The following is a 72,089-nucleotide window of genomic DNA, read 5'->3' as shown; positions in this document are numbered from 1 at the left end:
AGCGCATCATCAACGTTACTAGTAGCTACGCGACCGGCCCAGACTCGGCGCACCCAGGCCAGAAAAATGACCTCGATTATTACGGTGGTTGTCTATGCATTTATTAGTGGTGCAGCGAAATTCAGCAGAGGAAAATAAGAGATAAGAGGTATCCTCGTCATAGACTTAATATTCCAAAATGAGAAAAAATGTAAAAATCATGATTATTTAAGCTAAATAATTTCTTTCAAAATAAAATTAATATTTTTAATATTTCTACCTAGAATAACCGACCTAATAATTGTTGATTAAAAATATTTAAAATTAACAAATGAAAAAAAAATCAAATCGACAAATTTCCGAAAAGTCCCCCCTTTTTTTTTTAGAGTGGTCACAAAATTCGAGTGGAGTTGACCTTCCTTAGAGCAACACGCCTGTGTGTTGCTGCCCTCTACGTTCGTTGATTTGAACATTAACAATTCACTGAAAAAGCGCGCAACCCCATTTCACGCATATGGAGCGGAAGCTACCATGGTAATTTAGCGCGCTGGGATGGTTCCACTGAGCAGTAAGAGAGAGAAAAAGAAAGAGAGAGAAAGAAAGAGAGCGAGAGGGGAGAGAGAAGAGAAGGAGAGAGAGAGAGAGAGCGCGGGGGGGGCATGAAGCGAAAATGCACCAACAAGACCGCGTGAAACTGCATGGGTTAGGCCAGAAGATGCAAAGCGATTACGAAAATTCTTTCTTGAAGTTGCACAAGTAGAACTTATTCTGATGACGGCATTTAGAAATGAGTTCCGGTCGCTTATTTAAGAGTGATTGCTTGTCAGCGTTCATTATGAGCAGCTTCTCAGATAAGCACAGGTCACACCTCTTAGACTCGCTGGTGTAAGGATGTGCATGGCGAGCAATCAACCACTTGATGGTGTTTCAGATCCCAGATGAATTTCGATAGCTCCGTGCTGTTTTGATACCTCTCATGTCGGAAGGATAGGAGATGGTTGCTGTACCTCAACTTGAAGGGGGGCTCCGTAAGGCCGATGCAGACCGTCGTTTTGCTTGGGCTAGTAACTTTGGCGTTGTAGATGATGTTAGCAGCCAAGCAGTTCCCTTGAAGGGGGCAGAGGTTCTTGTTCCGGCAGTTGCATGTTTTGTTGCTACTGGTTTTCTTGACTTCTTCCACGTGTAGCTTGTTATGGGCCTTGATGATGTTGGCAACGTTCGGCATGCAGCTGTAACTGACCTTGAGAGTATTCCTGTTGAATATGCGATTCAGTTTTGATTTCTTGGGGAAGTTCTTGTCCAAAAGCTTCAAAAAGGTGCCACCGATGTTTGTAGAGACGTTCTTGCTGAACGGCGGGTTGAACCAGATAATATTCCTCTGCCTGTTTTTCCTTTTCCGCCTAGGTCGATCATTCATGTAGGACAAACCTTCCGGGTACCCGTTGGATTTCAGGGCATCATCGTAGATTGGGGTGGCTTTCCTGAAAGACTCTTGTACCCTTTTCATACACCTATCCTCCAATTAGCCGCCTAAGAGTAATGCGGATAATTCAATAAAAATTGCGTTCATAAACTCCGAAAATAAGCCGCATTATTTTTACGAGCACCCGTCCTGAAAAAGGCGGATAATCGCCATGACAACTGGACACGCCCCCTCCGATACGGTTGTGTTGGAAAAGGGTGACCTTGTGACCGCACCATGGCAACTATCCGCATTATTTGGAAATGCGTTCATAAACTCAAAATCTTATCCCGATGCCGCTATTATGCGGATAATAGCAGCATCAGAGTAATGCGGATAACTCTTGTCCTCCTCCAATTTTACGACCAAATTATGCTGCTATTAGCCGCCTAATTCATTTTAATTGGGTTTATGAAAGGGGTATTCGTCGCAAGAGATGTCTGACAATCGTCTGCTTATTGAAGCTGGCAGGTTCTTGATGATCGATGGCGGATGGTTAGATTGACTGTGGATGTACATGGGCTGTTCATTTGGTTTCCGGTATGGGTAGTATCTCCCATTGTTCAGGTTGAATGTGACGTCAAGGAAGTTCGTGATCTTAAGATTGCAGCTGATGGTAATTCTGAGACCCATCTTCTGGAAGGTTTTCGTCATGTTCTTCCTGATGCGATCAGCTTCGCTACCCGAGATGTTCTTAAAGACCGCCAACCCATCGTCTCTGTAGAGGCCAATGTTATCCCTGCCGTACACGTTTGAGAGTATCAAGTATGTACAGACCCACCAGCTCACAGACCTCGGCGCCGTCAAAGCTACCCATGGTGACGTCGAAGAGGCTCTCGCTATCCTTTTTCCTCCAAGGCGTACCCTTGTCGAAAAGAAGCGACTTTCTCGCGTGCATTATAGTTCTGATGTCTTTACTGGAGATGTTCGTGTGCGACTGGGCAAATTCAATGGCTTTCGTTAACAGCTTCTCGGAAATGGACGGGTAAAAGCTGACCACGTCGAATGTGATGAATGTATGCTTCTCCTTCTCGCTTATAGTCTTAAACCATTCAATGACGGCCTTGGAGCTCCGCCATTGGTTTACACTTGTTGCTGTTCTTACGGCATTGTTGATTCTGTCCAGCAAGGATTTACTGATGATGCCAGTTTCCCTCTTGGCGGGGTTGATGAGTCTGCAAGGGAGTTTGTTCTCGAAGTTATCCTTGTGATCTTTGAGAGTAATGAAGGCTTGCTTCTTTGCCATTGCCTCCGTTCGATCGTCAATATGCAGGTCAGTGGCAATTACCTGTGCTTCTGCGTTGATACTGTCGACAGTTTTCATTTCGGTATTTTGATAGCTTTTGGTGATATTTTCCCGAAAAAGTTTCTCGTACAGGGGGTGGTCCATTTCGTAGAGATTTCTCGTTTTGTCTGCAGGGGTCAGCCTCTTATTCGAGCTCTTGATTTTCGTGATGTCAGTTTTGAGGCTATCTAGGAACTTGTTTGACATGTTATTGAAGCGCAGGTTCTCTATCATTTTCAACATGTCATCCTCGAACGGCTTCAGTTCATTAATTTGCGGTGGACATTTCCTACTTTTGAATCCAAATTTACCATCTTTATCGTGGGCATCTAGGGGTGTGTCATCAATATCGGCCCGGCCATCATCATTATCTCTCAGGAAGAAAAACGCTTTCCATCTCATGCGCTTGATAACGCTCTCAACTTTTTCAATCAGTCTGTTTCGAAGTGAATTGCGCGATGGTATTGGGATGTTCTTCGTGGAATAGTTGAACGTCACACGGTTTAGATGATCCATTACGTCGTCCTTATACAGATGAGCAAGAGTGCTCGACTGGAAACAGGAGCAGATTAACACTTGGTGAATGCTTTCCTTGTAATTAAGAGTGCTCGATGTCTGTGATGAGGCAGAGCATGAAATAAAATAAATAAAGTTACACAGATAACGTGTGGTTCATCAGTACTTTATTGATTTGCTATCGGAGTTTCACGCAGATGCGATCTTCAGGCAACAATAAAGGCTAGTGGCAATACCATTTGAACCAACGAACGTAGATGGCAGCAACACACAAGCGTCAGAGTTATCAATAGACAGAGTGGCGACACGCGCACTGAAAACATGATACGCGCGGTCAAAGGTCAGTCATGGGGGGCTGATTAGTTCCCTCTGCGCACATGCAATTATTTGGCAATCATCACTATTTTTATTCCCGTTTTTTATTATTCCTGATTGATTAATTTTCGGCAAACTAGGCTAGGTCCGGAAAAAATAATAATCCGAGTCTAAAAGTAATTTCTCCTCTTTGGTTTAAAGCTTGATGATGAACCCCCTTTAACATTTTGGTTTGTCTGGCAATATTCATTAAAGCTCAATTCCGGTGTTTTTTTTCTTAATTTTAATTTGAAGAATTATACAAGTTTGATTCACTCAATTTACAAATAAAAAATGGAAATATAGAAAAAATAGGCAACAATATGGGAATACCAAAAATTAACAAGGTGATGCGGAAGACATAATTGAGTGGGCAACTTGGGGGAAGGGGGGGGGGGGCAGTTTTCTACTTCTGAAACGCTACACTGAAATTTGTAATCACAACGCCGGTATCGTACGGGGATGATAAAAAACATATAGGCCTAAGTGATCACACAAAATATATAGGAAAAGCATATATTTTGATGATATATGTTTTTATTTAAAGTTAGAATTTAATATAGTCCCCTGGCCTGAAAAATGTGGGCTATATAATTTGCGCTGATTTAGGGGTCGGGTCCATACAGGTGGCAACTCCTAGCTACAATATTTTCACGGACTGTCAATCAATTAGAAATAGGAGCATTGTACTCATATCGAATTTCATGTCTTAAAATGATTTCGAATAATTTAAACAGTATGAATACTAGAATTTAATCAACCTGTCAAAGGCTTTGTAATCGGATGGGCCGGCAAACTTGTCCATTTTTATGTCACCTAAAAATAAACCATTTATCTTTCTGTTTTGTATAACGAAAAGGGGGATCTTACTGATGAATCATTTCTTAATTTATTGTTGTTTTCCTTAGTATTACCATTATTATGACTATCATCATTGTCATATTAAAAATTATCATTGAAATCATTATTTTTTATTATGATCATCATTGCCATCGTTATAATTACTATTATCAGGGCGGCGATTATCATACTTTCTTTCTCTTTTCTTTTTTAACCAAAAAAAGTTGATGCGGTTTTTGCAACCCCCCCCTCCCCCACTCCTGGCGATGACCTTGATGAGCAACATCATCTTTTTAATACGGGGCAAAGGATCTAAGCGATATGTACACTTTTTATCAACCGAAAATAGGGGGAATAATGTGAGTGACAATACCCATACAATCGTACAAATTCCCTTCGATTTTCTCTTCTTTGTTTCAACTATTTAAAAAAAAAATGTAGATGGTGATCGCCTTTCAACCCGTTGCGCCCGATCATCATTTTCATAACATCTTGTACATATATGAAGAAATGTGATTTATAGTTGTTTCCATCTTAACTTTCATCACCGGCCGCACTTTACAATTTTCATTTTCAGTGCTTGTAAGAACCGTTTTTTTTATTAAAACCCTCGATTAATTGTTAATAAAATATTAACTCATGCATCCTATTCATAATTACTAAAGTGCATAAAATATCAAGTTTTCAAGCCTTGATATCAACAAATTTCGCACTCTCATTGGTATATATGTTAATGTTTCATCTTTATTAATCAAAAGAAGTTATACATTCAACCCAGGTCCATGGCATAAGACTATAACAATATAATCGTTATGCCATTGGCAGGGTGTAATACATAGACAATAAATACATGACATACATACAATAATAAAGATGCATACATGAAATATAAAATGAAACTTTTAAACATCTAATTTGAATAAGAGAGTATGCATTACTTCTATAACAATAACGGTATATAATGATATTTTAACATACTAAGAATTATGTATGAGTTCTTCGCTAAATGATGATAATGATAATAAATAAAACGATAAAATTTTCGAAAATTCCTGATAATTCAATGATTTTTTTATAATGGAATATTGACACATTTTATTTGGCGTTTAGGAAGAGGAACAGAAAGATGACCATTTTCATATAATGACAAGATGTCCTTAGAATGTCCCAGTCCTAGGTTAAAATAATTCCAGAAATATCAGCTCTCGCTTCACTTTCGCATCATATGTTACATGCAATCCATATCCACTTTACAATTTTCATTTTCAGTGCTTGTAAAAGAGCTTCAATTAACATTTTTCATATCAGAATATCAAAATTTTTAATGTAGGAAGATACCTAATTAACCATCTTCATGGTTTACAAAACATGAATAGAGAGTCCCGTCTTCAGGTCTACATGTAAGTCTAAAATTTTTTCCACTCGCATTGTTTAATTATTCTGTTCATGACTACAAGAATTAGAATTTCCTTTTTTAGGTCGGAATGTCAAAAATTTTCAGCACGCGCTTCTTGCTTGCATTATTTGATTGATCTAATATGTATTGTCTTCATGGCTATTAACTGCAAACAGTCCTTAACAGGTCCCTTTTCGATCATGCCAGAACGAATTAAAAATTTACTATTCATGAATTATTTAGCTACATACGCATTTTGTTCAGGATCACAAATTACAAAAAAAAAATCATTTTTCAGGAAAATCTATATGAATTTTTTGAAAATTTTAGATCGAGCTTAGCGCTCGCAATAGTTTAAATAGGGCCTTTATATGTTCATGTTGTTTTGTAAGAATGAAGTGACTGTTAAGTCTACCCCTTCAAAGAAACAAACAAAAATAAACTTCGAGCAATTTATTGGGGAAAATGTTGGTGAAAAAATTCTGCCCCCACCCCCTCCCCCCTCTTGGCAAAAGCTGGATCCTTTCCTGAAAACAATAATAAGATATAAGTGATTTCCATGTACGAAATACATTTCTCTATGCACGATAAGATGGATTCAAACAATACTTTGTTTTTAATCTTGCGTTATGTCACTCAATTCTTCAAATCCAATGAAGCTCATAAAAACTTAAATTGCGCATGCATATCCTATATCTAAGTCTATCGAGAATGACAATAAGAATGAAATTAATCTCAATCGGAAAATCATATCTTGGTAAAAAGAATAACGGTGAACAATTTTTTTTTATTTTCCCATTACATTATCATATGCATTAGATTTAAAAAAAAAACAGGCTGTTGAATCAATTTTAATTAAACTAGATTTTTTGATAATGAATTTCAAATTTGAATAACAGACAATTCTTCTTCTTGTTCTTCCTCCACTTTTATCGGAGATCAGCATCAAAATGCAATATGTCGTAATCCATCCATCCAGTACATTGCATTTGAAGGTTAATTTACATAATCAATTCATGGAGGACAGGAAAGAGATACGTTTCATATGAATTTTATATAAAAATAGCATATTTGGAAATGAATTTTGATATAAGATAAAAAAAAGATGGGTATACATGGTAATATAAATGTACATCCTAACACAAGGATAATGAGGGAATTTTATTGAACATGTAATACATTGATTAGTCCCAGTGACATGATGCATTTGTAAACAAAAAAGAAAAAATACCCTAACAATACATTTATGAGAATAAACAACCAATCATACATAAAAATTATATCAATATAAGTTGTTCATTCTTTCCAAATTGCAAAATTATAAGAGGGAATGAAAACATATTTTACTTTCAATCTTGCATTATTTCCTGATTGTGTTAACATTCATTCCATGATAAATTATATATGTTTATTAGATTATGACTTACCAGAAACCTTTTTTGAAATAAGTAAATTCTGTTCAGCTTGTTGTTTCCAAATTTGATGCTTAAAACTTGTAGTCACTGAGGTCATTACCTTAATTGCATGATATTTGAAAACACATGCAATTATGATAACAAAATTAGTGATCAAGTACAATTACCAGCAGATAATCTATTATGAAGATATGAGGTGCTAAATGTGGCTACACATTAGACCTGTGCCATTTCCATGCAGTCCAAGCAAGCATTGTTGTCACAGTTATATTATGGTCAAAGCACATGTTAACACATTTTGAATACTGCACTAACATACACTAGGAGTGAATCAAATGACAGTACTGTCAATCTAGCACCATTACTGCTATTGAGGACATAGACAAAAGCACTTTGTGTCATCATTCCTTCTGTATGTATTAACTAGAATCAAGATTGATTCACCTGCTGTCTTGAGAGGTAGATTTAAGCTCTTTTATTAGATTTTAGCCTCTAAATATCGATAAGTTAGAATCGATCTTGGCCTAACTTAGTCTTAGACTAGGTCTACATCTACTATAGATATTCACCAACATTAGACCCTAGTCCAGAGTATAGACTTGAGCACTGTCTGTAGTTTAGTTGTTAGATTACAAATTTTAATCTAACAACTACATGCAGTGCTTAAGTCTTATTAACCTTACTACTTAGGCCTAAAGTTAGATCTATTAAGTTTTCTATAAAAAATTAACACATTTCCTTTATAAAATGTAACAAAAATGGAGTCTAGAGTATAATATTTAGGGATATACTTTCCTCTATATATTAGTAGATTTAAGATTAAGACTAGTAACTTAGAACTAGGCCTAGGCTAGACTAAAGTTAAAAAGTGCCTCCACCCATTGATGGCGTCATACCTGCAATTAACCGCCTACGGCCTATAGGGTGGGCTATGGTTTCCGCCGCCGAAAGCTACGGCGGCGTAGCTCCTTATCTTTGGCTAGGGTCTTGTGAAGGGTAGTCCCATATGCTATATTTTATGAACTGTTTTTGGTACAAATTGAATGGATTTCCCGAAAAATAACATGAAACAACTTGTTAAAAAATCATTCAACCTTGACAGTAATAGTAAAACACTATTTTCAACACGTTGAGGTAATTTGTGCAAAACATGATTAAACAAAACTTGAAAAAATGCAATTTTTCTCTCTTACCAAACACTTTTTTTGACATTATTTTGGAAGCCGATTTATGCAAAATAAAACCAGATGTATCTACAAAAAGGCAACTTTATATGTTAAAATACTCACATTGGCGTCTAGAAAATACATCCATGAGTTGAAAGTGTCGAGGTATTAATCACTAAATGGGAGAAAACGTGTAGTTTATTGATATTTCCGGGGGCATGCACCCAGTAGAAGATCACAAGTGCAGAAAATATGCCAGAGGGAACTAATTGGGGCTCCATGAAATATCGGACCAATCAGAACACACTTCCGGTTTCGCCACTCTGTCTATTGATAACTCTGACAAGCGTGTTGCTCTCAGGAAGGTCAACTCGATACGCGCATGCAAGTGAGCTGCGCGCACATTTTATTGTTCATGACAACGAAATCAAATGCCGATCCAATACAACAACAAATTAGTAGTGATCAAGAAACGAATATGAAAGAATATGACTACAACGATATCAAAGATAACATTAAAAAATATGTTGAGGGATATACATAAATATGAAAACATACTTTGATATTTAAAACTTTACAAATGCAAGTTTCAGGAAACTAAAATCATTACCAAATCTGTGATTGTTTTTATAACTCCTTTTATTACAATGCTATAAAACATTGGAATTCCCTTCCCAATTATATAAAGGAAATAGGAAACTTTTTGCATTTTAAGAGGAAATTGAAAGAATATCTTTCACTTGAGAGTCAAAAAGAAGATGCAAATGATATGTTATACGGTTGATTAAGCCTGGATACTGACCTAGGTCTTTTCTCTTCTCTACCAGGTATTATTATGTATTTTACATAGTGTGATTGAAGCTTCGATATGTTCTTTCTTCTATTTCTATTTCTTTTATCTCTTCCTATTCTCCTCTTCGTGTTGTTATTGTCGTCAACGTTTTTGCTGTTGTTCTTCTCCTTATTTATTTTCCTTCGTTATCAGTTTCTTCCGTCTCCTTCTACTCCTCGTCCCCATTATTCTTCTGTTGCTCCTCTTCCTTCTCCTTCTCCTTCTTTTCTTCTTCTTCTTCGTTATATTCTTGTATATATCTAATTTATTGTCTATATATATTATTTATTGGTAATACTAAATTCTGATTTTTTTCCTTCATTTTTAATATGTAAATAGTATAATTGAACCATTTTATTATCTTAATTCAGGACCCCACTGGAAATAAGCTTTCGAGCTTTCGTGGGTCATCCTGTGCAAGCCTGTTGTTTTAATGCTACTGTATATATGTTATGGTGACTTGCCAAATAAAATCAATCAATCAGCGATTTCACCAGACGGCTGTATTAGGTGATTTGCGCCGAGACGATTTTGTGACCACTCGCAAAGCATTTCTGGATTTAATATAGCCACCTTATTTTCTCTGGGCTCTTCGCTAAACCCATCATCATTCTATGCTTAAACTACATTATGCTCCGTAGTCTAGCACTGGTATTTGTTCTGCTAGGCGTCGGTCAGCATCTATCTGCAGTCCATATAGGCCGTGACTCATTTATTTATTTATTAGAGCCGGCAGCAATGCCAATGGGTATTAAACAAATTATTCACGTATCTATCAGTAGTATGTTATCATTTCTTTTCACCATTTTCCCCAAAACTTATAAATTTAGAAATACATTCCAATCAGTAATACGTGAAGTCTACATCTAACCTAGATCTTGATCATGTTGATCGATAGACCAAAAGCTTCAGTCTCTGTATTTTGGTTGTTCTGCTAAATCTAGACCATTTGAGGGTTGGTCCATGCAAGCTAAGTTTGGTTCAATTAAGGCCAGCCTGCATCGGCTAGCCGCTAGGAGGATATGATTTTTTAGTCCGTTAAATGCCTACAGGGTAAAGTCTAGATCTAGAACTAGAAGATTATATGGTTGACAAATTACCGTTAGGCCTTAGCGTTAGGCATGAAATCTTTAAAATTCAGTTAGAAAATGCATAAAAATAAAATCACGACGAGCTCAGTCACTTTGCTCTTTCACTTTCGAGGCCATGCAGGCCCGGGAAAATTTACTTATTGCAATATGGCAAACAAATTATGTAAAAGTCTTTAAACATTGATTGCACAGAATCAATGGTCAAATTAAGATATGGATGCTGTCTATCAAATCTACTTTCTGCCCAAAATAAAAAATTAAGATGGTCTAATCTATCTAGCCCCCATTTCTAGTCTTGGCCTAGATCTATAACTAAGGTTAAGTCTAACGCAAAACGAAAATGGCACTCTGCAAACGATGTAACATTGCAATCAATTTCCCTCAATTTGATGATTTTTCTTAGAAATTATTGAAGAAAACCAGGGAAAATGTGAATAGGTGGCCGTTTATTCAAGCTTTAATTTGGCTTTGGAAGTTTGGTTGCATTTATCGACCTTCGACGTGACGCAGTGCCTGGCTGTGCAGCTCAGCTGCAGCGCAGCGCGCAGCCAATTCAATGCATCCGATGCATGGGTTTTTTTTCGCCGTCCATAGTCTCGGACTCGAAGTTGAAATTTAGACCCAGATTTCGGGGATTGAGCGCCTTGTGTTAAGATTTATAGACTTAAAAGTCAAATGCAATTTAAAATTTGCAATCTGACCTTGAACAATCATCGTTGATAAACATCAGCTCTGAAGCAATTGCACTTCAAATCAGACCAGGCAAATTAGACGTCATTGTCTATGTTGCTAGAAGATCTATGACGAGTCGATTGAAGCCAAGGCGCATCATCAACGTTACTAGTTAGCTACGCGACCGGCCCAAAAAGATGCGCACCCAGGCCAGAAAAATGACCTCGATTATTACGGTGGTTGTCTATGCATTTATTAGTGGTGCAGCGAAATTCAACAGAGAAAAATAAGAGATAAGAGGTCTCCTCGTCATAGACTTAATATTCCAAAATGAGGAAAAATGTCAAAATCATGATTATTTAAGCCAAAAATTTCTTTAAAAATAAAATTAAGATTTTTAATATTTCTACTCAGAATAACCGATCTAATAATTGTTCATTAATTAACAAATGTAAAAAAAATCAACTCGACAAATTTCCGAAAAGTCCACCTTATTTTTCAGAGTGGTCACAAAATTCGAGCGAGTTGACCTTCCTTAGAGCAACACGCCTGTGGGTTGCTGCCCTCTACGTTCGTTGATTTGAACATTAACAATTCACTGAAAAACCGCGCAACCCCATTTCACGCATATGGAGCGGAAGCTACCATGGTAATTTAGCGCGCTGGGATGGTTCCACTGAGCAGTAAGAGAGAGAAAAAGAAAGAGAGAGAAAGAAAGAGAGCGAGAGGGGAGAGAGAAGAGAAGGAGAGAGAGAGAGAGAGAGAGCGCGGGGGGGGGGCATGAAGCGAAAATGCACCAACAAGACCGCGTGAAACTGCATGGGTTAGGCCAGAAGATGCAAAGCGATTACGAAAATTCTTTCTTGAAGTTGCACAAGTAGAACTTATTCTGATGACGGCATTTAGAAATGAGTTCCGGTCGCTTATTTAAGAGTGATTGCTTGTCAGCATTCATTATGAGCAGCTTCTCAGATAAGCACAGGTCACACCTCTTAGACTCGTTGGTGTAAGGATGTGCATGGCGAGCAATCGACCACTTGATGGTGTAGGATGTATCATGCCGTTTCAGATCCCAGATGAATTTCGATAGCTCCGTGCTGTTTTGATACCTCTCATGTCGGAAGGATAGGACATGGTTGCTGTACCTCAACTTGAAGGGGGGCTCCGTAAGGCCGATGTAGACCATCGTTTTGCTTGGGCTAGTAACTTTGGCGTTGTAGATGATGTTAGTTGGCAGAGGTTCTTGTTCCGGCAGTTGCATGTTTTGCTGCTACTGGTTTTCTTCTTCTTCTTCGACGTCACCATGGGTAGCTTTGACGGCGCCGAGGTCTGTGAGCTGGTGGGTCTGTACATACTTGATACTCTGTCAAACGTGTACGGCAGGGATAACATTGGCCTCTACAGAGACGATGGGTTGGCGGTCTTTAAGAACATCTCGGGTAGCGAAGCTGATCGCATCAGGAAGAACATGACGAAAACCTTCCAGAAGATGGGTCTCAGAATTACCATCAGCTGCAATCTTAAGATCACGAACTTCCTTGACGTCACATTCAACCTGAACAATGGGAGGTACTACCCATACCGGAAACCAAATGACCAGCCCATGTACATCCACAGTCAATCTAACCATCCGCCATCGATCATCAAGAACCTTCCAGCTTCAATAAGCAGACGATTGTCAGACATCTCTTGCGACGAAGAGTCTTTCAGGAAAGCCACCCCAATCTACGATGATGCCCTGAAATCCAACGGGTACCCGGAAGGTTTGTCCTACATGAATGATCGACCTAGGCGGAAAAGGAAAAACAGGCAGAGGAATATTATTTGGTTCAACCCGCCGTTCAGCAAGAACGTCTCTACAAACATCGGTGGCACCTTCTTGAAGCTTGTGGACAAGCACTTCCCCAAGAAATCAAAACTGAATCGCATATTCAACAGGAATACTCTCAAGGTCAGTTACAGCTGCATGCCGAACGTTGCCAACATCATCAAGGCCCATAACAAGCTACACATGGAAGAAGTCAAGAAAACCAGTAGCAGCAAAACATGCAACTGCCGGAACAAGAACCTCTGCCCCCTTCAAGGGAACTGCTTGGCTACTAACATCATCTACAACGCCAAAGTTGCTAGCCCAAGCAAAACGATGGTCTACATCGGCCTTACGGAGCCCCCCTTCAAGTTGAGGTACAGCAACCATCTCCTATCCTTCCGACATGAGAGGTATCAAAACAGCACGGAGCTATCGAAATTCATCTGGGATCTGAAACGGCATGATACACCCTACACCATCAAGTGGTCGATTGCTCGCCATGCACATCCTTACACCAACGAGTCTAAGAGGTGTGACCTGTGCTTATCTGAGAAGCTGCTCATAATGAATGCTGACAAGCAATCACTCTTAAATAAGCGACCGGAACTCATTTCTAAATGCCGTCATCAGAATAAGTTCTACTTGTGCAACTTCAAGAAAGAATTTTCGTAATCGCTTTGCATCTTCTGGCCAAACCCATGCAGTTTCACGCGGTCTTGTTGGTGCATTGTCGCTTCATGCCCCCCGCGCTCTCTCTCTTTCTCTCTCCCCTCTCTCTCTCTCTTTCTCTCTCTCTATCTCTTTCTTTTTCTCTCTCTTACTTCTCAGTGGAACCATCCCAGCGCGCTAAATTACCATGGTAGCTTGCGCTCCATATGCGTGAAATGGGGTTGGGCGCTTTGTGCGCTTTTTCAATGAATTGTTAATGTTCAAATGGTATTGCCACTAGCCTTTATTGTTGCCTGAAGATCGCATCTGCGTGAAACTCCGAGTAGCAAATCAATAAAGTACTAATGAACCACACGTTATCTGTGTAACTTTATTTATTTTATTTCATGCTATGCCTCATCACAGACATCGAGCACTCTTAATTACAAGGAAAGCATTCACCAAGTGTATATATATATATATATATATAATAATCAAAATAAATGAAGAATAGTCAAAGAATGCTCAAATATTTCACTTTAACTAGTTTCGTCTTTAATTCTTCAGAAAGACTTTCTGAAGAATTAAAGACGAAACTAGTTAAAGTGAAATATTTGAGCATTCTTTGACTATTCTTCATTTATTTTGATTATTATTTACTTTCCGTGACGGGGGACATACTTCGTTATTTCATCGTATATATATATATATATATATATATATATATATATATATATATATATACGTATATACATAATAGGATGATCGTAATATTTGAACAGATTGATTTACTCTAATTTGTGGGAATTGTTCTAAAGATCATGAACCAAGAAGAAATATATTATAAAAATCACTATTAATGGTAATCCCACCATGTTTTCCGAACATCTCTTGATTTTGCAGTCCGATGTAAAAGGGCTTCAAAGCTACGCACTCGAACTATTATGCAAAGAAATTGTATTTCGGTGCCTCAATTTTCAAAATATGTTCATAATAAGAAAACATGAACTTCAAGTAAGTATAACTCTAAAACTACAAACAGTTGCGAGTTTGCGAGTTTTCTCTGCACTTTCATTTTGTGATTCATTGCAGCCTCTGAAAAAATATGAATAGGAAGAGTTCGTCACAACACATGCAATTGCGGATCGTAGTCTTCCTCATCAAACGTATTGAGGAAGTTTAACGAATTGGCAAAGAAAAAAGTTGCAGTCTCGGAAACCCCTGAGATGCAATTAATGTTTGAGTAATTTAGGTAAGTCCATGTAAGAACACGTACTTACGAAATGGCGTTTTAATCAGGAAATACATGCGTCGTAAACTTGGTTTTAAAAGTTGTCCGAGTCTTGAGGAAAAATAGCAATGAATTAAAATGACAAAATGACACGACTGCTTTTCGCCTTTGCGATCGTATGCGCGAAACGGGGGGGGGGGGGATTTTAATTTTAGACGTGCAGATATGGTGCCCAATCATACATTTCAATCTTGTACTATTCCCTAATCTGCAGGTCAGGGTGCCATGCAAGTAACTGAAAACTTCATGACTTACTCTCTTAATTCGCGCGATTACAATTAGTACTCTAATAAGCGATTACAAAATATTGTGAATTATTTGGGTTATATTTTGCCGTTGTCAATCCGAAAAGGATTAAAAATCGACGAATTCGCGCGCATAAAAGTTAATCTAAACAAAATTACAAAATACTCAAACTATCCACCAATGAAAAGGCTGAAAATTTGTCACATGACAACGCCGCGGCAGCGCTAATCAAGAAATTCTGTCGATTTTTTTTACCGTATACCGCGTATCGTACGTACGTACGTACCAAAATACGTACACACACGTACCCGTTGCGTTGCGCGTTAGTAGTGAGCTGTTGAATCTATATCAATAGGCATGCAGGATGGCCGAACTGGAGAACAGATATTGAAAGGTATGTGTTTATTGAATCATACAGATCAAAACTGAGGAAGAATTGGCTAATGATTGCAATTTTAAACTGTGATTGATTGAGATTGAAAGTACGTTTCAAATGACGCTGTAAGTACTTTTGCGAAAGAGATCTACATTTACGTGTGAGTTGTGTGAGTGCATGATGACTAATGGTTAGATCTAGTGGTCTAGTACCAACCTGAAGCGAGCGGACAGACTCAGCAGACACTTTGATATTGCGATATCACAGATTGTCCAATTTCCGCCGATATGAACACACAGCGATTTCCCGTCCTAATAACGCGTAGTCTCTCTTTCAAAGACCCTTATTTCTATTTTCAATCGAAGTTGTCTTTTAACCCTTATAATACCAATATTGTTAGTTGCTACCTTTTTTTCTTTTATTACAGATTCAAACATCCAACCGCACATGGCTTGTCGGCGAAATACCGGCAGGAAGAAGAAACATTTTGCCGTGAAAGAAGAAGCAATGAGTGGATGCCTAACTTTTGGGAACTCTTCATGATTTAAGAAGATTGATTTGTTTAGAGAACTACCAAAAAGTAGTTTCATCTTTGCATACTCTAATGAAAGCATCGTAGTTAGATTATGAATTTTAGTACTGAGGCTGTTAGCATTTAAAAAAAATATGCCCTTAAAGGGGAAATGTGTTGAAATCACAACCCTTATAATACTGATAAATATGTAAATGCAGATAAGCAGGATTTTCTATTTGGTAGATAAGAGAAGTTTTGAAAATGTATTGAATATGTTGTGCTATTGAAATATGTATGTAATACGAATTAATTGGACCTACCCAGGAAAATAATATGAATAATGGAAGGCCCAATTACCACCACTTCTAACATGTCTAATCCATTTTTGCTATCTGATTTCGGTCCATTAATTTTACTAAAGACATATTAAAATTGTGATTATGCTTGTGATTGTAATTGCAATAAAACTAATAAGTAATAAAAAAGTAACGTGACCTCATAACTTTAATTGTCCCGTATAGTTGCACAATTTCATAGGCGGATCTATGGGGCGAGGAAATCCGAGGCGCCCCCTCCCCCCGAAAAAAGAAACAAAAAAGGAAAAGAAATAAAAAAAGGGGAAAGAAAGGAGGGAAGAAAGAAGAAAAGATAAGGAGACGAGTGAATAGGTGGGTCTTTATCAGCTCGAGCTTGAAGAATAGCGCGATCCAGTGAATTAGCCCGATCAGAGAATAGCGAGCTAATTTTGCAATGAAGACGGAAATAGCGCGCTATTCTGATCGGAAAATAAACCACCAAAATCTTGGACTTATTTTCAGAATAGCGAGCTAATTCGCAAAATAGCGCGCTATTCTTTTCGCGTCTTTATCAGTTCGAGCTCAAATTTCGGGTTTATCGATCCCACCATGCACTGCAACAATAAATTTCCGGCTCTTTTTACAACAACAAAACACACGTGTACGCACACGTACTGTGTACGTACGCAGACGGTCCGAATGTTGGCGCGCTAAAATTTTAAAACCGCGCGCTTGTTCCTTTGAAGCGCGCATGCGCCAGTTTCGGGCTTAAACTCGAGCGAGTGAAGCAAGGTTTGCTTTGTTTGTTTGTTTGCTTGAAATTTATTTCTGCGTTCCACATGTTCAACATAATACAACATAATCAATTACATAGATTTTACATATATATACATTTTAGACACACGTATCATTTACAATCTCTTTCTGAATATAAAAAAAAGTATATGAAAAATATTAGTTAACTAAATTTCAGAACGCAGGAGACCGTCGTCATGAGCGACTTGCTTGATGTTGACGACGGCCTCAAGGTAGAAAAAGCGACATGTAAAACTTACACATTTTTAACAAGAGGTCATGAGGGTGTAGTGCAAGTGTAGTGCAAGTACATTAGAAGAAGAGGGGTCAAAATTCATCATTAAAAAATACAAGTATCGTCAATGTGGCGGATTTGAATACAATGATATTAGGTTGCGCTTCATAGTGGCTTTAAAGGAATAAAGTGAGGAACACATTTTTGTAGTTTCGGGTAAATTGTTTTCTAAGTCGGGGCCATGGTGTCTAATTGATTTATGAGTTATGAATAACTTTGGATTTGTTAGGTGAAAATTTCCAGAAATACGGGTAGGGTATGTGTAAATTGTACTGTTTAGATTAAATAAATTTTGAAATGAGGAGGGAAGTTGGTGGTTTTTGTATTTGAACATAAAAACTGCAACTTGCATAACATTCAAATCAGAAACCTTCAATGTTTTGAGCTTACAGAATAGTGGATCAGAATGAGAAAAATAAGACGATCCTGTACAGATACGAAGAGCCCGCTTTTGTAAGGTGAGAATAGGGTTGAGTTTGGTAGTTCCACAATTGGCCCAAACAATATTACAGTATGTTATGTAAGGAGGTATTAGTGTATTGTATAGTAAAAACAGAGTTACTCGCGGTAACATAAACTTTAACTTATTAATAATTCACACGCCTCGAGAAATACATAGTGTAACATGATTTATGTGATTATTCCAAGTTCGTCACACCAGTGTACGCGCACCCAATCAGACACATCCTTACATTAAGCAAATACACTACACCCACCTGCACGCACCTTTCACCCTAAATTCAACACACCGTATTGGTAACAGAAATTTCAGCCATTTATGAACCTGGATGACGTTTTAAACGACGCTTTATTTACACCTCAGTGTAAATACTACACTGCAAACGAATTTAATATAGCTTTTAATACCACCAAAATCGATAAACCAATCAACTTTAGCTTTATGCACGTTAATATTAGAAGCTTGCAAAAAAACTTCGATACTTTCAGTGAGTTTTTATCCATATTGAATACTTTTCCATTTTCTTTGATCGCAATGTCAGAAACCTGGTTACATTCAACAACTCCAAACATTTTCAATATTGACAATTATACTTTAAAACATAACGATCGTAAACATGGAATGGGAGGAGGTGTCGCTTTTTACATTCATAGTGATCTACATTTCAAAATAAGACATGATATTAAACTTGAAGGTATAGAATCGTTATTCATAGAAATTGTTGAGGACAATGAAAAAAATAAAATAGCTGGTATTATCTATAGACCACCAAAAAACATCACTAACACATTTTTGGACAGACTGGAAACATGCCTCGAAAAGATATCACGCGAAAACAAAGACGTTTATTTCATGGGTGATTTCAATATAGACATTTCAAAGCCTTACACTCCACTTGGTCAACAGTTTATTGATTTATTTTCCTCATTTTCTTTTAAATCACTCATTAATAAACCAACGCGGATAACTAGCACAACACATACAATACTAGATAATATTTTTTCCAATGTAGATACTTTGAATGATAAAGACAACAACGGTATAATTTACTATGACATTTCAGATCATTTACCCATATTCACGATATGTCAAGATGACAAACACTTACCAAAACAACAAAATAACGAAAAAATTACTCGACGAAAAGAAACTAAACGTAACATACAATCTCTCAAAACTGATTTGAGTGCAGAGGGTTGGGCAGATGTTTATAGAGAAGACAATATCAATAAATCATATGACATTTTTTTAAATAAACTTTACTATTATGACAAAAATGTACCACTGACAAGAATCAAACCCCATAAAAATAAGAATAAACAACCATGGATCACCCAAGGTATAATTCAATTAATATTCACCCGTAATCGATTATATAAGATATCGCTTAAATCACCAACTCAAGAACATCAAAACAAATACAAGAAATACCGTAATAAATTAACCTCAATAATCCGCTTGGCTCGAAGATCGTACTTTTCTAATAAAATTGAAAACAATAAGGATAATAACAAAACATTGTGGCGTACAGTAAATGAAATGTTAAATAAAAATACGCATGATTTTAACAATGTTGATTTCCTTTTAAACGGGCATAAAACGCAAGACCCTTCCGAAATTGCTAATGCATTTAATTCTTTTTTTACCAATGTTGGTCCTAACCTTGCATCTAAAATTGCATTTAATGCCAATGACTTTTCGACATATTTAAGTAATCATGCCGAACATTCTTTATTTTTTAACCCTACCAATACTCATGAAATCATAGAAATTGTTCGGTCTTTTAAATCTACCAAATCCAGTGGCCATGACGGTATCAGTGTATGTTTACTTAAAGAAATAATTCATATTTTAGCTTCTCCGCTTATATATTCAATTTATCTCTCTCAAATGGAATTTTCCCGGATCAACTAAAAATTGCAAAAATAATTCCTATTTACAAAAAAGAAGACCCTTGCCAAATCTCTAACTACCGTCCCATTTCATTATTACCTAGCATATCCAAAATACTTGAAAAAATTGTTTATACACGATTATACTCTTTTCTGGACACAAATAGTTAATCTCAAATCAATATGGCTTTAGGAAAAATCATTCAACCGACTATGCAATCTTACAACTACATGACAAAATAATAGATTCACTTTCTAAAAATGAACACACCGTTGGGGTCTTTATGGATCTATCAAAGGCATTTGACACTATGGATCACCATATTCTTTTGTGTAAATTAAAGACTTACGGAATAAGAGGTATTGTTTTATCATGGTTTACTGATTATTTATCCAACAGACGTCAGTATGTTAATTTTCATTATAAATCATCCCAAGTTTGTACCGTTAAGTGTGGGGTACCACAGGGCTCCATCCTAGGCCCACTGTTATTTCTAATTTATATGAATGATATAATTAATGCATCACCTGTACTTACTTATGTTCTCTTTGCTGATGACACTAATGTATTTTATTCTCACAAAAACTTAGACATGCTTGAAACAATATTTAATCACGAATTAGATAAATTGTCTATGTGGTTTAAGTCGAATAAACTCTCCTTGAATATTAACAAAACAAATTTCATATACTTTAAACACCTTAATTCTAAACATACATTTCGTGGTTCCATTAAAATTAATAACACAAGTCTCGTTGAAAAACAAGAGACAAAATTTTTAGGGGTAATAATCGATTCTAATTTAACTTGGAACAGCCACATTCATAATGTTAGCACACTAGTTGCCAGAGGTATTGGTATATTATATAAACTCAAATATTGTCTTTCCTAAAGATCACTATTTATGTTGTACAATTCTTTTATTTCATCACATATTTCATATTGCAATATATTGTGGGGTAACAGCAATAAAACAAAAATAGATTCAATTCTGCGCCTTCAAAAAAAGGCACTCCGTATTTGCTCCCACTCGCAATATTTAGCTCACTCTGATCCCATTTTTCGGAAACTCAAAACGTTGAAAATAAACGATATCCATACTTTACAATCTGCCATTTTTATGTACAAATTCTCAATCAATGCTATACCTACATCCTTTCAAAACATTTTTACTTACAATAGGGACATTCATTCATATCCTACACGTCACTCATCAGACTTTCATTTGACAAACCCGAAAATAATTTTAGCACAGAAAACAATTAGACACCACGGCCCAGATATATGGAACAACATACCCAATCATATCAAACTCACTGCATCTGTCTTTTCTTTTAAAGCGTCATTCAAAAAATACCTTTTATCCAGATATTCATAAATCTCCCAACTGCACTTGCACCCACTAGCACACACTTCATTTTTCAATTTCTACTTTTTTCCCTTGGTTTGATGATTCGTGACATTAATTTTTTTTACAGACACAATTAATTTCTTAGGTTTCCATGTAGCCCTTCCCTTTTTTGGCTGCTATGCTTCAAGCATGTATTTGCTTATATAGTTTGCCTCTGCATTTTACTCATTATATATATATATTTTTTTAATGTATTCATGTCTTCAGTCACTACATATAAGATTGTCACTTGGTTATGTACTTTATGCTATATTATGATTATGTTTCAAGCATTGTTAATTTGTTATGTATATTATTTCAATAAATGCAGAAAATCCTGCAAAAAAAAATTCTCGTCAATAATGACACCCAGGAATTTCGAACTCTTCTTTTCTTCGATTGTATTGTTGTCAATGTTAATATTAATTGGATTATTATTCACATGGATATTGTTATGCTTGAAATGTATAAAATGGGTTTTCTGAATATTGAAAGTTTATTGCAGGTGAAGCTCGAGCTGGTGAAGACGGGATCGCACACTCTCACTGACTTCGGGCTTATTTCTCTGATCCCACAATAGCGCGCTATTCTTCAAGCTCGAGCTGATGAAGACCGACCTATAAAGACACTGGCATTTCCAAACGAAAGACTAATGTCCTTATTATAACATTGAAGAGAAACCCTCGTTTCTTCCGATTCATTAATGTTGGGGTCTTTGGGAAGGGATTAAGATTGAAAGGCAATTTTTTAATGCAATCTCTAATAAAACAATTGAACCATCATGGGGTAAGAAAAATAACAATATCGGAGGGGTATTTGCCATATGGACATACAGTGGCGTAACTACGGGGGCACATGCCCCCACTCTCCATTGGCTGACCCCCCAAAAAGGGGGAAAAGGAGAAAAGTGGGAGGAGAAAGGAAGAGAAACGTAGTGGGAAAGAAGAAAATATTATTCATTATAATGTTATAATTATGTTATGTTACATTACATAAGAAACATTTTTATCATAACTTAATGAAACATAATTTGCCCAGGGCCTACGTCTTCATTGTTCCTGGTGCTCGCATTGTCTGTTTAACGAGATTTATAATCCTGAAGTACTAAATCATCCCGTTTTCAAGTCAATATAAACCAAATATATTTCCTAGCACTTGAGTTACCATTGTTTTATGTAGTGACATATGCTTCTTTTACATGACTCAAAAAGTGATTGCCCCATGTTAAGGTCTTCGTATATATGAAACATTTCCTGTCCCTGATTACGTTCGCATTAGTGGATTGGTGAGATATGTCTGCTCTTCATGAATTTCTCAAATCAGTCCTTAAAATGTCCCTTCTTCTGAGCTGAATATACAAAATTTTCAGCTCGCGCTTCGCGCTCGCATCATTTGACTAATGAAATACGAATGGTCCCAGTTACTTCCTAAAAAGAAACCTTAGAATGCCCCACTTCAGGTCTGAATTGTCTAAATTTTCAACTCGCTCTTCGCGCTCGCAATATTTGATTAGTGAGATGCGTATGATAATCATGATTGCAATGACTACAAAAAGTGTTTCATGTGTTCAGATGTAATTCTAATAAAATTAGCAAGCGCTTGGCACTCGCATTAGATGACTATGGTGAGATATGCATACTCTTAATGGATTTCTAAATTATATTCCTTAAAATATCGCTGTTTGGGGTCAAAATATGCAAAAATTTCAGCTCGCGCTTCGCGCTCGCTTTATTTAACAAGACAGGTACCTATCGTGATTACACAAATTTGATTATAATGTCCCTTTTTAGGTGTGAATATAAGAAATTCAGCTCGCGCTTCGCGCTCGCATTATTTGATCAGTGAGATACATATCCGTTTAATGACATTGTCCTTAAAATTTAGGTCAGTATAATTGTCAAATTAGCGCCCATCGCGTGCTCACTCAGTGATTCAAATATTTTGCTGGTGCCCCCACAATGCCGTCACCCACGGTACACCACTGTGGACATATCAATGACAATTCCTTGCATATCTAAATACATGATTGCAAAAAATGCCAAAATATTTCAGTCATCCCCCCACCCATCAACACGGATTTACGCCATTGGAATAAGATAAGGTAAGGGAAGACTTGGAAACTGATTCAAAAATAAATAAGTTTCACTCGCGCTCGCATGGCCTGTTCGTTGAGATACATATCTTGGTGAATAGGCTGATATGATATATTGCTTTATCTGGTTTTGAAGTCAATATACGAAACATATTTCATCTTGGACATCGAGCTTTTATTAATTTGTTTGATTTACAATTAATTTTTGTCAAGAGTGCTCTGTAAAATGTCCTTTTTATGATGTGAGTTTCATTTGCAACTTTTTGTGCTGTGTCCTGGCATTATTTGATTTGCCAATTTTCACGAAGTGACGGATAAGAGGAAAATTGTCACTTTTTCAATTTTGAGTTTTTTGCATTTTTGGACATCTATGACTTATATCTTGAACCTCAAAAAGTTTCAGATCACAATAATGTCTAATTACGTTGCTATGACGACATGACATTCAATAAAATACCGGGTAAAAGGATTTCTTGTTTTCACGAAGTGACGGATAAGCAGCCGTCATTACGTGAAAACAAACGAATACGCTTTGCACTCAAGAGTTTTTTCACGAAGTGACGGAAGGCAAATATTTACAGTTTGGAACAGCCGAAGACCATTAAATGGTGAGTTTTTTGTAAATGTAGGAAAGGAAATAAATGTAATGCAGCCTTTAAAGTCATTTCGAGTGATTTCAACCCTTTTTAAACGTCTCTGATAGCAAAAATCCTTAAAATAACGTCCAATCTCTACATACATTGCCCCACATATTTATTTTCGTGTCAGTGAAAATTGAACTGAGTATTGCGTGTACTTTATTGTCACTCAATCGAACTTGAATGTAAATTCAGTCAAACCATAAGGGTTAGAATATTTTATAACATTTATAAAGACTAAATAGATTTAATGAAGGCTGAGGATTTGGTGAAATAATCGTATATAGGTGCAAAAGTTTAGGCCTAGCCTAGATCTAGTCTAATTTACATGCATTGCCATTGTGTTAACTCATACTCGTTAAGTTCTAACTTGTCTTCACAAGTTCCCAGGCCATATGAATAGTATTTGCAATAAATTTCCATAAAAAAAATCACAAATGAATACATAGATTTTATTATCTGCTTTGCTATAGTGAACTCATCATGTAATTACATACTTTAAAAAATATGTAATGGAAAGATACCCCCCCCCACCCGGGGGGTCTATAAATAACAATATGAATGCTGAGATCATGAATTAATTTGGTAAAGTTAGTGGCCAACCTGTGTGGGCAAATAAGTTGAGACCTTAGTTAAACTGAAGATTACTGGGGATTTATGTTTTAAATAAATCATCTCAAGTCCAGACTCAGTCTACATCTAATGTAGATAGAGCTTTATACTTTGTTGTTTGGTGGCCACTTCCTCGCCCTTATCTCTATAACGTTTTACAGAAACTGAAAGAATCTACATAAATAACTGCACCTCGGATTTGATCATAATCATGATGATGAAGATATTTTCATTTTTTTTCAGATGCAGTATATACAATAAGTGATTTTTCAGAGAACAAATGAGAGAAGTCCTGGAACTAGTACACTTGTTGCTGATGGTCAGATACAATTCCAGGTGAGAATTTTCATAGTGTTATAAACTCACATGACATCCTGTCAGTATAAGCAATTCATTGATTTTCACTCACTACCAAAATTAATTTCAATTGCAAATCTGGTAAACAATGAAGCTATAAAACTACGTTGATTCAAAGTTATAATCAGAAAATATTAATTTTGGAATACGTTATAATTTAGCAGATATACATGTATTTCTAAGTTGTAAAAGAACATTATTCTCATTTTAACAGATGCTTTGTGTACTGCCCTAGAGCATTACAAATTTGACATGTGATCATATTTTCAGCTGAAACTTTCTTATAAATTGGAAACATCTAATTGAAATATTTGCTTAAATTATCATTGGTAAATAGAGTGTATAAAGTATATTCTTGTACCATACTGACTGGGGAGGTTTATGTTTGGTAAGGGCAATTTAAAATATTGAGTCTGCTATCCATTTTACAAACTTGATATTGGATTGACAAAAACTTTGAAAACAAACAGATAATTTGTACATTATTTCATTCCACACACATAGGTTAGATCCACGGGCCGACACGCTTGTCAGATGTGTCATTGATGATTCCCTGAACATCGCAGATATGATCTGATTTGGTGACATGACAGTGGAATTGGTAGTGACTGGATTTTTATAGTGTGCCCTGGTTTTGAACTATTGAAGTAACCAAACTAGAAACATCTTCTGAGAACTCTGACTGCAATTCTAATGATGAAACTCTGTCTACACTTGTGAAAATGTGAAGGAGTTGGCTCTACCTCGTGGCCTTTCAGGTTCAGTGCTCTCATCTAACTTTTTCTTTTTCCAGCTGGGTAACTGATATCAATTTTAATTTTCTTGAGATTTTGACTTCAACATAAGTTTAGTTTTAATTTTGATAGGACTTTCAAATCTGGTTTCATTTTTAGAGCAGTGTATTATATAAAGAAACTATACTGCTTGAACTATAAGTCTCTGCTCTTATAGTGATACACACAGAGAAATGTTTACTTAATATTTCATTATGTAAACTTTCTTTTGTAAAATTTTGCTTAATATATGTAAAAATCGTTGCAAATTAATTTCATTAGGTAAAATTTAACAAGTATTTGTAAAAATTACATTTCACATGTCTTGTAAAATGTAAAATTTTAATGTTTACTTAATATTTCATTATGTAAACTTCCTTTTGCGAATGTTTTGCTTAATAAATATGTAACAAGTGTTACAATACAATTTCATTAAGTAATATTTAAGAAATATTTGTAAAAATTACATTTCACATGTCTTGTAAAATGTAAATCATAATGTTTACTTAATATTTCATTATGTAAACTTCCTTTTGTAAATGTTTTGCTTAAAATATATGCAACAATTGTCACAATGTAATTTCATTAGGTAATATCTAAGAAATATTTGTAAAAATTACATTTCACATGTCTTGTAAAATGTAAAATTTTAAAGTTTACTTAATATTTCATGATGTAAACTTCCTTTTGTAAATGTTTTGCTTAAAAAATATGTAACAAATGTCACAATGTAATTTCATTAGGTAATATTTAAGACATATTTGTAAAAATTACATTTCACATGTCTTGTAAAATGTAAAATTTTAAAGTTTACTTAATATTTCATTATGTAAACTTCCTTTTGTAAATGTTTTGCTTAAAAAATATGTAACAAGTGTCACAATGTAATTTCATTATAGGTAATATTTAGAAAAAATTGTAAAAATTACATTTCACATGTCTTGTAAAATGTAAATCATAACGTTTACTTAATATTCTATTATGTAAACTTCTTTTTGTGAATGTTTTGCTTAATAAATATGTAACAAATGTTACAATGCAATTTCATTAAGTAATATTTAAGAAATATTTGTAAAAATTACATTTCACATGTCTTGTAAAATAAAGAATTTTAAAGTATATTTCAGTATGCTTCCTTTTGTAAATGTTTTAGTTGTTTCAATGTAATTTCATTATGTTATAACGGTAAGAATTACATTCTTCATGCCTTGCCAAAATGTAAAATTCTGATGTTTACTGAATATTTCATTATTTAAACTTCCTTTTGCAAGGTTTTTGGTTAAGCGTTGCACATAATTATATAAAATTTAATTATGTAGGCCTAATATCAATGAATAATAACATTTATTTTGGGGGCAGCCAGTGTAGCCACTTCAATAAACTATTAGTGAGCCATAACATAGACTGGCAGAAGGTCCCATTTATTTTTTGTAATATTTCTTTATGCACTTCTCAGTTTTTGTATTTTTTGGCTATTATGTAAAAAATTATGAAAGGCCTAATTCTTCTGTAAGGATTACATATTTGCATTCTGTAATCTAAATTTCGTTAAGCACAACGAACTTCAGTTGTCAAATCATCAAATTGCAAAATGTTGTAAGTCCATGTGTAAATCACTTGACATTTTAGGCTATATTATGCTTCACGGTGCATCAAGGTGGATAGGCCCTAAATTTATGCGTGCTTATTAATCAAATCATAAAAACAACAGGGGAAAAAGGTTTTAGCTTTCCCACCCCCCCCCCCCTAAACAAAAGTAACGCGATGTTTTACCCCGGTGTTTCACATTTTCTTTTTACATTTCTTTCTACCGTTTGAAAATGGCGACGGTCATCATGCGATTGAGCACATGTACTGACGGTACATGTGCAGAGACCACACAGCGCAGCGCGCGTGGCCACGTACGTGCAATACGTACGAGAGCTAGCTACCGTTTACCGGCGGCCGGCGGGGGGCCGGGGCCAGCGCCACGTTCCGGTACCCAGACCCAGCGCTCGCAAGCTCTTGAAGTTAAGAGTGACTGACCAGAATCAGAATGGCGACCTGGCAAATCTTATTAAAAGAATGGGACCATGAAGTCCTCATTGAAACTTTCGAAGGTGAGTTTCGTTTTTTTTCTTTGTAGCGTTTTACCTTGGTCTTTATAAATGTTAAACTTGAATGGCTGAAAATCAATTGGCCGAGTCACAATCTACCGTTGTTCGTAGATTGTAGCCTAGGCCTACGACGTCATTGAAGTTAACGGTACCGTACCGTTCGCCCGTGACAACCTGCCCTGCGCTGCCGGCACCGAGCGCCAACCTTTCCTGAGCCAGGCAGCTTTCGGGCCTAGGGCTATAGGCGCATGCCATTGATGCCCAGGCGGGGGGGGGGGGGGGGGGGAGAATTGGGCGGATAACCAATAATGTCAATACAAATTGGTATGTCTAAAACTAAATTAGCCATCACCATTTATGCACTTCATACAGTTTGATTCTAGGATTCTACTAGATCTAGATTATAGATCTAGGCCTAGGTCATTTGGGGTCAATAAACATAAAATATGTTGATTTTTTTTAAATGTTATAACTTAAACAATATATGGACCTAATTCATGAACTTGGACATAGTGGTAACCAAGTATTACTGATCATCCTGCATGAGTTTCCAGGTCACACGTTTAAGGTCAAAGGTAATTCAGGGTCAATATACTTAGAAAATGCTCATTTTTTTAATGTTCATTACTTTAAAAGTATAAGGGCATATTTCATGAGGCTTAAAAGGTTATTAAGTATTGCTGATAATCTTGTATGAGTGTTAGGTCACATGATCTAGGTCAAAGATCATTAAGGGTCAAACTTTGTCCATGTTGGGGTGACATCACTGAAATCTTATTCTTAATCAAATATAACATTTTTAATTTTTGAAGAATATTTTGCAAGTAGGCCCTATATCCTTTTCACATAAATCAAGTATCAGCAAATGGACAAATGTGATCTCAGGTCAAAGTCAACATGCTATAATCATCACATGCATGTGTACTTTTTTCCTCTCTGTTTTACATGTAGTTGTTTTCAAAGTCAGCACTGCTGCAATAATGAATTATGTGATCAAGGCGAAACTGCCAGAGGGGATCCACTTGTTTATCATAAATGTGAAATACTTTACATTTAAGCTTATTATTAATTTCTTTTCAAATATTTGTTTCTCCACAAACAGTAAATGGAATTGATGATGATAGTTTCTGGCTGTTGGAGAGCGAGGAAATTAAAGAGCTTATTCCAAAGATGGGACCTAGGCTAAAATTCATCAAAAAATTCTCTGTACAGGTATAACTATTTTGTATTCTAGTTGTAAAGCCTGTGTATAGTTTAGGTAAATCCACCAAAATGCACCTAACACTATTCCAATTCATTGCTAGCTAATATGAATGGATATGCCCTATTACAGTTATGAGGTGGAGGATATGAAATGAAAATGTATTTTACAGGATAAATTTTGCGATTTACATGAAAATTTCATTTGATCGGGTGCCCAAATAAAAATAAAATATCTGCATGTTTTTGTTTTTCAATTAAAACCTATTTCAGAGCATGGAATGGGTTGAAACTTTCAGGATATATTCTTTGTCTGTTATTAAGGATATCTAAGCTTTAAATTAGATAAATGATGAAAGAAATTTTTTTTCAAATTTAAAAGCAAGCATCGCCGAGAGAAGGCGCTGATATCCAAAATTTGAAGATTTGAAATTTTCTCAGAAGAGGTGGTTGGAAAAATATCTAGCGGTCTCTATGCTTCAGTAAGACTTTTATATCGAATTATATTTGATTATCAATCACATTGTTGACCCTTTACCAAAGCTATACACAGGCTTTAATCATCATTGATATTCAAAATATTAAATAAAAATATGTAATATGATGGGTAATTTTGAAACATTGCCTACCAGGTACATGTTTGTATTTTTTTTCATTTGATTACAACTTTGCTGATATTCCTGAACTATTGAATTTGAATTTTAGAGTAAAATCTGTTTCAACCTAGAAAGATATGATGAGACCTTGTTGATATTAAGAAAATAAATAAAACCAAAAGAAAAACACATTAAAATATGAATAAGAATTAAATAAAGACAACAAAAGAAAACTTGATTCATGACTGTAAAAAATACAAATGATACATATAGTAAGATTTTAATAAATAACAGGAAACGGGAAAAATAAATTTCTGAAAAAGAAATAACAATAGTTCATTATCACTTTTAACAGTTAAGTTTATCCATATGCAGAATTTATATTTTTCAACTGACAAAATTGCTTTCAAATAATTCTTGCCTTATCCCAAAGTGTATGTATCTCCAGGGATGTGTTTTGATTATTTAATAATTCATTTTGTTTTTCTCCAGTAACTGCTGCCAAAAATAATCAACATGTCATCTTTCATCTGCTGCAAATGTCTTTCTAAAATTCCTGGAGGAATTTCTGGGCTATTTTGCCACCTGAAAGTAGTCCATGGTATACTAAAATCTACTTGCACAAAACTTGTTTGTGTAGAATGTAAGGAAATTTTGCGCCGTGGATCATCATACAAAAGGCACCTCATACATGTCATAGGGCATTTGCAACCCCCTACAGTTCACGCTGATGACCAGTGCCAAGCTAACAGAGTTCCTCATATTGACATATCTGACTTATCTAATGTAAGCAGTCATGGGGAATCAAGTGATGATGACTGTAATCGTGTTGAAATAAATGTAGATGCTGATATCGTTAATGACACTGAATATGATTCTCAAGAAAGCCTATCAGACCTTGTAGCTGCTTTTTAGCTCATTTACAAAGCATTTTAATTACTGTTAACTTGGAGTGTTATTGCCAAGAAATCATGGCTCTTGTAAGACTTTTAAACAATCACTGTTTAGAAAGGGAAACACCTTTAGTTGTTATTTGTATATATTTTTGTTTTATTGTTTATATTCAAAAGGAACTAGTACACCTTTTTTCAACAGGCTTTTTAAAAGGTTCAGCCTTAAGAAATTCATTATTTCTTTTTTATAACTCAATTTTGATCATTGTCATTTATAGAGCATACATGTAAGTTGTTCAAGAATGCATGTTTCTTTGAAGACATTACAGGGGGAAACTACATTGATATCATTTTTTTTATTCTTTTGATCTTAGTTGTAATTGAGAACTGTTATTACCATCACCATGTGTAGACTGAATAAGTGTTATATATATATGGTGTAACATGCCAGTAAATGGTTCATGGCCTTCTAGTTTTATAGAGCTCTGTGTGAAGTAATTACAATGGAGGAACCTTTATAGATTTGATAGTCATATTCTATTGTAATGACTTGTTTATTTGATTAAGATGCCAGAAAGATACAATGGTAGATTTTTCCGCACCCATTTTGCCCCCCCCCAAAAAAAAGGTTAAAAACTGTCCAGTATTAATTGTGAACTCAATTATTAATATTTCAGTGTTTCCTATAAACTGTAAGAATGCTTAATGTTGATATCCCTCTCAAGAGGTCATGTCAAGTCTTTTAGATTAAAATGGGAGAACACCCGATTGCATTTTATGTGTAGCATAAACATAATTCAATGACACATTGCTCCCTATATAGATTAAAATTGCCATCAGTTCAGGCTACAATGGTAAGATATGCCAAGAATCCATCTCTGTCTATTGAGACTATAGCCTTAAAATGTAATTGATACCAATGTTAAGAGTGAAAGCACTTTTGTCAATAATTTTATAAAGACATAGGGAAACCAGAGGTTCAAAAGATATCAACAGTGTGTATGGGTATTCAATAAAGGGGACATTTCTGAATATATTTTAATTTTCAAATATGCAATACCCCCAATACAATGAAATCATTTTAGAATACAATACTTTATTTTAAGATAATTTTTTCTGAAAGTTGCTTCGAACATGCAACCAATTTAAAAACAAAAACAAAACGGGGTTGTATGTGATAGGGCATACATTTGTTTACAAACATGTGGAGGTAAAAGTTTACCATTCAATGAAAATATTCAATTTTTCAATTGAATCATGTGATATTGATTACAAGAGAAAGTACTAGCCCCAGATTTACATTGGATACTGTGTACTAAGCCATTACAAGAATTTTGCATAATTGATAGAAATACAGAATACCGTATAGGTGGCACAAATATCTGAGAAGTCTTTATCTGGTGGTCACATGTGTCTATTGTAAACAAAAGCTTACAAGAAAGAGTTTTTGGTCTTCTACCCCCCCCCCCTGGTGATGGGGAGGTATGTCTTGAAATATGACACCGAGAGAGCAAAGGCCCATTTTCTTTATAAATATGTCTGATATAGTGATTAGATTTGATTTATGCTTATTTCAGATGTAAGTCATGGCATGTCACAGAAAATTCCAGATTTCTTTGTAGAGAGGTTGTAATGAACATATTGCAGCTTTATTATTTTACCTTAAAAAAAGTTCAATGCAAGTTGGTTAATTAATTTTAAGAACTTAATTTCTTTTCTATCTGATGTTTTATTGTCAAGGGATGTTATTTCTTAAAATAAACACCAAATCATGTACATGGTTTCTTTGTCAAATATTTGACTTATTTATGCATTTTAATTTTCTATGCATGTTCACATAGTCAAATGTTGCCCCTCCCGTCTACATTTGGAAGGTAGTAATACACTAATTTAGCTAAAATTATTTGGGAAATATCTTGACACAATTAGAGTTTTTTTCAAAGGCAGTTTAACTATACTTATTACACCTGTATCATTTTATGTCACAATGGTTATGATTTTTTGCATGGTAATTTACAATGTAAACTATAATATTTTAGGCCTCAGGTATGTAGGTTGGTTTTGAAAATAGAAAATGAATTAATTGGGTTTTGTAGTTTACATAATGATTTGAATAATTGTGAAATTTACTTTTAGGTAAATATTACATAAAAGTTATGAAGTTCCTATTTAACATTACTTTTTACATAATTTCTGTAAAACATTCAAGTTAAGTAATATTTACACAATAAATTGGATTTTGTAGTTTACATAATGATTTACATAATATTTGTGAAATTTGCTTTTAGGTAAATATTACATAAAAGTTATGAAGTTCCTATTTAACATCACTTTTTACATAATTTCTGTAAAACATTCAATTTAGGTAATATTTACACAATAAATTTGGTTTTGTAGTTTACATAATGATTTACATAATATTTGTGAAATTTGCTTTTAGGTAAATATTACATAAAAGTTATGGAGTTCCTATTTAACATCACTTTTTACATAATTTCTGTAAAACATTTTAATTAGGTAATATTTACATAATAAATTGGGTTTTGTAGTTTACATAATGATTTACATAATATTTGTGAAATTTACTGTTAGGTAGAAATTACACAGAAGTTATGGAGTTCCTATTTTACATCACTTTTTACATTTTTTATGTAAACATTTCTCTGTGTGTATGATTATGAACTCCTTTAAAAGTATTTTATATATACAGTCAAATATAAAGTTCAGAATAGTCACTTATCTTCTATACTTACATGTTAAAATTGCTTATACACACCGTCCACATATGGATGCAGAATAATTACCCTTTTTCATTCATTTGATTCGCACGTTTTCATTTTGCTTGGTGCTATCTAAAAACAGAAATACTGCATATTTCTACATTTAAAATAAAACTGAATGTTATTAGCTGTATTGTGCTTAAATGAATTGTGTTAATAATAATAATTGTGTTAACAATCATACAATTTAGACTGACATGCATTGTGATACTCGATAGCTGCATGATATATTACTAGTAAGGATGTAAGGGTGAAAATCATATTAGGTTTTTGTAAATTCATTTTCAAAAGCCAAATGTATTAATACAGACACCCCCCCCCCCCTCTTCCATGAGGTAATGTTTTATTGGTTTATCATGGGTGTGAGAATTCTTAAGCTGATTTTAGTTATTTTTTTGCTTTTTATTTTAAGCCTGATATCCCCCATTTCTGTACAATAATTTGAGAGCTCATTCAGTTTAATCCCCCAACTCTTTACAGAATTTTCAGGTCTTTATTTGTCATCGCTCACACACCTGGTTCATGCAGTTGATGTGTCCTAATTTTATTCCAGAAAATCCAACTGTTAGATTTTGTTATTCACGAAAGAAATAATACATGATTATGTTTAGCTGGAGGTTAAAGATACACTGCAGCACATGTTTTTCTGTCTATTTGTAGTAAGAATTTTACTCTTTTTTTTAATCGCACTAGATCAAAGATGTTATTTTCTAAAACCATGAAGACGATTTTTTTTAAGTTTTCAGATTTGGAAGAAACTAAGGTGTATTTTAATATATGTTCCTGTTTTGGACTCTGACAATAATTTGCAATTAAAAAACAAGTGTTTGATTGGAAAATGTATTGATGAATGTTATTTAGCCAATGACTTGAGAATGATGGAAAAAATACAAATCTACTTAGTCATTCGTATTTTTTATCCTTGCATTTTTTTTTTTGCTTTTGTCGCTGTTTGAAATTTTGATTATAAATTTGTTTAAAAAATTATCCTGTTTGATATGACGTTAAATTATTGATTTAAAATTATATTTCTTTCTTTGACCATCATAGTTTATAATTGTTTATTCAAATGTTTGCATGTTTCCTTCGGTAAAGATAAGCTTTTTGTACTATTGGACTTTTTAGTCCTTGACAGTGTGTAAAAACATGAAATAACTCTCAAGGCAATTGATTTAATTATGACATTCTTTTCATTAAAAAATTCCAAAGAGTAGTGAATGTAATAAGTAATGTTGACTATGTTACTTTTATTTTGATGGAAAAGAAATAGGCCATTATACTTGTATATGTGTATGTTAATACAAATATACATTAGAGAATACAACTTTCCTGCACCACTAGCATTAATTATTTTCCAGTAATCTTGTAATTGAAAGTTTATTAATTTGTCATTGGAATGTTTTGAATGTAGAATTTGGTACATGATAGCAATTCTGTATTTCTAAATGTGGCATTCCCAGACTAGGATTATACTGATTGTGTTTAGCAAGGTATGATATACAAATAAATACATTGTTGCATAACGGTATATTAAAGTTTTATGAAATGTATAAAATGACAAAATTCTGACAATGTGTACCTGATGGTTCATTTCCTATACCTTTCACAGTGCAATATTAAATTAATTTTAATAATTATGAATGTTGATGTGTTTGTCACTAGCGATTATGGTCCTATATATTATTGAATTTAAAATTTTGTCAAAAATATATTTCCATTGTTAACATTGTATGGAGATGATACTTTAATGAATTTATTAAGCACACCTTTATCATGTTATCGAAATGATTGATGTGAAAAAAAATGTTACATTTTAATTTTCTATTTGTCACTTGCTGCTATGATTTTATATGTTATAGAATTAAAAGTGTTCTTCTAAATTTATTTACATTGCTAACTTTGAAGAATTTATTTTATATCGTTAGTATTTTCAATGATCTATGACATAACTCTCATTTTGCATGAAAAGATATTTTAATAGGATTTTCAGGAGAGAATACATGACTATTGTGATAAAGGAAAAATGGAGTAGAGAGAGAATGAGGGGGGGGGGGGGCGAGAGTGATATGTAACTCGAAATTTGTTCGCTTTATTTTGACAAATTCTTATTTTTTTTTTGGGGGGGGTAGCAATTAGTCATAATTTACCAATTCTTGTTGCCTTTGACAAGTTAGGTCCACATTTAGTTGACTACAATTTTCGAGGTATTAGTCTCAAAGAATAATGCTGAATTACTAACTCGGCCTTAACAAAGAATTAATACACAACATTTAAGAGACATTGATCAATCGGGATTTCATTTTATGAAGGGGGTAGGGAGGTTAATAGACTAACAAAAGTTTATAATGTTGAATTTTCAATTTCCAAACGGAGCACACAAAGGGTATATAATTAAACTCTTTATAAATTAACAAGAACAAAAGACAATTCGACTACATTGTAGTCACATTTTTCATGACCTGTTATACAAAGCTTTCGAATTTCATTGTTCATCTATCAAAAATGAATATGATATTGAAATGAAATAGGCCTAAGAATTTAAAACGTGTGTCTATTGGGCTTCCCTTTTATTACGTGAAAAAAAAAACAGTATTAGAAGTAATTTTTGTACTTATTAGCGGAAGCTGCAGGCCCTATTAATCTCACATTTAGGATTAATTTTGTTTGCAATAGGAAATAAAGAGTTTGTGTATATCTAAAACATAAGTATGGAATTGCATCCACTAGGCTATACGTGGGACTAAGGCGGAACCTCTTCCCGTCACTTCGTAAAAACAAAATTGAAGCGCGTCCTTGAATTTCGGGTTTTCACGAAGTGACGGTTATGCGCGCGGAGCACTATCCGTCACTTCGTGAAAATAAATCTAAGCGTGTCCCGTAATATTTTTTTTCACGAAAATATGGTTCTGTTTATAGCTCATTATCTTCGTAAATACTAAAGGAAAATGCAAATGATTGGAATCGAAGATTGTCTAGAATATGCTCTCTACGAAAATATGATATTTATTCACCCTGCATACATTAAAGAGGTTGAGATTGAGGTCTAAACCTTTGCAAGCGATTTACTCAAAACTGGCTTTTAAAAAGTTGCGCGCACATCCGTCACTTCGTGAAAACAGGGACGAATTGTCTTAGTTTATTTCAAAATATACTTTATATCAATTCTGTAACAAACTTCTTAAAATCACTTTTATTACGTTTATCAAAAGAAAATCATCTCGCGACTTGCGCTCACATTAATAGTTAGAAATATATCAACTCATGAATCTGTTCATAATTCAAAAGTGCTTAAAGCATCTAGTTGTCTTGCCTCATAATAACTATCAACACATTTCACTCAATCATAAGGCTTATTACATTTTCATTCATGAAATGTACATGAATGTCTAATAACTAAATTGTCGCCTCTTCAGAAAGCAATATCGACACTTCGCGCTTAGGAAGAGGAAAAGAAAGATAGTCATCATTTTCATGATGACCAAATGTCCTTACGGCTAGACCGTCCAGATCCTAGGTTTAAAGGGGAAGTTAACCCTGACAAAAAGTTTATTGTAAAAATAGCAGAAAAAATCATGAAACATATTGCCGAAGGTTTGAGGAAAATTCATCAAAATTAATAATTAAAAAGTTATTAGAATTTCAATAATTTGATTAGTGACGTCATATGCGAGCAGCATTCGTTAAAAAATCAATGTAATGTCATTTCCTCAGAAAATTGAAAATGGTTTTCACTGTAACTTTTGTATATCAATAGACATATCATTTCACACCCGATCATGAAAAGAAAACAAAATTAAGTCATCAGGGGCAGCTGCTCGTTTATGACGTCACAAATCCAAAATTTTGAACTCTAATAACTTTCTTACTCTTTAACGGATTTTCCTCAAACCTTCACCAATATTTGTTTACTATTTTTTTCTGCTATTTTTAAAACAAAGTTTTCTACAGGGTGAACTTCCCCTTTAAAAAGCTCCGCACTTGATTAAGGAGCTGAACATTTTGTGACCTTCATGATTGTTGTTCTCAAAATTGAATATAATAATTGGGCAATGTTTGCGAACCTGAAGAACATGCGTATGTAGAAAGATAATTACTGTGAGCGCGAAGCGCAAGCAGACATTATTTTAATATGGGTTCTGGCTTGATCGAAAAAGGAGCTGTGAAGGACGATTTACACTTAGTCATAAGACGCTACATCTTTCAACTTGTAGTTAAATTTTTTTGACATTGTGACCTAAAAGATTGACATTCTAAGCAATTTTAGAAATAAACGGTAAATTAGGTTTAAAAAATACAATTATTGATGCAAGCGCGAAAAATTTGTGATTTCAGATCTAAAAATGGGACGCTTTCTTCATGTTTGTTAAATCATGAGAAGGGATGTTCAAACATTAATGCGAGCGCCAACGGCATATTATCTTAGCACGTTTTGAATAAATAATGAAGCTGCGTAACTCAAATAACAAGACATTAGTGTGCGCGTGTTTTAGAGTTAGAAAGCATCTGGTAATTCTGCATACATTTTATTTTTTCCCCATAAAAATAAATATTGTAAGCCCAAAGTGCGAGCGGAAAATATTTGATATTCCAGTATGAAAAGAGTGAATCTAAAGCACTGTGTAGGGAAATTGCAAATTGTTAAATGTATGTGAATAGAGCCCTTAATCATTGTTAATGGAGCAAGTGCGGAACGCGAGCTGACATCTCTATCTTTATTTAAACCTAGGACGGTCTAGCCGTAAGAACATTATTTTGGTCATCATTATGAAAATGATGACTATCTTCCTTTTCCTCTTCCTAAGCGCGAAGCGTCGATATTCCTTTCTGAAGAGGGGACAATTTAGTTATTAGACATTCATGTACATTTTATGAATGAAAATGTAATAAGCCTTATGACTGAGTGAAATTTGTTGATAGTTATTATGAGGCAAGACAACTGGATGCTTTAAGCACTTTTGAAATTATGAATAGATTCATGAGTTGATATATTTCTAACTATTAATGCGAGCGCAAGTCGCAAGATGGTTTTCTTTTGATAAACGTAATAAAAGTGATTTTAAGAAGTTTGTTACAGAATTGATATAAAGAATATTTTGAAATAAACAATTATGTAGGCCTACTTGGCAAATCAAATAATACCAGGACACCGCACAAAAAGTTGCAAATGAAATTTACATCATAAAAAGGACATTTTACAGAGCACTCTTGACAAAAATCAATTGTAAATTAAACAAATTGATAAAAGCTCGATGTCCAAGATGAAATATGTTTCGTATATTGACTTCAAAACCAGATAAAGCAATATATTATATCAGCCTATTTAGCAAGATATAAATCTCAACGAACAGGCCATTTTTCAATCAGTTTCCAAGTCTTCCCTTACCTTATCTTATTCCACTGGCGTAAATCCGTGTTGATGGGTGGGGGGGATGACTAAAATATTTTGGCATTTTTTGCAATCATGTATTTAGATATGCAAGGAATTGTCATTAATATGTCCACAGTGGTGTACCGTGGGTCACGGCATTGTGGGGGCACCAGCAAAATATTTGAATCACTGAGTGAGCGCACGAAGGGCGCTAATTTGACAGTTATACTGACCTAATTGAGAAATGCGAACGTAATCAGGGACAGGAAATGTTTCATATATACGAAGACTTTAACATGGGGCAATCACTTCTTGAGTCATGTAGAAGAAGCATATGTCACTACATAAAACAATGATAACTAAAGTGCTAGGAAATATATTTGGTTTATTATGACTTGAAAACGGGATGTTTTAGTACTTCAGGATTATATATCTCATTAAACAGAAAATGCGAGCACCAGGAACAATGGAGACGTAGGCCCTGGGCAAATTATGTTTCATAAAGTTATGATAAAATGTTTCTTATTTAATGTAACATAACATAATTATAATATAACATTATAATGAATAATATTTTCTTCTTTCCCACTACGTTTCTCTTCCTTTCTCCTCCCTCTTTTCTCATTTCCCCCTTTTTTGGGGGGTCAGCCAATGGAGAGGGTGGGGGGGGGGGGTATGTGCCCCCCGTAGTTATGCCACTTTATGTCCATATGGCAAATACCCCTCCGATATTATTATTTTTCTCATCCCATGATGGTTCAATGGTTTTATCAGAGATTACATTAAAAAAAATGACTTTCCATCTTAATCCCTTCCCAAAGACCCCAACATTGATGAAACGGAAGAAACGAGGGTTTCTCTTCAATGTTATAATAAGGGCATAAGTACTTCGTTTCGAAATGGTGAACTGGCTCTTTATTTGCATTTTATGATTCAATAATCATGTTTTATTTGTTAAGCGGTATTTTAGGAAGGATTTTTACCAATAGAGCAACAATCTCTTGTGATTTTTTTTCATTTCTTTTGTAAAAAGTGGGGGGATGTTTGTACAAGCCATCCCCCCCTCGAAAAGTGTGGGGGGGGGATATATCCCCCATCCCCCGGGATTTACGCCAGTGTCTTATTCACTCGTCTCCTCTTTTCTCCTTCTTTCTTCCTTCCTTTCTTTCCCCTTTTCTTTTTTTTCTTTCTTTTCCTTTTTTGTTTCTTTTTTTCGGGGGGGGGGGGCGCCTCGGGTTTCCTCGCCCCTTAGATCCGCCTATGAAAATTGTGCAACTATACCGGACAATTAAAGTTATGAGGTTACGTTACTTTATTATTACTTATTAGTTTTATTGCAATTGCAATCAGAAGCATAATCACAATTTTGATATGTCTTTGGTAAAATTAATGGACTGAAATCAGGTAGCAAAAATGGATTAGAAGGGGTGGTAATTGGGCCTTCCATTATTCATATCATTTTCCTGGGTAGGTCCAATTAATTCGTATTACATACATTTTTCAATAGCACATCATATTCAATACATTTGATGTCTACCAAATAACAGTAAAAATCCTGCTTATCCGCATTTGCATATTTATCATTATTATAATGGTTGAGATTTCAACACATTTCCCCATTGACCAGGGGCCGCGGAACGGTTTTCAAAGTGGAGGGGCTGAACCAAAAGTGGGGGGCTGACCATGCTAAAAATCACAATCGTATGGTCATTTTTGTGTTTTTGTACACGGTTTTGGAAAAAAGCGGGGGGGGGGCTGAAGCTGAAGCCCCCCCCCCCCGGTTCCGCGGCCCCTGTTGACGGCATATTATTTTTAAATGCTAACAGCCTCAGTACTAAAATCAATAATCTAACTACGATGCTTTCATTAGAGTATGCAAAGATGAAACTACTTTTTGGTAATTCTTAAAACAAATCAATCTTAAATCATGAAGAGTTCCCAAAAGTTCGGGCATCCACTTATTGCTTCTTCTTTCACGGCAAAAAGTTTCTTCTTCCTGCCGGTAGTTCGCCGACAAGCCATGTTCGGTTGGATGTTTGAATCTGTAATAAAAGAATAAAAGGTAGCAACTAACAATATTGATATTATAAGGGTTAAAGACAACTTCAATTGAAAATAGAAATAAGGGTCTACGAAAGAGAGACTACACGTTATTAGGACGGGAAACCGCCGTGTGTTCACATCGGCGGAAATTGGACAATCCGTGATATCGCGATATCAAAGTGTCTGCTGAGTCTGTCCGCTCGCTTCAGGTTGGTGGTCTACCGTGTGTGAAGGGTTGGACCAAAAGTCACGCACATCATAAAATTCAATATTTTGCAGTACTATGTTTACCTACCATCTGTTGCTACATACTCCGAATATTATTTTTGTTGCAAAAACACGGCATACAAACTAACATTAATAACGAAAATCACAGCGAGATCGAGACCCTCTCCTCGACCTCGGCTTTGTTGCCTCCAATCCAGTTCCGAACGCAGGTTGTGGACCGAAGTCAAGCGGTCAATTGGGACCTTTCGCAATCATCACCGACGCTAATTTAGGGTCCCCTAACACAAATGTTAACGCTTAATCATACACTTGATTTTTAAGATTGATCGTACATTATAGTCAATAGAATTAAACGTAGAAAACTGTTCTACAATCAATGCTAAGCTTTGTGTTACCGGGGGATTACAGGCCCTACAGGGGCCCATTTCATAAAGGTAGAGCGTCAGCGTCAAGTCCCAAAACAGCGTCAGATTTTCACTTGCAGTATCAAGTTTGATATTTGACGCTGCAGCGCATTTCATAAAAAGTTGACGCTCCAGTAGGAGCGTCAACTTTTTACTGGAGCGTCAAGTATGGTTACTGGAGCGTCAAATAGGGTTAAATATTTGACGCTGGTCATGGGGGAGCGTCAAGTTGACATTGTAAAGGGTTTTCAACGTCAAGTTCATTGTTCAGAATGGCGTATGTTGTGATGTTGCATGCGCAGAGAGCTCTTAGAAGAGAAAGAATTTTTAGGGATCGCACTCAGCCTTTGGAGATTTATGATGACACCGATATGCTTAAGAAATATCGTTTCAACCGACAAGGAGTTATGTTTTTGATAGATTTTCTGCGCGAGGAACTGTCTCATCGGACGAATAGGAATCACGCTATTCCAGCAACCTTGCAAGTATTTATTGCACTGAGGTTTTATGCTACTGGCTCAGTCCTTGACAATAGTGCCGTGCACCACGGTGTAAGCATTTCAACGACTTGCAGAATCGTAAGAGCTGTCAGCTGTGCACTCTGCAATCGGAAGAATGAGGTAATTAATTACTTATTTAATGTTAGGCTTCGGTTTGCATTTTAAAATGACTCAACTCCTCTCATAATCTCAGGCTAAAATCTGCATAGGATTTCTGGCCTGGGATAATCTAGAATCTAGTCTACGTCTATAGAGTCATTACGGTACTGTACGGTCATGACGCCGGTAATGATGGTTTGAAACTTTGATCTGTGAATCAAAGTTCAGCATGGAACCTTTTTAAATTTTCCCATATCAAATCATTCAATAACAAAAAAAGAAAATCATGACAAATGTACCGTATTTACAGTTAACTTATATGTCGACGAGTTTATAGGCGGCCCGTAGCATAAATTCACTCGTTGACGGTTGAGCTCGATCGCTGTCACAGTTCCTAATCCTAGTCCCATACGTAACAAATGCTGTACTGTAGCCATCCTGGGGCAAGTCCTTTTAAATGTTGTTCTAGGGGCCACCAAGCCTCGCCAATCCTTGTAAGTCATATAAATAATCAGAAAAATGTTGAAAAAAGCTGCATCCAAAAGCCTTCAGTAGATTTACTTACAACTTTTTTAGTAAAGAACTTGGCTTAGTTCCTAGTCTAGCTGAACTCTAAACGTTAACTCTGTACCGTAGCTCTGCTGGCGGCTGGCTCACTAGCGAAATGAGATGGCGCTTGTGACTTGCTTTTGTGTCGTCGCGTCGTCAACTATGAAAATACTTACCTGATTTTCTTATTTACGAGATAACTCATACATCTACTTGATTTGCTAGTTCAGCCCTCTGGACTGCCATACCCGAAAAGAACTCCCAAGAATTTAAAAAGCGCGAGCGCGCCCTCTCCCGTTCAGGCTTACTACCCATGATCACCGCGCAATTAGCGTCCATCTTCCTCACCTTTCGCAAGCCCATACGTTGAAACATGTTGCTGCGCAAGGCGGAGGGTCGGTGGGAGGGTATCAAGTAGATGTATGAGTTATCTCGTAAATAAGAAAATCAGGTAAGTATTTTCATAATTTACTTCAATAACTCCATACATCTACTTGATTTGCTAGACCAGCACGGACTCAAACCGTAGGGAGGCATGTTTTCAATTGTAAGCCTAAGAAAATTTGAAAAAAACAAAAACAACAAAATTTAGGGAGAGGGGGAAAAAGCCGCAGCTGCTTTAAGCGCCGAAGCAGCAGATCTCGCCTCGCTGGACGGAATGTCCTTCAAGTAGAAAGAAGTGAAGGAGTTAGTTGAGCGCCAAAAGGCGGTCCTCAAAAATGTCCTCGAGAGGAAAGCCCTGTATACTCAGGAATACTAAGTATCATGGGCCCTCGGCCTAGTGTCAGGAGAACAACATCACCTGCTGACTAGAGCGTAAGAATCAGAATTTGTTGAAAGTTTCAACAAGAATCGTGATCGGAAAACTGAAGCTTTTAAGGCTCAGTAAGTGATCGATCGACCAATCTGAGAAGGCGAGATATCTCAGAACCCCTGCAGAAATTTAAGCGTGCCGCTTGCTAGTAACTAGCATGCGACTAGTAGGGCGTTCGCTTAATAAGCGAGTGCCTGCTAGCGAACAGTCCCTGCTCGCTAAAAGATCGCTTAACTATTACTCTGCATGCACATCACACGCTTAATTAGGCTAGCCGCATGCTAGTTACTAGCATGCCGCAAGCTTGCGCAAGCTAGTCGCACGCTTCCCGCAAGCTTGGAAATTTCTGTAGGGGAAGCCTCCGCGTGGGAGAAAGCGCCCAGAATTCGATATCTGTCTCAAATGCGTGAGGGCAGAAAATCTGCAGAATTCTGATAGAGAGCTGTGGTAAAAAGTTACTAGCGGTCCGAAGGGGACCAGGAACGACGGAGAGTAGGGATTCAGGAAGAAAACCACTCGTAAGGCAGACAAGGGTCGAGAAAGCGACTGAGTGCCATCCTGTTAATAAGGAATGCCGCAGACATGTTGCCTATGTAGAATAGAGCAGTCTGGTCAAAACAGCTCAACCGGGCGTGTCAGGGAAACAGCGCGGTACACATCACGACAAAAGTGTGTTAGACCGAGTGATCGAGAGAGAACTCAGGATCCCCTTTCTCCCATACTGATTGAAGCACCCATCTGAGGGTGCAGTGCCCGCGGTGGAAGAGGTGGCTTGGCTCAAGCCACCATCGCCGAGAGAGCCCGTGAGGCTAGGCTGCGATGGCTGTCCGCTGGGCGGGGGAATCCCTAGCAGCAGCAAGCGTACGCCAGAGGGAGCTGGCGAAAAAAAATCTGTCACGATATTACGTGTAAACGACCATCAAGAGATGCTCTAAACGAACAGACATCGCCAGACATGATACCTCAACCGTTACATTCGCAACGGAATCGAATGAGGTAGCAACGGCCCTGTCCTATCAAGTTTGGTGACGGAAACTGGCTAAGAGTGTCGAAGTCCTCGCTTGAAGAAACAAGCGAAGGAGACTTGAGGAAGTAATCACAAAATTTCCATCAGTCTGCGGTGAGAACCAGTTGTTTATGAAAACAGTCACAAGGCCTGTTTCTCAGGTGATCGTAAGAGCAAGCACTGCCGGCGCCGGTTGCGGCAGCGTGGAACAGTCCGATATCGGTAAGATAAGGAGCTCCAAAAAGCTGCGGGGGGCGGCAAAAATGACGCCCTAAGCAGCGGGGGATGAGAATCTAAATTTCTAAAAGAAGAACTCCAGTGAAGTAAATCACTTACATGGAGAGACTCATCCACAGTCGGCCCGAGAGAAGGCGGGTCGTAGTGATCGTGGTTAGGAAGGCATAAGCATACATCCATCCACGGTTACATCATCCTCGGTCGTGCGGTGACCCTTGCCACATGCATTGCATGGAAGGAGGATGAAAGCAGCATGCGGGGCGACTCGAGTGTGCCGTGAAAAAATTTCTAAGAAGCCGATTCGACAAACGGGCACGGTAAAGACATCCACCGTAGACCACTCCGCACAAGGAGGGAACGGCGGAGACGCCCGCAAGATTGACCCACATAGAGGGCAGTCTATAAGATAGACAGTTAGAGCTCGGCCGATGGTCTGGCGGTGTACAGTTTGGTGTGAACTCGCCGACCCGGTACGGTGGGTGTGCCCAGAAAGTAGGCATAGAATGCCGACAGAGAATCCTGGGGCTTTAAACAAGTTTGAACGCACGTACATAGCCAACAATCTCATGAGATGTACGGCGGTTACTTTCCTCCGAGATGATGTTTACCCAACCGGGAAAGACTCGGGGAACAGCTGTGAATGTCAACAGGAGGGATATCTAGCATATGAAAAGCTGATTCCTTCCACGTATTCGGTGCGGGTGCTGCCGGTGGTGTCCGGGGGGACGACCGGTGATGGCAGCTCGGGCAGGGTTCGTACGAGCCGCCCGAATACGAGACAAATAGGTTAACATAACCATAATGCACCGGGTGGTGAAGGCATAGCGATTATTAAGCACAGGAGAACTTTTAATCGCCGTGACATTCAGATCCGATATACATACTCATAAGCTCGGAGAGCTATGAGATAGTGAGACATACCGCTGGGCGGTGATGGTGCTCATATCAGAGTCGCCCTCTCTTCAGCGGTGATCGCTGGAGAACGGGTATCTGTACTAGCCCTGACTCTGGCGTTGCAAGGGTAGGAGCTAAGTAAGACAGGGCACCCTTACTTTCGAATAGAAAGTGAGGTTCAGGCCAGAAAAGCGACGGTCTCGTCGCCTGGGCGGACGGTCGGCGGACGTGATAGGTTGCCCTCTCAAAGCAGTCAAACATTCTCACGAGAGAAGTGCGGCATGCGGTATGTAAGAGATTCATACCTCCAATCTACGGGCCCGCTTAGGGGGAAGAATGGAGAGAGTTACCGCTGAAGGAGTCGTCGCCGTATGTGAGCTTGACGTAGAGGGCGAATTCGGGAGTACCTGCATAATAATCGCCCCCCCCCCCTTGCCTCTGCCTTCTCGCTAGCCTCGAGAGGCTTGAAAATTTCGAGACGGCGGCGCCGGAGCCTGGCGCTTCTGGGCAGCAGCAGAGCGGGGGTGGATTTACACCCTCGGAGCTGGCGGCTACCTCGTCGTAGGAGCCGCCTCGTCTAGAGCGACCCCGTCACTCTCCGAGACCCCCAATTCGGCCGATTGAGCTCGGGGCGCCTGAAGAGGCGGGGCGAGAAAATATGGACTCCCTTGCTTCATCAATACCCCCGCTCGGAGGGTAGATGTGAGGTAGATACTTGTCAAGCAGCCCCTAAGCGCTTACTGAAAAGTCGACCGCGGGATAGGGGTTGTCCTCGCACTGTCCGCCTTCGAGAGACTCCTCGTAAAGGGAGTCTCGCTCTATGGACTGAACCGGGGGGTCGTCCAGTAAGCGCCGGGGTGGCCCCGCGTGTTGGCTGGGACACGTGCTCTGAGATCGACGAAAATGCTGGAAAGCACACGCGATCTTGGGGCACCCGGTTAGTCGGTGCACTGGCTGGCGATTTAACAGAATCGCTCGAGGATTTCCCGGGTGTCTGGTGGTTATTGCCCACTTGTCTCGTTTGATGCTCAGGGGCATCAGCGGGGTGAGTAGACGTCGAGGGTGGGGTGAACCCGCACTGCTCGAAAGCAGAATGTAGCAGCATGAATAGCTGTGACATCTGACCACCGACACAAGGGTCTGAAGGAGGGACGCCCATGGCAACAGGGCTGGCCGACCTCACCTTCGACCTCTTCTTCTTCGCGGCCTCCGCCGGCGTGGCCGGGGCAGAAGAAGGCACAAGAGGCACGGGTGATTTCTTACAACGAAACTTCACCCGAATCTGACGGGGTCAGATTGTGGTCACAGTCTGATGTGTGACGCCTCTCGCGGTAGCAGAATGTAGCAGCATGAATAGCTGTAACATCTGATCACCGACACAAGGGTCTGAAGGAGGAACGCCCATGGCAGCAGGGCTGGCCAACCTCTCCTTCGACCTCTTCTTCTTCTTCTCTTTCTGCGGGCTCCGCCGGCGTGGCCGGGGCAGAAGAAGGCATGAGAGGCACGGGTGATTTCTTACGATTTGCCGCCCCTGGCAGGGCGGCCGCCGGCAACGAAACTTCACCCGAATCTGACGGGGTCAGATTGTGGTCACAGCCTGATGTGTGACGCCTCTCGCGGTAGCAGAATATAGCAGCATAACATGTATGAGTGTAACATCTGACCACCGATAAGAGGGTCTGAAGGAGGAACGCCCATGGCAACAGGGCTGGCCGACCTCTCCTTCGACCTCTTCTTCTTCTTCTTATTTTGCGGGCTCCGCCGGCGTGGCCGGAGCAGAAGAAGGCACAAGAGGCACGGGTGATTTCTTACGATTTGCCGCCCCTGGCAGGGCGGCCGCCAACAACGAAAATTCACCCGAATCTGACGGGGTCAGATTGTGGTCACGATCAGATTGTGGTTACAGTCTGTGTGACGCCTCTCGCGGTCAGGGGCTGGGCGATCTCTCCCGATGCTGTCAACGGAGGACGACTTATACGGCAGAGATCCTGACCTGTGCCGGGGGGAGAGAACCGCACTCTCCCTCCGGACTTCTGGTGACCCGGTAGCCGGTGGGTCGCATAGCCCTATGGGTGCTGCGGCGGCAGGACCTAGTTTAGGCTTGGAAGCCTTGGCTACCACTTTTTCCTTTGTCCGAGACCGTGGCACCACAGTCTCGGCCTTCCTTCTCTTAGCATCCGACCGCAAATTCGGAATGCTGATCGACGCACCCTCATACTCACCGCCGCCGGGCGCTCACCGCGGCGTCCCTCCTACTCGCCTGGAGGCGGCCGACTTCTGTAACTTGCAATCGGGACGGTCCCCGTGGAGGGCACCAGGTCCTCTGGGGCTGTGTTAGTCCCATTCAAAGGTACCTCTCTCTACCCTGAAAAAGGAAAAACAAGAATTTTTTTTTTTTTTACAAAGGTCTCGCTTAGATTAAAAGTGGAGACCGGAGTGGTCTTTCCCTCCTCCTAAAAGGAGTTTGTTTGAGCAAACAGAACAAAACAAGAGGGGAGGGGTAGGGAGGAAGAAGAACCTAAGAATAGTTTAGGTATCTGCCTGTAAGAAAATAAAAAGGAGGTCGGAGACTTTGAAAAAGAAACTCCTACAAGGTTCCCCTACTATATTCTCTTTTTTGTGCCCGAAGGAAAAATTCGAAACAAAAATTCAAAAATGAATGCAAGTTCAGAAGAGAACGAAGTTTCCACCTGCGAAGAAACACAGAAACAAGCATTTCAGAGCAGGAAGAAAAGGGATTGAGAGACAAATAAGAGAAATTTTACGATAATTTCCAAGATGAAAAAAGTAACCTCCTGTGGAAAGGTAAAAAAATTCAGAACAGGAGGAAGGAGGAACGTCTCTAGTAACGATTCCAAGAGGAAGAACGACACAGTAAATCCTCAAAGGGAAATCGTAGAGCCCGCCTGTCGAAGTAAAAAAATATAAGACTAGGAGGGAAAAGGGAATTGAACGAAGAAAACAATTCCGGGAAAGGTCAAAAAAAAATTTCTAACAGGAAGGAGACTCCACCTGTAAAGAACAAAATTTTTTTTTTTTTTTTTTTTTTTTTTTGGGGGGGGGGGATTGAATAACCAATCAATCAAGGTATAATTGCGTAAGCCGAATTAAACAATCCCCGAAGCGTCTGTGAATAAAATATTAATCAAGAATTTTATTCAGAACAGAAAGGAAAAGGAATTGAGCTTTAAGATCCGCCTGTGAATAAAATATCAATCAAGAAATTTATTCAGAACAGAAGGAAAAGGAATTGAGCTTTAAGATCCGCCTGTGAATAAAATATCAATCAAGAAATTTATTCAGAACAGAAGGAAAAAGGAATTGAGCTTTAAGATCCGCCTGTGAATAAAATATCAATCAAGAAATTTATTCAGAACAGAAAGGAAAGAGAATTGAAGAATTAATCAATCAATAATCAATCGAAAATCTTAATAAATCAATTCCAGAAAGCAAGGAAGGAACAGAGTTGAAGATCCCAACCTGCAAAAAGAAATAACAATAACACCCTCGACAACAAAGTGTAGAGGCTGTCTAGAATTTAATTCAAAAACGGCACCAAAAGCCACCACGCTTTGAACGTGAAGAACAATAACCATGACAGGTGGTGAAGGCTTGCTGCCACGTAGGCAGGCCAAGCCCGGTGCCCCGCGAACGCGCTAGCGATGCGGCGCGACGAGAACTCAAACGTTAGAAAAAACAATTTAAGTGTCATCCAAAAACACGTCTAAAAAGTCACGCCAGGTGTAAATTCTGAACACAATCTTACACACAAATGGAAAGATTGAAATTAAAAGGGAGAATGCACCACAGATAAGCGAAAATAATATACCAAAGCTCAAAAAAGATTTGAGCTCTTAGGAGACTTATCTGAGCACGTCTTGACAGGTGGCTTGCCGAAAGCAAAAGAGGAAGATGGACGCTAATTGCGCGGTGATCATGGGTAGTAAGCCTGAACGGGAGAGGGCGCGCTCGCGCTTTTTAAATTCTTGGGAGTTCTTTTCGGGTATGGCAGTCCAGAGGGCTGAACTAGCAAATCAAGTAGATGTATGGAGTTATTGAAGTAAATAACCTGATATAAATGAAGGAATCCTTTTTTTTTATAATGCGAAGCCGTGATTTGGGGGTGAGGCAAATCAAGCCCCCGATGGTATGGTATATAGATACAAAACGAATGACAATATTTGCTATGTTTTGTTGGTAGGAAAAGTCAATTGCCTGATACAGGGGTGGGTTGCAAGCATGCAGGATTTTCCAGGGGGGGGGGGAGTTCCCCAAAGAAAATAAGACAAGCAGAACAAGTAAAAAAATAATGAATAAGATTATCACCCAAAAATTGAAGGTCATTTCCTCCACGCAAAATTTTGGAAAAAAGTTCTGACTTATTTTTAGGGAGGGCAGCATATCACAGAAAAATATGCTGTGACTTTCAAAGGAGGGGGTCGTGGCGAATTTACATTGTAATCATGGCTCTTATGTGGATAAGTGCAATGTTTGATAAAGTTCAGAGGAAATGCTATGCCTTGGAACGGAAATTGGGGTGTAAAAATGGGGGTCCCCTCCGCGGCACATACCCACTATGCATTTTATACTGAGTCCCCCTGTTACACCCACAAATGTAATAATCGCCCACAAATGTAATAACGCCCACAAATGTAATAACACTTTACCCACAAATGTAATAACGCCCACAAATGTAATAACACTTTACCCACAAATGTAATAATTTTTGATCGCCCACAAATGTAATAACACTTTACCCACAAATGTAATACCGCCCACAAATGTAATAACACTTTACCCACAAATGTAATAATGCACTTTACCCACAAATGTAATAAATTTGAAGTGATTTTTGGCGAATTCGTTCTAAACTAATATCCTATAGTGATGCGTTCATATAGCACAAAAGTTCAAAGTCTTTTTTCCAGACCCGGTTAATGAAATATTACAGTACAGGTCCAAGTCTTTTTCCAGACCCGGTTTTTCAAAATTATGATATACGTCCAAAGTCTTTTTACCGGATCCGGTTGTTTCAAAATTATAATATACGTCCAAAGTCTTTTTTCCAGAGCCGGTTAATTCAAAAATTATGATGCAAGTCCAAAGTCTTTTTTTTCAGACCCGGTCGTTTCAAAAGTTATAATATACGTCGGTGAGGGGTAAAGACAACACTCTAAGCCCAAGCATTTTAGGTGGGTTTAATTTTGAAGATTGGTCTCAGTTGTCAATTTTTTTCAATATTTCTTTATCTTTTAAATAACCAGGTCCAGACGAAACACTAAGCATAATAGTCGTATTATTCCACAAGAATAAGAATTTGAGTCTTTTGTTTTTAGGATTGCTTAAATCATTTTTAAATCACCCGGTCTGGAATAAAGACAACGCTCTAAACGTGTGCTTTTCTACATGCATGGTCTTAATTTGGAGGATTGTCGGTTCTTAGATTCGTTGTTGGGGGTTGAGTTTTATTGATTTTTTATTCCTGAAATAATTGTGTCTGGAGGAAAGTCGATCTTCGATAATCGGTCTTCATGTTGTTCCACAGTAATTAGATTATTGGATATTCGTTTTAGAATATTTGTAAAAACTATTTTATTTTTCAAATAATAACCAAGTCTGGAGAAAGGATGTCTGCTTTACCCACGCGTTATTACAATGTTTTGTAGGGGTAGTAGTATTATTTTAAAAAAAGACATATTTTTACTGGGTGAAACTTTGGAAATTTGGTCTTAGATTCGAAGTCTTTCAGTTACTTTTTTTTAATACCCGGGTCTGGAGGAAAGAGTACGTTTTAAACCTCGTGTTATTCCACGAGAATAAGAATATAAGGTCTTATGTTAGAAGATTTTTTTTCGTAACTGTTTTAGGTCTGGAATAAAGACAACACTCTAAACCTCTTTTAAAACAGGTTCTTAGGTTGAAGGTTTGTTTGGTCTTAAACTTTGATTTTTTTTATTCTTACTATTAGCGTTTTTAAGAAAAAAAATGGTCGGGCTGAAAGACTACGCTATATATCCAGCATTAATAAGATTATGTGGTCTTTATACTTTTTTAAACTGTTATTCATAATGTTTAAATAACAGGCAACCAGGTCTGGAGAAAAGACTACGCTTGATTCTCAATTTACTCTTAGTGCATATATTCACAATATACATCTATAAGTTGAAACAACAACAAAGACATATATTCCACCAGTTTTAATTATCTGGGTCTGGAGAAAAGACTAAGCTCGATTCCCATTTTTCCACAGGAATATCATTATTGTATCTTAGTTTGGACTTATATTATAAATTTTGAAATAACTGGGTCAGGAAAAAGACTTTGCACTTATTAAAATTCTTGAAACAACCGGGTCTGGAAAAAAGACTTTGGGTTTATATTATAATTTTTTAAACAACCGGGTCTGGAAAAAAGACTTGGATTTATATTATAATTTTTGAAACAACCGAGTCTGGAAAAAAAGACTGGACTTTTATTATATTTTTTAAACAACCGGGTCTGGAAAAAAGACTTGGGATTTATATTATAATTTTTGAAACAACCGGGTCTGGGAAAAAAGACTTTGGATTTATATCACAATTTTTTAAACAACCGGGTCTGGAAAAAAGACTTTGGATTTATATTATAATTTTTGAAACAACCGGGTCTGGAAGAAAGACTTTGGACTTGTACTTTGATGTTTTATTAACCCGGTCTGAAAAAAAGACTTTGCACTTTTGTGCTATGTGATTACTATAGGATTTTAGTTTAGAACGGATTCGCCAAAAATCCCTTAAAATTTATTACATTTGTGGGTAAAGTCATTATTACATTTGTGGGCGATCAAAAATTATTACATTTGTGGGTAAAGTGTTATTACATTTGTGGGCGTTATTACATTTGTGGGTAAAGTGTTATTACATTTGTGGGCGTTATTACATTTGTGGGCGTTATTACATTTGTGGGTGCAACACCCCCCCCGGGGGCGGATCCAGCTTTCGCCAATAAGGGGGGGGGGGGCGAAAAATATTTTCATCACCATTTTTCGCGATTGGCCGCAGTAATCTGATTTTTTGTTGTTGGTTTTTCAGGGTAGTCCTAACAAACTACTGAAGTTTTAAGTATGGTAGTTTTAAAACTACCATACTTAAAACTTCAGTCGTTATAAACAAGATAAGGTATCTCATGTGGTCTTGATATATATAATGCGAGCGCGAAGCTAAAATACTTTAATATTTCATGGCCTTAGAACTGAAGATTCTGAGCATTTTTATATAATGTATCCAACTAAAAAATGCGAGCGCGAAGTGCGAGTCGAAAGTAACGTGAAAAGGGACTCAATTAGGAATGTTTTTCATTAAATAATGAGAGTTGCGAAGCGCGAGCTCAAAATTTATGATATTCCGACCTGAAAACTCGACAGTCTTATAATTAGCGCGTTTTAATTTAAATAAAGAACAAGCTGTGCGTCTCAAACAATCAAAAGCGAGCGCGAAGCACGAGCTTAATTATTTCATATACAAGGAGCATTTTGACAAATTTTGGAAAGAATTTCCAAAGAGGATACGTATCTCACAAATCAAACAATGCGATCGCGCAGCGCGAGCTGAAAATTTTGATATAACAATTTGTGTAAATCAAACAAACTAATTGAAGCTTGATGTGCCAGCTAAAATATTGTGTGCGAATTTTATTTCTGAACTTGATATATTAAGTGTCATTTAATCCTCTTGAATGCGATTCATTACACAGGCAATGCGAGCGCGAAGCGAAAATTTTATGTAAGTCTGTTTTCCATTTCTTCCCCTCACCTTTTTCTTGTTTCCTTTCGGGATCGGGCCGGCCGATACGAGTCTGTAAATGACACATTATGGGTATAAAACCTCTTTCTGACATTTCTTTCTGTTTTGCGTATCAAGTTGAAGAGTACACTTTTTTCTGCAGGTTGTCAAAAAATGGGGGGGGGGGGCTATATGCTCGGCCCCCTCCAGGATCCGCGCCTGAATTTCTGGAGCTTTTCGAAAATAATAATATGCTCATACCTGGTACCCATAATTTTTTTTTGTCTGAATATTAATAAGAGAAAAACTGTACCAAATCTTCTTGTTATTCCGCTTATCGTTGTCGTCTCTCCAAGCTCCCCACAGTATATCTCTTTCTTTAAATGTCACATTATGAAATTATATTGCATCATTGTTCATATTCAAACTTCAGTTATATTGAATTATTGTATCTTAAGAGAGTCAACAGTATTATAATCGGTTACTACTAATTCTGTTTGTTTCCAAATATGCAAATTAAAAAAAAACATTTGTCTTTTATCAAATTTAGGGTGGGATTGCAAGTTGCCACTTAACCCACCCGAGATAAATATCCTCGTTTTATATAATTATATTTAGTTTAATTTGAACTTAGTGCATTTCAAAAATTTAAAAATTTGTGCAAAATTTCAAAAGAAGCACATCTAATAATACCAATGGTATAAGAGGCCAATTGTTGATTAGAATATGTATTAAATATGTTTTAGGGTTAAACATGGAAAATGGTTAATCATGATTTGTCAATTATATGGCCTAAGTTTCTTCTTTTATTGTTTCTTCACTATTATCTGTCATAGCCTCTACACATCATATTTATTTATATAATTGATTTGTAACTTTGTGTTTCAAGTTAATTGTGTGTATTTGTAGGATGTACTTGTAGTATTAAAGAGTGTGATCCAATATACGTGGATTTTAATCAATAAATTTTGATAATTGAAAAAAAGGGGGGGGGGCTGAATGTGCCCCCTGGATCCAACATTAGCCTGATATATTTTACAAATGAATGATGCCAAATAAGGTTTATTACTAAATTCCTATCAATTTTGGAACAAGCTGGTAATGGGGGAGAATATAAGGAGCCTTTAGTAACTTTTTTAAAGGAGCGTAATATAAGCGTTGTACTCGATCTTCATCATTTCTTGCAGTTTAATTGCCAGATTTGTGCATTTACTCTTATGAAATGAATAAAAAATTCAAATATTCATTATCCTTATTCATTTTATTTTATTTTATTTATTCATTTTTTTTTTCTTCATTTATTTATTTATTTTTAGGGGGGGGGGGCAATTTCAACTACATCTCGCAGCTGGCTTGCTATTGCTGCTATGTAGAGTCGATTATGCTCATGATTCTGCTGTAAAATTATACTGTGGGATCCGATGATAGAAACTAACACACAAACTATTTTTAATCAATGTTTTCAAAGGCTTAGAGGGGTGATGTCATTTCTGTAAGATTCTTGCATTTATTTCTCATTTTGTTGAACTGATTTTGAATCAGCTTTTAGAAATAGAACCCCTACCTTTTTATTCTAAATTCTATTTGAAATATAAAAAAGAATCTTACAAAACCCGGCTTACTCATATTTCCAAATTCTTCCCTATTATATGTTGAAAGAGCTCAAAGGTTTTCTTTTAAACATCAGCTATCATCAGTCTGCAATAGACTATGGAATTTAAAGTACATAAAATATGCATATTTAAAATATTTCATAGGTCAATAATTTAATTTATTTAAATACAATAATAATACACTTAACAATATTTACATCACATGTCGTAATACTCAATCAATTCGTAATATCAATTTCATCAATAAGTAATAACTTTGCATTAGATATATTAAGCATTTGATAAAATTAGTACATGTAAAAGTACAGAGCATAAATGTAGTATTTAATTTGATAACAAATCTTAAAATGTAGGGTAGATTATTTTTTAACCACATTTCATCACATATTTATATTCATGTTTGTTCTTCTATTTACTGAATCATTAATGTTTACACCAAAATAGTTTTCTTGAATATCCAGGCAACTGGGCTAGTGATATTAAGATTTTGATGGCTTATCAATCGCACGTTGATACCAAATATACAAAGATTTGGTTAAAAATTATTCATAATAAAATGATTTTTAGAGTATGATGGAATGCTGCATTTTCTAACATGGCAAATATAATACCAGTTAGTGATTTTCAAGATATTTCGAGAAGAATGTTCCGCAATATACAGTAGTGGCACTTATAACATTGTCATCATCTCTAAATTATCATTTCTTACTGCAGTTCATCACATACCCCACAACACCGCACAAAATAAGGGAACAACAGAATAAGTTCTACCACATTGCACAGTTTCCCAAGGTGATTGGTGTTACAACCGATAATGTCGCACCAACGCATAATGTCGCAGCAACGCATAATGTCGCAATCTGCGACATTATGCCAAGAGCGTCCGACGCATAATGTCGCAGTCAACGCATAATGTCGTAGTTTTTCTAACGCATAATGTCACATGTCGCAACGCATAATGTCGCAGCAAATCGTTAACGCATAATGTCACATGTCGCAACGCATAATGTCACAGCGGTATTTTCTTCAGGACTCGAGCTACAGATAAGATATAAAACATGCTTTTACTTAGTATTTTGAGACACGAAAAGAGAATGAAATTATTTTGAAATCAGGATTACTCTTTGTATGGGTATTTGTCGCTTTATTACCATTTCGTCTACTGCCTTTTCCCCACTATCGCATGGTCTGATATCATTTCGTCTACCATTAGTTAGTCAACTATCAACATAGTCCAATAACCATTTCGTCTAATTACCATCTCGTCTAATAGCCAGTTGGTCTAATAGCCGTTGTGTTTATTATCATTTAGTCTAATTGTATTTTTTTCAGTTGGTCCAATATCCATTTTGTCCAATATCATTACGTCTATTACCTTTTTGTCTAAAAGCCAATTGGTCTAATAACCACTTGGTGTACTCTCATTTTCGTCCATGTTCCATTTGGTCTAACTTCAGTTGGTTCGCTATCACTTTGTCTAAATCCATTTCTGCTAATACTCATTTGGTATCGTTGCCACGGGTCCAATCACCAATAGGTCCAATCATTGGTTCTAGGACAATTACCCCACGGACAATCACCCTTCCGGACAACTAATCCCTGACAATTTTACCCACCCGAGGACAATTACACTCTAAAAAATGAAGTGCTAATTTAGCTCTTAAAGAGCGTGTATAGTGACTGCACTTCGGAGTGCTGATTTGTCTAGTTCAAATTTGAACTAGACAAATCAGCACTCCGAAGTGCAGTCACTCGATCTACACGCTCTTTAAGAGCTAAATTAGCACTTCATTTTTTAGAGTGTACCCCCTGGACAATTAACTCCTGAGGACAATTACCCCCCGAGGACAATTACCCCCTGAGGACAATTACACCCCGGACAATTACCCCCCTAGACAATAACTCCCGGACAACTACCCCCTGTAAAACTACCCCCGAGGACGATAACCCCCCGGACAACTACCCCCTAGGGCAATTTCCCCCGGACAATTACCCCCTGGACAATTACCCCCGGACAATTACCCCCTGAACAACTACCCCCCGATGACAATTACTACCGGACAACTACCCCCCGATGACAATTACCCCCGGATAATTACCCCAGAGGACAATTACCAACGGGAACAATTACCCTGCCCCGGGGACAATAACCCCCTAGACAAAGGGAGTGCACAGAGTTAGGGCCTAAATAGTAAAATTACAAGGCGTTCTTGTGTATATTATCTTTGCATATTTTTTTTGCTTACTGTATTAAAACTTAAGCCACATCTTAATCTGGAATGTGCACCAATTGTTTCATAATTCTTAGCTTCTTGTTAGATGAATTGTTTTAAAATAACAGGTTTATAGGTTCTTCTTGTCAATAGTAGTGTTGATGGTTTGCGTTACCGACTTTCAATATTTCTACCTGTGAAGGTGTCTTTTTAATGTTTTATCTATTTTCCTGATTTTTTCCTGAAATTAAACCCCAAATGAATCAAGAAAAAATCAGATCAACTGGAATCAGAGATATTAGGCATTTGTGATTATTATGTCTAATCGTGTATTTTCATGAATTTTCAATTGTTCTATGAAAACTTAGTATGTGGGCCAGTTTACACAGTTTTCCGATGTGCATATGCGTAGCTATATAGCGCAAGCCCCCACCCCCATTTTTCATGATGCCGAAGGCATTGCTAAACAAAAAAAAAGAAAAAAGGTGGAAAAGGAAGAAAAATGAAAAAGAAGAAAGTGAGAGAGAAAAAGGGAGAAAGAGCGATATAAGAGAGAAAGTTATTAACATAAGATAAAGTAGAAAATATATTGAAAACCTGTGCCACCGACCCAGACCATTATAATGGTTCACGCCCGGGGGGGGGGGGGGGGGGGGGGCACTAAGTATATTATAATGTGCAGCGGAGGGGACCCCCATTTTTACACTCAAATTTCCGTCCCAAGGCATAGCATCTTTGTCTCATTGAGAAAAAGAACAAATAAAGCCGCTCCAAGGCAAAACATTTTCTTCTTATAGAGAAAAAAAGAAGAAAGAAATCCGCTCCAAATCTTGTCATATATTTCGTTACGCCGTTCCGGTCACATTGATCCGCTACAATGAGCTGCAATTTTGGTGAAATGCGGCCGCAGAGCGCTGTCCGACCATCACCTCTGCGCGAGCGCACCCGGCGGACGTGCCGCCGGGCGAGCTACATCATGCACGCATGTCCGTTCCACAGGGATGCATCAGCACTGACACGCTAGCGATCCGTTCCAAGGACCCCGTTTTTTGTCTCGCCCGCGGCACACCCCTACCACTTTTTTGGCCGAGTGCCCCCTCCCCCCTGGGGTCACGCTTGATTTGATGCCAGAGAGAAGGTGGGGGGGGGATTTTCCAGGGGTAATTGTTTGGCGGTAACTGTCTGGGGAATCATTTTCCTCGGGGGCATTTGCTGGGGGGGGGGGTAATTGTCTGTGAAATAATTGTCCAGTGGATGATTGTACGGGGGTAATTGTCCGGGGGGGGGGGTAATTTACCTCGGAGGCTAAATGTCAAGAATTTGTTGTCCGGAAGGTGATTTTCTGGGGGGAGGTAATTGTCCTAGAACCGGTGATAGGACCTAATGGTGATTGGACCCATTGTAACGATACCAAATGATTGTTAGCCGAAATGGGTTTAGACAAAGTGATAGTGAACCAACTGAACTTAGACCAAATGGAACATGGACGAAAATGAGAGTACACCAAGTGGTTATTAGACCAATTGGCTATTAGACAAAAAGGTAATAGACGTAATGATATTGGACAAAATGGATATTGGACCAACTGAAAAAAATACAATTAGACTAAATATTAATAAACACAACGGCTATTAGACCAACTGGCTATTAGACGAGATGGTAATTAGACGAAATGGTTATTGGACTATGTTGAGAGTTGACTAACTAATGGTAGACGAAGTGATATCAGACCATGCGATAGTGGGGAAAAGGCAGTAGACCAAATGGCAATAAAGCGACAAATATCCATACAAAGAGTAATCCTGATTTCAAAATAATTTCATTCTCGTTTTCGTGTCTCAAAATACTAAGTAAAAGCATGTTTTATATCTTATCTGTAGCTCGAGTCCTGAAGAAAATACCGCTGTGACATTATGCGTTGCGACATGTGACATTATGCGTTAGAAAAACTACGACATTATGCGTTGACTGCGACATTATGCGTCGGACGCTCTTGGCATAATGTCGCAGATTGCGACATTATGCGTTGCTGCGACATTATGCGTTGGTGCGACATTATCGGTTGTAACAATTGGTGCGATTGACGGAACTCACATCTATCTGCATGGAGCACCGTTGGGACAGGATGAGTACCTCTACACAAATAGAAAGGGGCGATACTCGATTAACGTCCAGCTTATCTGCGATGCAGATTTCCGAATAATCAACGTGGTAGCTAGATGGCCTGGGAGTACGCATGACTCCAGAATTCTCCAGGTATATAATATACAACAGATCATTTTATTTGCTTTTGCATAGTTAATTGGTGAAATATTTAATATTTTGTATAAATATACCGTTCTGATTGCATCGAGCTAGAATTTGATGTTTAAGGTGTTGACAGATAATGGAGCAAAAAAGTTCAAAATTTCTATTTTTAGGGTTTTGATGAAATTCAAATTACAATTTAACTTTACATAAAAGAAGTAGAATGGTAAGTTAGCAAATAAATTGCACGTATATCTCCCAATTTCTTCATGAACTTTGAGTTCATGAACAACTTTTTTGAGTTGTTGAAAGTTAAGTCATCATTACTTTTTAGCATCGACACCTTTGTGTTTATTCATTTGTTTTACTATTTGCAACACCCCTTGAGACACATGAAATCAATTATTGTGGTTTAATTTTTACAGAACAGTGTAGTTGGACAGAACTATGTAGTTGGACAGAACTATGCCAATGGACGGTTGCATGGCATTCTCCTTGGAGATTCTGGTTATGCCCTGCATCCTTGGCTCATGACTCCTATCTTGAACCCCCAAAACCAAGCACAGAGAGCATACAACCAGTAAGTAGTGGTCATATTTCTTAAAGTTTGGAACACACATTCTATCTTCATCCCCCTTTAGTGTACTTTAAATCGAAGACATTTTACAGCTACTATCACTACATGTACAAAAGGAAGTTGATATAGATGTTACATGTTAATGACATGGAGCCTTATCAGTCCTTATTAATTCCACTTTTGATTAATAATCCATATTATTCTAAATAAAAAAAATTACCTGGTTGGCTGATGACTTATAAATACACTGTAAAAAAAGAAATCAGTGTTATGTCATCAACAATGTACTTTACATCTAAATAAAGATGACCAATTAAATGCACTTCACTTATCAATCCTTTTCTTTTTTGTTAGTGGACATCAACAAATACCATAAAATGTATCATAAGAATGAGACATTTGGATTTGATATGAAACAGGTAGGGAGTTATTTTTTCCACCATTGTGAAAAGCAATGTTCAATAACAACATTCTATGCATTGTACAATTAGGAATGTGTCCACTGTCCACACCATGAAAATAAGAAAACAAGAGGTCCTAACATTTTTTTAAGTCTAATAACAATCATATATATTTATGTATATTTCAATGTTTTGAATTTCTTATAAAGATGTCTTTCTAAAAAATTTATTTTACATATTTTTTTCTTTCATGTTTAACCCTAGGCCATAATGCCCACCCCTGACAATTTTCGTGATTTATCTGCTGCGCAATTTTTTTTACCTTGCCGCTCCCTGACTTTTTACTATCAAGTTTCGCACAAATTTTGAGACCATTACGCAACATTCTGTAAGTGCATGTCAGACCAAAAATTGCTCATAACTGTGATTTCATTTACAAATCCAATGTAAATTGTGTATTGAGCCAAAATTTAAAAATGTATCATTATTTCTTTTACTTATAAACTAAATCAGTTTTGCCTTGTTTATGATCAAAATTAAGTCTGGAACGATGTCCATAAAAAAAACAGTAAAAACAAAAATTAAAAAGCAAAGAAATACATAAAAAACAAAAAAAACATACATAACAAATCGGTCTTAGTACCAATTTCTTTTTTCATTCAAAATTGTTAGGGATGCTATAAAGAATATTTTCACCAATAAGATAGCAATCTAGGAGCTTTTTTTAGTGAATCAGAGCAAAAAGTAAAATTTCATGAATAAATTAGCATAATTAATTAATATAAAATAAAAATAAATAAATTCAGTGAAATTCATGGTCCCGCAATCCGTGGCCGAGATCTTAAGGGGAACGTAATGCATCCCCCCCCCGCCAGGAATGATAAGTATCAAAATACCCCGGGGGGTTTAGGGTTAAAATACATCTCTTTTGTTTTTCATGTCTATGGAAATTAACGGAAAATAATTTTCATTTCAGAAAAAAATCTTATTAGTATTGTGAATATCTTTCATTAATCTTAATCTTTATGATTTTTACAGATCTCACTGCCGCACAAGAGCGCTCATTGAGCAAGTTAATGGGCAATTAAAGAACAAATTCAGGTGCTTAATTGGACAAGGACTTCAAATGCGGCCTGACAGAGCCTCCAACGTCATCTTGGCCTGTGCTGCATAATATCAGCAAACAACTTCGGCAACCTGAAGTTCTCTTCGACGTGGAAGCAACTGATGACATAGTTGAGCAAGTAGATCACGCCCCCAATGGTGTAGAAGCACGGAATGTTATCATTGAAAATCACTTTTCATAGTATATTGTTTTTGGTGTAATTGCGGTTAAAATTATGAACATTCTGATATCAATTATTACAAACTATCAACCTAGTGTCTTTTCAAATTGGACAGTATATCCAATGGTTGAATGTTATTTTATAAAAAGATACTAACTACCAATCTAGTGTCTTTTCAAATTGGACAGTTTATACAATGGTTGAATGTTGTTACACAAAAAAGATACAAACTATCAACCTAGTGTCTTTTCAAATTGGACAGTATATCCAATGGTTGAATGTTATTTTATAAAAAGATACAAACTATCAACCTAGTGTCTTTTCAAATTGGACAGTATATCCAATGGTTGAATGTTATTTTATAAAAAGATACTAACTACCAATCTAGTGTCTTTTCAAATTGGACAGTATATACAATGGTTGAATGTTGTTACACAAAAAAGATACAAACTATCAACCTAGTGTCTTTTCAAATTGGACAGTATATCCAATGGTTGAATGTTATTTTATAAAAAGATACAAACTATCAACCTAGTGTCTTTTCAAATTGGACAGTATATCCAATGGTTGAATGTTATTTTATAAAAAGATACAAACTATCAACCTAGTGTCTTTTCAAATTGGACAGTATATCCAATGGTTGAATGTTATTTTATAAAAAGATACAAACTATCTACATAGTGTCTTTTCAAATTGGACAGTATATCCAATGGTTGAATGTTATTTTATAAAAAGATACAAACTATCAACCTAGTGTCTTTTCAAATTGGACAGTATATCCAATGGTTGAATGTTATTTTATAAAAAGATACAAACTATCAACCTAGTGTCTTTTCAAATTGGACAGTATATCCAATGGTTGAATGTTATTTTATAAAAAGATACAAACTACCAATCTAGTGTCTTTTCAAATTGGACAGTAAATACAATGGTTGAATGTTGTTACACAAAAAAGATACAAACTATCAACCTTGTGTCTTTTCAAATTGGACAGTATATCCAATGGTTGAATGTTATTTTATAAAAAGATACAAACTATCAACCTAGTGTCTTTTCAAATTGGACAGTATATACAATGGTTGAATGTTGTTACACAAAAAAGATACAAACTATCAACCTAGTGTCTTTTCAAATTGGACAGTATATCCAATGGTTGAATGTTATTTTATAAAAAGATACAAACTATCAACCTAGTGTCTTTTCAAATTGGACAGTATATCCAATGGTTGAATGTTATTTTATAAAAAGATACAAACTATCAACCTAGTGTCTTTTCAAATTGGACAGTATATCCAATGGTTGAATGTTATTTTATAAAAAGATACAAACTACCAATCTAGTGTCTTTTCAAATTGGACAGTATATCCAATGGTTGAATGTTATTTTATAAAAAGATACAAACTATCAAATCGGGTATTAAGACAGCTTTAAGGGCTTCAAATGTTTTTTTATTTGTATATTATTACTTATGCCTTTACTGGTCTTGAAGTGTAGGAAGGATATTCACATATGTTGGAATCTTTTTTTTTACATCCAAAAATATTTGCCATATTTGATACAAATGGTATTCCCTTGGTAAAGAAAATTCATCAAAATACATGTATAAAGAGGTCTGAATTATAATTCTATAACTATACAACCATGGTAACAATATATAGTGTGTCAATATAAAGGTGAGCTAGATCATCTGTGTTTTGTAATCTCTTTACATCATCATTACCATAAACAAAATTAATTTGACCATTTAATGTAGCTTATCCCTAATCTCCTTCAAGACCATGAGGATCCCCTGCAAGGCCTCCACCTTTTGGTCCTCCTCTAAAAACCTTTCGTGGAAAGATATAAGAGATGCCTGGTGAGAAGTTTGGGGGAATGTTTCTGGTTGCTGCTCTCCTCCTGTGGCTCCTGTATTTCAAAATTGATAACAATATGAAATTGTTGAGATTCATGACAGTTGAATTTCATGGAAAAGTGGGATCAAATATAAATTTTCATCTGAAATAAGAGAAATGTAATAAAGAATATTTCATCATGAACATTTTACAGACTACCTCAATTCCTACCATCTACAAATTGTCAGTGCAATCGGGTAATCCCAATCAAGTTCTAAAAGCTCACCCCTCCCCCCTTTCATGGAGGATGTTCAGAGGAAATAGCTGGGCACTATAAGGGATAAAATTTTAAATTGTATAGAAACCTTTTGTATTGTAAATGAATAAATGTTAGGAGTGAATGAATCTGGGAATGATGGGATGAATGATGGAAGGAATGTATTGGAATAATGAATGCATGTATAAATGATTGAAATCTAATGTGATTTTCATTATTTTTTTCATTTCAAAATGAATAAATTTGTGTAAAGACTGTCAAACACAATATTCTGTCTTCCCATTTGTTATGTACTTTTTATAACAAAAAATAAGAAAAAGTTAGAAATTATGAATCTTTAAAAGTACTTAATGATCATAAATGAATATAAGTTAACTTGATGGTAGAAAAGGGGTTAATGCTCAGAGGCATGAGCCAACCTTAAAATTTCAAAGACCAAGAGATACAGATGAGGTAAGAATAAAAATAAGAGAGAAAATCTATCAACCATGCAACATTTTGAATCAACTATTATTTCTTTAACCACTAGCAAATAATTTAAATTGTTAAAGTTAATTCTATATATTTCCTTTTGTTAATTGATTCATCAGGACCACACCAGACAGATCTCTTTCTTACCTTGTGGTATTTCTTCCCTTTGAGCGATTTCCTCCTCCTCCTCCATCATGTTCATTAGAAGTGCTGCTGCAGCATCATTCTGACTTTCAGTCTGTAATTGAAAAATGAGATTATAATACATGAATAAAAGTTCAGTAATAACTTACAGAGAATATACCATCCCAAGTATGTCCCAGATTAAATCTCTCTTCATTCCTCTTCCATCTACTAGATCCCTTCATTCATCATTTTCCTCCAAATCAACCTACATTTTACTTCCTTCGCATGAAGACCCAATATGGTAATCACATGTTTGCTGTAATTGCTCCTGCCCTCTGGAAAATCTCCCAATTCAAACCATATCCAAAACGTTTCTTCCATAGATATATCAAAATCCTTCTTACCTCATCTTATTATTATAATTACTATCGTAACATATAAGCATTTAATCTTCCCTTTCTCACTTCAAGAGCACTTTCAAAACCTGCCTTTTTAATATTACATAAATATATTCTTATTTAGATCAAGTGCATAATTAAGTATCACATACTATGCGCTTAATAAATCTAACATTATCATTATCATTATAAATCATGAACATAAATAATTACCAATGGCAAGTCAGCTTCCACAGAGGTCTCTCCCTCCATCCCACAAAAGCCATCCAGGGCCTGTGGCGCCAGTGCCGCCAGCACCTCTTCATATTTTTTATTGAATTTCACTGGTCCACCTCCTGAAATTAAGAAAACAAAAACAAAATAAGTTTGAAAACTTTAAATTATTGATTCCAATAAAAGCCTCTATTTCTTTTTCTCTGGGTTTTCTTGTTTATGGTTAAATGCATGTTATAATTTTTGTTCCGAGACCAATGACTTATTGATAAAAACATGAACAACATTTATACTTTATATGAATCGCATATTACATTTTAAAGAATTGCTTTATTCATGAAAGCATGCACAACATAAGCAATGTGCGGGTGATAGAACAAATGATATAATTCACTCACTATTTATATTTACAAATTTATTGTTTGTTTTATTTGAAAAGAATTGAATATAACAATAGAAGTAACATTTAAATAGCACTAATTACACTTTGTTTCTAAGCGCTTTACATTGCAATTACTATTACCCCGGTCATCAGATCCTGACGTGCCTGCACACAATGTATGCACTTTCTCCACTCCCTGGGGAGCATTCCAACAAGAGTTCCAAGACTAAATTGCTAGGCATACTACATAGGCTTTTGCATCTTAACGGGTACCGATTTAAAAACCAGGGTGGAGAGTGGCAAAGGGTGGATTAACGCTTTGCCAAGGGACGCTAGGCCGTGGTTGGAACACATGACCCTCTGATCACAAAGCGAGAGTCAGAATCGCTACACCATGATGATTCCACAATAAACCGTAATAGAAATAAAATCAAAATGAGCATGTGATGTATCTATTTAAGTTGTATATCTTCTAGGTCCAAATTTACAAACAAATAAAGGGAAACAAATTTTCATCCAGTTAGCATGAATTTATCGTATTTTTTTAGTGGTTACAATTTTGATATTGTTAGGATGAACTTGACATTGAACAAAAGAAGCCAAAATATGTCATAATACCTGTTGCCATCCTTTGCAACCAATACTTTTTAGCTTTGCTGGACCAGCTATTCCAACTGGTCCTCAGATCCTTCCAGGTCCTCCCTTTCGGGAGGCCTTGGGCCTCCATCTCATGTAGGAGCTGACTCCATGCCCTTTCCTTCCTCTGCTGGACCTAAGTACATAATAATAATAAGCGAGAAAACATGAAACTAATGACCAAAATCAACATGTAATATAATCGTAAATAAATCCCTTATAATGGATCCTCTTATGTCCAAGTTTCATGAACTAGATCTATACAATTTCAAAGTTATGATAATTCCACAAATACCAAAATGGCCAAAGTTTGTTGACCCTAAGTGACCTTTGATCTTGGTCATGTGACCTGAAACTCAAGCAGGATCTTAAATGATACACTACTACCCTAATATGTCTAAGTTTCAGAACGAGGTCAATAAACTTTAAAAGTTATGATGACATTTAAAAAAAACCTTGGTTAAGATTTTGATATTGATTCCCCCAACTTGGTCTAAGTTCATATACCCTAAATCAGCGCTTCTCAAACGGTGGGCACGCTTAGGTATCATATATGTTGCAAAGCATGCACTTACACACTATGATGGTTTTAATGCAATTTTTCCCCATTTACCGGACATTTGTGAATGCAGATTAGGTCTCAATATGTTTGTTTCAAATGTTATTCAGAGCTTTGTGTTCAAATTTCACAATACATTTTTTCATCAAAATTGACGGTTTTTTTAATTTTGGTAGGTGGACCTCGAAAAAATCTGAGAGTCAAAGTGGTCCTCGAGCAAAAAAAGGTTGAGAAGCGCTGCCCTAAATGACCTTTGACCGTGGTTATGTGACCTGAAACTCAGGCAGGATGTTTAGTAATACTTGATTACCCGGATGTCAAAATTCATAAATGAGGAAATTTGGGAGCAGTAACCATTTCCATTCTTGTTGGCTTGTTATTTTTTTTTAATGTTTATCCCAAGAACCCCATATTCCAATGGTCTTGAAAAAAAAATGTAGACGAAATTAAACATACCCTCAAACTACAGTGCCCCGCTTTCCCAAACAAGGCCTCTCTATGCTCCCCAACAAACTCAGCCATCTGGTGAACCTGCTCCTCGTTGAGGTTCACCTGTCTGTTTTCCTGATTCATCTGAAAGAAATTTGTCAATTTCTCTTTAAATTTAACTTTTTCCCAATTAAAGTGATATTCTCCAACAAAACCAACTGTGATATAATGTACAAAGGCGATTTCTTGAAGAACGAAATATGAATGCATATATTACTAAGATATTACAAAACAAATTTATGAACATAGATTATAACATAGGTTATACTATGTTAAATACTCCTTTCTGATTTCAAAGTATACAGTACAAGAGGCCTACATGCACATCAGGGTTCTGATTGTTCACTGAGACCACAAAACTAAGTAAATGAAGTATGCAGGCCATTGAGAAAAAGGGTGTGAGTTCACTGGAGTCTGTTATCCTAGTTTTTAATTTAACAAATGATCAGTAGTACGAGCAATTTGAGAATTTGGAGAATTTTACATTTTTCCATGGTAATTTATTCGGTGGCTGCAGTTTCTGAATCCAGGGGTGGTATTTAATTGTTCTGCTGAACTTTGCTACATCACTACATGTACTAAGGTTGTTTTAACAATTTTTCAAATTTGTCCATTGTTAAAAAAAAATCAAAATGTTTAAAAAACTCCTCAAAACTGATGGCTGCCAGCTGTCTAGGTTTTAAACAAAAATCAAGGATATTTTGCCGTAAAAAAAAATCAGCAAGCCAAAAAAAATTCACTATCAATTTTTTTTAATTTTACTTCTCCCCCCCCCCCCCCGGGATACGTCAGTGCTTTCTACCTAAATTTGTCACTTGACTTGAAATTTGGTTTGTTGATATGATGCCATGGAAAAAAATCATTATGATAGAATAGAATAGAATAGAATTTATTGACTCTTACGACCCCCTACTGGGGTATGAGAGTACAACACATTTACATGACATGATACAAAAGAAAATAATGTATACAAACATATGATAATACAGAAGAAAAATACTGAATACAGTGTACAAAAAAAACAACAACAACACTAAAATACAAATGTATAACAGTATGAAGATGTTGTAAACCTAGGCTATGCTAAACATGAATTTACAGTATCATACAGTGTGGCAAGCATGCTTCAAAAGTGGTGAAAACCACATGAAAGATTATAAATTTACTTACAAAAACTATATAAATAGCCTAACTATCTAACAGGTCATAACTTCTATTTTGTACATTTACATAAGAGAAATGTAATTTGGCTTGTTAAAATTCATGCAGACTAACAAAGTGTGATGTAACTCAACTGTCATATATGAAATGCTTAACATACAGCAAGACGGTTGCTCAACTGAGCTACCACTTCGGGTTATGATAATGGTATGAAATCCGGTTTTCAACTTCAACTTGCCACCGCGCAGCGCACAGGCACAGCATGACAAGGAATAGGATTAGCTAACTTAGCTAAAATATAATTACCGGTAGGTGTGGTACCTACTAGTAGTAGTAGTAGGACTATAATGAAATGAATAATATGGCATTTATCTAAAATTGTATAAATATTAATCTCCACTAAGTGAGCAGATAATTAACCGTAATATAAGGACACGGCTGCTTTCACCGGAGCATCGGCCACCGGGGCGGCGCATCAGCTAGAGCCGCAACTCCGGGGTACTACACCGGTGCGGTATCGCCGTACAGCCGAAGGAACGCTCAACTAAGAAGCTACTGTGTGGCGAGCTAAGCAGAATTCAATCATTTTCCTTTACTAGTAAATATGGTAACAAAAGTCATTTCAAACCACCATCTCAATGGACCACGTGAATTAAATCGAATAAAACAAATTAACGATAATTTCTTACTTTGTCTTTGCTGGAATTCTCCTTCGCGAGCTGATCGTGAACATCGAATTGAGTCGTACGCACGCACGATACGTGATAGATACTGCATGTGCACTGCACTGGCCTAGCGAGCCGGGGATCTAACGAGCTGACGTCACATTTGTTTGTAAACAAAATTTTTGGGTATTCCTCTGGGCGCCATGTGTGTCGCGCTCGCTCAGCTGATCGGCTGATTCAATCCGGATCGATCTGAGACGGCCACTGCCGCCGATTAGGGTCACGTTGTAAAAAAGTGGAGAGGAAGGGGATTTCCCCGGTAATCCCAGGACCAAAATCCAGTTGAAACCAATTAGAGCAAAACCAATTGAAACCAGTTGGCCAACTGGTTTCAATAGGGAAATTGGAACAACTGGTTCCAATTGAAAACCAGTTGCCAACTGGTTCCAGTTAAAACCAATCCCGGGGGGCCACTTCCATTCACGAGTGGATACCATGCGCGACCATGGGGTCTCGAAAAGCACCCTAAACACGTAATTTCCATATTAGTCCAGTAGATATTTTTCATACCTGGAAAAGTTGTTAAGTACAAGGTTTTTTTGTTGATTTGCATTCTAGATGGGTATTGAAGTAAATTCAGCTTGGTTGCCACCTTGGCAACCTTGAGCATTTTTTAATTAGCCTAATTAGCGTAATCATCTAATTAGCATATTACGATATGTAATATGCTACTTCTCTTAAACCAGAAGGATTAAAAAACATAAATAATGTCGTTTTAGTAAGAGGTCCTGTGACGAGGAATCAATTTATAGCAATAATTTAAATATCTAAGTCATGCAATTATCGCAATCAGCTTAATTAGCATAATGAGCTAATTAGCATAAGTGTAATATATACGTATTTGTGGATGTATATCCAAAAAATGCCCAATATGTAGATAATGCATCTTTTTGGGGGTTTTCTATAGCGAGGAATTCATTTATGACATTATTTTTCAATTTTAACCAATGTTATTGCTGTAATTAATATAATTAGCATAATTCACTAATTAACACATACTCATGTATATGTGTAATACATATAAAGATATATATTTCTTTGTCATTTCATATCGAGAATGTATGAAAACATGATTAATACATCTACCCTATGCTTGTTTTCTATGGCGAGGACTTTCATTTATGACATTATTTTTCCCTTCTTACCAATGTAATTGTCGTAATTAGCATAATTAGCACAATGCGCTAATTACCACATACAGTGTATGTGCAATAGGCCTATGTACATTCCTTTGTCATTTTATATCGAAAAAGCCAAATACATAAATAAAACAGCTATCCCATGGTTTTCTATGATGAGGAATTAATTTCTGACATTATTTTTTCCCCTTTTTGCCAATGTAATTGTCGTAATTAGTATAATTAGCATAATGCGCTAATTAACATATATGTGCAATACATATATTCATTTGTCATTTTATACTGAGTGAGAATTCCCGAAAACATGAATAATACAGCTTTCCTATAGTTTTCGATGAGGAATTCTTTTGTGACATTATCTTTTCCTTTAAAGAATGTTATTGTTATAATTAGCTTAATATACATAATGCACTAATTAATATATATTTGCAATAAATAAACTTTTGTGTCAAAGTACTGCCTGAAAACATATAATACAGCTCTTCTAATGTTTTCTATGTTGATGAATTCATTCATGACAGTAATTTTCCATTTTAACCATTAAGAATTACTGGCCCAATGCACTAATTAACATCTATGTGCAATATATCAAGTATATATTCCTATGACCAGTGTGTTGGCTCAGTTGGTAGAGCGTCCGTCTCACAACCGGGAGGTCAGGGGTTCAAACCCCGGCCGCGTCAGACCAAAGACGTTAAAAGATGGGAGTTACTGCTACCCTGTTTGACGTTCAACGATTAAAGGGATAGAGCCTCGTCGATCTGGCCCTGCTCAGCGGCTGCCGGGCCCACGATCAATTGGGCAAACCAAATTTTCATTTCATTTCATGTCTATTTCGAACAATAAATTATGGATTTTCATTTTTTTTTCTATGTTAGTTTATATCGAGTGTGCCTGAAAACATGAAAAATACAGCTGTCCTTTGGTTAGTGGTAATTAAAATACAGGTGCAATACATATATTTCGTTGTCACTGAAGTTATTGTCTCGCCTGCATAGCAGAGGGAAACTATGGGAGCCGCTTTTCCGACAGTGGCGGCGATGGCAGCGTCGTCAACATTGATATCATATACATCAAGCAACGTCAACGTCATTATAACTTAGAAAGTATATGAAGATAGTTCATGAAACTGGGACATAAAGTAATCAAGCATTACTTACATCTTGCCTTAGTTTCAGGTCGCATGACTAAGGTCAATGGTCATTTACGGCCAATTAACTCTTGTTCGGGGAATACAGTCATATCGAAATCTTAACCAAGGATAAGTTTTTGAAATGTCGTCTTAACATAAAAAGTTTATGGACCTAGTTCACGAAACTTAAACATAAGGGTGATCAAGTAATCCTAAATATTCTGTTTGAGTTTCAGGTCTCATGACCTAGGTCAAAGGTCACTTTGCGTCAATGAACTTTGGCCATGTTGGGGTATTTGTGGAATTGTCATAACTTTAAAAGTTAATGGATCCACATGTAAATAGAATTTGGACATAAACATGTAAATGCAACCATGTAGGCCTATCCCTGTATATCCTGTGCGCATGTCAGACCAAGATCAAAGGTAAGGTCAATGAACTTTGGCCATGTTAGGGGTATTTTTTAACTTGGCATCATATCTTAGAAAGTTTATGGATCTAGTTCATGAAACAAACATATGGGTAATCAAGGATGAAGGATTGTTTTGCACACATGTTAGGTCATTTGATGATGGTCTAAGACCATTTTGGATCAATGGGCATATGAATTGTTCTTACGTGAATATTTTATGCAATACCTGTTTTCATAGTCAAAACTGCTGCTATATAAAATCGCTTAATGCAGGCGAGAAAGCCAGAGGCGTTCCACTTTGATTAGCTCATTATGCCAATTAAGCTAATTACACCATTAACATTGTTTAAAGTGAAATACGATATCATAAATGAATTCCTCGTCATAGAAAACTATGAAATAGCTGTATTATTCATGTTTTTGACATTTTTTTATTATAAAATGACAAAGGAATATAAATATATATATATATTGTAATTATATTGTTTATTATGTTAATTAGCGCAGTATACTGATTGCACTAATTACACAATAACATTTGTGAAACGGGGACAATAATGTCACAAAGGAATTCTTCATCATAGAAAACCATTGGATAGCTGTAATTGTTTGTTTTCAGGCTTTCTCAATATAAAATGAAAAAGGAATTTTATATATGTTAATTAGTGTATTATGCTAATTACGCAAATTACATTGGTAAAAGGTAAAAATAATGTCATAAGTGAATAGGAAATCATCGGAGAGCTGTACTATTCATGTTTTCTGGCATTCTTGATAAAAAATCACAAAGGAATATATATTCATATGTAGAATATTGCTCATAGGTTAATTAACGCATT

At 36.5% G+C, this 72,089-nt stretch overlaps 1 protein-coding gene, 1 long non-coding RNA gene and 1 pseudogene across 2 annotated transcripts; 2 read left to right on the top strand and 1 right to left on the bottom strand.

Annotated features, from left to right (window-relative positions):
• The first annotated feature begins 27,292 nt into the window (after window positions 1-27,292).
• Window positions 27,293-32,411, top strand: LOC121415106. Its single transcript, XR_005969950.1, has 3 exons — window positions 27,293-27,593; window positions 28,693-28,802; window positions 29,879-32,411. It is a non-coding gene; the product is annotated as an uncharacterized LOC121415106 (long non-coding RNA).
• Window positions 32,412-41,134: 8,723 nt separating this feature from the next.
• Window positions 41,135-61,432, top strand: LOC121415091 (annotated as a pseudogene).
• Window positions 61,433-62,394: 962 nt separating this feature from the next.
• Window positions 62,395-68,826, bottom strand: LOC121415096. The gene is made up of 6 exons (XM_041608193.1): window positions 68,532-68,826; window positions 66,649-66,765; window positions 65,616-65,769; window positions 64,616-64,737; window positions 64,026-64,116; window positions 62,395-63,203 (listed from the first exon to the last, which is right to left on the bottom strand). The coding sequence occupies exons 2-6, from the start codon at window positions 66,763-66,765 to the stop codon at window positions 63,043-63,045; spliced, it is 645 nt and encodes a 214-aa protein (XP_041464127.1). The 5' UTR covers window positions 68,532-68,826; the 3' UTR covers window positions 62,395-63,042.
• Window positions 68,827-72,089: the final 3,263 nt, after the last annotated feature.

Source organism: Lytechinus variegatus, chromosome 1 (assembly GCF_018143015.1).
Source record: "Lytechinus variegatus isolate NC3 chromosome 1, Lvar_3.0, whole genome shotgun sequence".
Classification (NCBI taxonomy): domain Eukaryota; kingdom Metazoa; phylum Echinodermata; class Echinoidea; order Temnopleuroida; family Toxopneustidae; genus Lytechinus; species Lytechinus variegatus.
Note: the sequence above shows the minus strand (reverse complement) of the source record. Positions and strands in the feature narration are given on the sequence as shown.

Excerpts from the sequence above, each read along its gene's own strand:
- LOC121415096 (XM_041608193.1), bottom strand. The coding sequence starts at position 66,765 with ATGAATCAGGAAAACAGACAGGTGAACCTCAACGAGGAGCAGGTTCAC. Across the intron at positions 65,770-66,648 it reads CGGGGCACTGTAGTTTGAGG|GTCCAGCAGAGGAAGGAAAG; the intron begins GTATGTTTAATT and ends TTATGTACTTAG. Across the intron at positions 64,738-65,615 it reads GTTGCAAAGGATGGCAACAG|GAGGTGGACCAGTGAAATTC; the intron begins GTATTATGACAT and ends TCTTAATTTCAG.